Here is a 72089-nt window from a genome sequence, read left to right as displayed (position 1 = left end):
ATATTTTTGGTTGCAATTTATACAAGTATTTTTACAAATTACATTTGCATAAAACGCTTGTAAAATTAATTGCATACTATTGTTGATTCACTAACATTAATATTATGTTGTGTAATATAATTTTGTGAAGTTTATCCTTTTCAAGAATAATAAGTAGTTTGTTTGAAATATTTGGATTTGAACTTAATGATGCATAAATGTTCTTTTGTACTTAAGAGATCTCTTAGTATTTTTCATACAAGTATCATTCAGCGAGTTTTCATTTCACGAAAGCGAGAGTGATATAAGAGCCACACAAAGGAACTATTCTTTGGCCATTTGATATCTAAAAGACGAGAGAGTGTGACTAAGTTGTATTATAAGGTCTTTGAAATATCCAGAAAAGTCACGTATTGGTCAAAGACGAGTTTTCGTATTATTTTACTACTTTTCTTTGCAAAAATACTCGCTGACAAAAATTATGTAGTTACTTTAACAAGGAAAGTAATAAAACTATAATTGTACTGGAAAAATATCTCACGTCGACTGATTCAGTTAGATATATCAAAATCGAAATTATTTTGAATTAAAGTATTAAATTAACGAAAAATAATTTTTCAATAATGATAAGTATATTATTTATTTATTTTTAAATGCATATTACAGCTATCATGTTAATGAATTACAATAAAAATAATAAAGTTTCTTGAAACATTATTATCCATAACAAACACTTAAGCAGGAGTTTCTGTATGGCAGGTAGGGGTCGACCTTACAAAAGAGGCACATAAATAAATACTCGTTTGCAAAAATAAAATCAAGCTGTTGTAAGTATATTTATTTTCCTTATCTATATTGGTCGAAACCTGACCTAACGAAATTCATTAGTTTTCCTTAAAAGCCAAGTATTATAGTTAAAAGTTTAATTTCTTTTTTATTTGGTAATTATTAAATTATTTTCAACGAGGTATATTATAGACTGTAACTTTGACCAATTCAATTTATTAAATAACTCGCGATTTGAAATAATTTTATAGAATATTAATTTATCAAACCCAATCTAAGGATTAAATAGAAAATATATTTTTAAATTACTATATTGGTAGAATAGTACTTACTTATATATTTTGCAAAGCTTTATGTTATAAGTAACAATTAAACGAGTAATTATATATTTCAATAAATTTAGTAAAACTAATTCTTAATAATACAGTCCTATATTTACCTTATTTTAAATTTAATAAACATAATATATACAAATAAATAACGTTAAAGAGTTTCCGCTCTCATTTCGGCATAAATCTGTTCTTTTTTTAAAATTAAATGGATTAATAACAAAATATTTTAAAATATATTAAATATTATATAGATATTATTATAAAATCAGTGTTGAGAGTTACATTCAGAGAAAAATTTAATTTAATTAATGAAAAAAGGGTATGATTTTGATCCAATGAAGTCAACTCATTATATTCAGGTTATTGATTTCATTAAATTAATGAAGCTGATAATTCTTGAAAAATAATAAATTTTCCATTAAATTAATTATGACTATAAACAATTTAAAGAAATTATTTTTTTCATAGTAAGAAATCATATAATAGAAACAAATATTAATTGTAATAAGATTAATACTACCACCTTTAAATGATAACCTTAATGTCTTTAAACTAAAGATTTAATGTACTAGATAAAAGTAAATTTTCCTTCAATATAATGATTTTTTTTAAAAAAATGCAAAAAATTCGAGCACCATGTTAATCAAAGCGTCGACCAAATCTGCCGGAGCGGGATTCGTTTTGTTTCTATTGTACCTATTTATGCTTGGAAACCTAACGCTAACACCTATCGACTACAGCTTGAATTGATAATTGATGCCAAATCTCGAGCATTTAAGCTGTTATTTCTGATCTGCTTTTTTTATTTTACGTTAAACATTGTTTAGTTATGCGATTAGTATAATTCATGTGTAATTAAACTTGGATATTCTTATTAATTATCTTTTTAATTTATTTACTATTTATCAAAATATCTGTTTATATTTTCATGTTTTTTATGTATTATATATTACCCATAGCATAGAAAAATACAGAATATACAATATACAATATTTTAATATACCAAATTTATTTAAAGAATTAAATATTAATGCTTATACCTGTTCTATATAATTTCAATAAATACATTATAGCACCGTATAAACACTATAGTTTGATAAAAAAAAAATTGGAGGGGGAATTATAGAGTACTATAATAATAGAGTCTAGGTACTCTTTTTAAAAATAAAACATAAGATTTAAATAACTGCTTTCCATTTGTTTCAGTCCTAAAAGAATATAGAATAAATAAATTTACTAAACAGATTTAGTTTAAAATGTTTTAATGCTAGACACTTCTTATACAAATAAAAGCTATAATAATTTGCACAGTAGTAATGTACACGTTTGCTGCAATCTTACACAATATACCTATGCCATAAAGCGACGCCAAAACTTTTCTACTAATTGACTGATATTTTTTTATCTTAAACTATAAAAATATATTTTCGTCGATATAACGAAAAATGCTATTAGTTCAATACCATTTTACAGTTGCTATGCTGAAAAAAAAAACAAAATATTGATAATATTCCATTAACATTAAGATGTTTTCCTTAAAACTAATACTATTTTAGAAAACTTAAATTATGATATCCGATAACATTGGTTATAGGAAAAGTAACATTGATGTAAAGATTGATTGAAATGTATTTAATGTTATAAGCTATTGATTTTAAACCATTTTTTTAACAAATTAAGTACTATTTTTTATTAATACAACATCATAATTATGCGTAAAAATGAAGACATCTTTCATTGTTTCTAAGTCAGTTGAACATAAAATAAAATATTTTTTTTCTTTATTTTAAAGAAAACTGAATAATATAATCAATAGATTAGCTAAAATTGAATTGTATATTTTTATTCTTAAATTAAAGAAAAATTCTTTGAATTGATTATGTTATCTTTGAAATGATGAAATTTGTCATACATTTTAAGAAAAAAATAAAATAGTAAATCAATGGAATGAAATCATAGAAATTAAAACCATATTTTCTCTGAGTGTATTAAATGGTTAGTTAATTACGCGGCTTTTTACAAATAAAATATGTCCAATGACTAAAACTAAAAATATATCCACAACATCATCATTGCCATTTATGCGTATCCTAGTTAATCATCCCATGTACAACAAAATATCTGTCTTCCCCTAAAGCAAAACCTGGTGAGGTTAATGTTTTACATAGCAATAAGTGTATTCCCCCGAGTCGAAATAACGGGGCCCACGTTATAGCGTTTGGCATGTTATTATTGTGAAAATCCACAACTATTCGCCATTTCGCGTTGACATTTTAACATAATGTTAATAATATTAAGACAATGCATTATAATTGCGTTGAAATTATTTCAAATTTCCGCTTGAATGTATTTTACTACAGCGCATATTATAATATTATTCTTTAATACGGAATTACAATAATAATTATATATCAGCCGACTATAACGCGTATGGAAATTAATTTTCATTCATTCGTATTAACTAAAGCGCGTAAGTCTTTCCATTCGGTATGGTGTACGAATAATTAAAACAATAATTGTTTTCGATTATGAATCCCTTATTATATTTTATTACTTATAAACCTTATATGTCCAGGCGGGAACCATATATAGAGCCTCTGTGGATCCCCGGACACGAGTGTCACGAACCCTGAGGGTCCGTTTTAAGAACCGCTGTCATATGCATAAATAAATAAAGTTTAAGAACCATTGATATAAACTATAAGTTATAACTATTTAAAACTATTTACTTATTCTTATTTTTCGCTTTAAACGTACTTTGTATTTTCAAGAATAATGAGTATCAAATAGAAGACCGAGATTAATACCAGATGACTATCTAGTCGTTAAGTGACTACACTCATTATTTTAAAAAGTTTTAACTGGTTAGAGATTTTTTTTACATTATTTGGTGTAATTTCAAAAGAATAGTTTTGAAAAAAAATTATGTTTTTAAATTTTTTACTTTTTAAAATGTACAATTTTAATTTCATATCCATCCTAAAACAGAATATTATTCGATGTATTTCTATCTATACAGATTATGTTTTGGACAAGTAAACAAGTAATGTATTAGTTATAACTTATAAGTATTTAAAGTTTAGTTAAGTAGAGTAGTGGACCATCATCATCAATCATTTGAAATTCGATTTTTTTGTATCAACATATATACTCCAAAAAATATTTTGCTTTAAAAATTCAGAATATTAAATTAATAATATATTCAAAAAGTTGAAACATTAATAATTATAGTAACAAAATAATACATAATTTGTTTTAAATTTTAGTTCCAAATTGCATCAAATTTTGTAAAAGAAATAATTTCCAAAAAAGTTACAATTTTTCAAAATAATGATTATAAACACTTATATAGTTATAAATATTACAATAAAACATTACAAACATGTGTATACTACAAAGATTTATTTTCGGAAAGCAATATATTATGTTTGATGGAAGTATTCAAGTAGATAGCGTTCATATATAATAATATTTTAAAACACAATCACTACTTTCGAGAACGAAATCATTTATTGGTGTTGTTGCGAATTTCGTGAAAATAATACAATTTGTCTCCGCCGAAGTTGAACCATATTAAGCCAGTCGAAATATATAAAAAAATTTAAACACGTAGGATACAATAGCCACACAAAAACCAAAACAATCTATAATAAAATAGAAAATTAGAACATTTAAAGCTATAAATAATTAAGAAATTATTTAATAAATAATAAATAATATTATAAATATCCATTGAAAATTTATAATTTATAATTGTAATTAATTTAAAAATTTAAAACGAAACATATACATTTTAAAATCAATACATTAATCATTTCTCTTTTTTATCCATATTGGTATAAGTCAATTGCATTCGATTGGCTTGTATGTATATATAAAATAATTATGTTATTATTTTGTCCTCGTGCTCCAGAAGGTACGGTTTCCTATACTACATAGGTCGGGTTAATCTTCCATTTCGTGCACCAAATGCACCAGACGGCTAACGTTGGCTAACAGAACGACGTACGGATATATCACCGTCCACTTTATTTTCCTAATAGATTATTATTCCCGATCATTTATTTTTTTTATAGTTGAACGATTATTATTTTCTTAACAAAGCTTCATTCGGTCAATAATTGTGTTCATTTGTATAGAAAAAAAAATGTTGTTTTTAGTATGATGGTATAATATTATAGTATACGTTTCCTGAAAGGAGACATGTCCGACAGTGAAATATCTAACGAGAAAGTGGACTGGACGAAAATGTGACCTGCTACCAAATACAATGGTCCGAATGATGAGCGTGGGCACCAGCGTTTATTCGTGATCCACCGCCTTACCTTAAATTTCCATTCCGACAGCTGCACGAAGAACAGAATTTGCAAATAACAAAAGTTCCTTATAACGCGAGTCTTTATCGAATTCTGTATGCGGGCCGACACTCGGTTAAGACGTTAGTTCAACATACTTATCAATCTTGGGATGGTCTTTTTCAGTGGATTGACACCTTTTTTTAGCGTAGTCGTGATAGATCGATGGCAAAGACCTGAACACACAATGCTTTCAGTTTCGACAACAGCATAATATTTTTATACAGAATGCGTTTGGTATGATGAAACGTAAACAAAAAATAATAATTTTAGAAACAACTCTTAAAAAAAACCAATATATACATATAAATATATAAATTTATATTTTTTATATTTATATTGCTCTAGTGTAAATTAAAAATTTTTTTTTTTTCAATTTCTCAATATTTTGAATAAAACTGAAATAGTTTTGCCCTTTAACTCTAAACTACCGCAAAAATATTATTAATATTTTAATACATTTTAAAATCCTATTTTTCGACACGTTTGGCTCGGTAGATATATGTTAAACGTATCCTATTTACACTGATTTACATCACGCAAATTGTGTTCTTTGTGTATGGCGTGGACACAGTAACATCGATGGTCCAGTTGTCAGTCAATGTAAATAAAATAGCTTTCGGTGGACACATAGTAGTTATAATAATAATTTAATAAACTGGTGTGCAATATTAAATCACCAGACAGAACGTATAGTACTTAATTATACTATATTAACCACAAATTCTAAGATATCAATACATCATAATTAAGTTAGCGTGGAGAACTCTCTCTTTAATATACATTAAAAACCAACTTAATACTTGTTTTCTAAAATGTTCTAAAAATTAAGAAAAAACATTTTTAACAAAAAAAAAATTAATACCTATACATAAAATATCAAACAAAAAATGAAAAATAATATTTAAAAATATTTATTATGGTAGGTATAGCGGTCAGTTTTATGATTTTTCTTTTATCTGAAAATAAAATAAAATGTTTGATGTTTTTTAAAATGTGAAAAATAATTTAATTTTATGTTTTTAGTAGGTATTTAATTTCAAAAATAATATGCAACAATATGCATTAAAAATGAACTAAATCCTAAAATATGCCCTATAAATGCAAATATATGTCATAATAATATGCAAAATTTAATAAGTTAGGTCATGAAACACATTTTGGTGTAATCCATTCACTTTTTTAACAAACTAATAAAAATTCGCAAAAGCATATGTCTACCCAAGTTATACGATTAAATTTAAATAAAAATATAAATGAGTATATTAGGATAATCTTTTAGCTTATTAAATTACACAATAATTAATTAAAAATATAATAATAACACATAGTGTTTCAAAAATTAATAGTTTATCCTCAAAATTAACGTACAACTACTACAATATTATTCAAGAGAAATTGTATTTCCAATTCAAAGACAGATAATTGAAACTCAATATACACTTGTCTTAATCACGCATAATAAATACAATTTTTTTTTTTTTATATATATATATATACCTCAAAATACTATACCTAATTTCTGATTTATTTACAAATTGTAGGACTCTTTGTGTAGATAATCGACTCAAAAGTTTGGTCATTATTTAAGAAATTAAACCACTATAGATTTTCATAGATTCAAATAAAATATTGTTTATATTTTATTAAATAATCATATATTATGACTATTATGAGTACCTATTAAAAAATGGTACCTGTATAAAATAAATTCTAATAAATATTACGTTATTGTTTTCATTGTCTTGGAAAAAAGATGTTTCAATGTTTATATAGGTGTACTACTGGGGTATTGTTGAGACATTATTTCTGAGAAGAGATTACGGATGATAGTGGTGTCGGTGGAATGTTTACAGTGATTGGTAAGTTGTGTATTGATATGAAGAAACCACATCCAAGGAGGCGATGAGAGTTGTGTTTTGCTCATTGATTGTGTTTGGAGGCCAATATTTGTACTGATCGTTGTGAAATGTTCAAAAATTGTATTCCTGTTGTTGATAGGACTAACCCAACATTTTATAATTTATCATTTTCAGGTATTATTACTTCAATTATTATGATATCAGACGCGATCCACGAGCTATCGAACTAAGCCCAGCTTTATCAACAATGTTATCGATTAATAAATTAGATCTGGAGAAATAAAGTTCGGCAGCGTCTTAAACATTAAGAATTGGGGGGGGGGAAATATAAGAAGAACAACGTTTTTATTAAAACAATTATATTTTTAAATATTTTTTATTCTTATATTATTTTAAGTTTTTTACTTTTTTGAATGACAACACAGAGTTTTAATTTCATATTCCAAAGCAGAGTAATTTTCTGGGTATTTTGATATATAAAAATTGAATTTAGGGCGAGTAGTTTATGAGTTTATTTAATTTATTAATTTTTTATTATTATCCAACAAATCTATGTATCTATTATATAATGTGACGACTATCGAGATTATTGACTTATAAATACTTAATTATTAGGTATTACTATTTTATTACTCTATTATTATTATTTATTTATTATTACAATATTACATATTGAATGAAATCGTGTTATTTTTTTGACATGTTATATTTTGAATTGTTTTAATTATTTGAATAAATATTTTGTATAATATATTTATATATGTATTATAACTGCAGTTTAAAATTTAAAATGGAATTGTTGCAGAGATTTTTATGCTCAATCGTGTCGCAAAAAAAGGTGTTTTATGCTCAAACGTGTTTTAGCCAATATTTGTTTTTTTATTGGTGCTGCGTCTCGTTTCAAATTGTTTAACATACTCGACGTTTTGTTTTTCATAGTATCATACTTATGTTATACTCTGCTGTTCTAACCTTATCAAGTTGCTCATTTAAGAATAAAAAAATATGCACCTATCTTAGAAAGAATTATAGGTACCAAACTACATTAAAAAAAAAATAAAACTATTACATTTTTTGGTACCCACTATTATACTAGTTACTTTTATTTTTTGAACAATGAACACTAATTATCTGAAAATACATTAAAATTGTTGAACTATTTTATTTACGTTATATAAAATTATTATAAAAAAATATATTCAAAAAAGAGTTATCAATTTTAACGACTTTTTATTTTTTTTTAAAACGACAATATATGTTTTTAATTTAATATTTTGAATTAAAATGTTGTTCTGGGAATTTTTATTTACACGAAGATGATATTTTTTAGTATATTTAGTATATTATTATGAGTGGTATAGATTGCTATTGGAAGTACCTTGATAAAAAATGTAGATTTTTTACGGTCTTAGATATTTAAAACTAATAAGTTTTTCGATAAAAATTCTATTTTATAAATACAAATTTTCAGAAAAATAATTTAAAATATAAAATAAGAAATCAGTAATGATATAAGTTTTTATCTTTCAACAAAGTAAAAATTAAAAATTAACAATTATATCTAATCTCTCGTTCTTATAATATAATCTAAGTTTTTATTATTTGAGTTGCTTGTCTTACGATGGTGGAAACAGAATATTTTTCCGTATCTCTTTGTTGGTATAATTAATTAATGCATTTTTTAAATTTGGATTAATTAAAATTAAAATTATTAAGCATTTATAATAAATAGGTATTACTATTTATCAACTAATATTATTTTAGTTTTGAAAAATGTTAAAACAGTTTTTCTTTGTGTAAATCAATAAAAAATTAATCCTGATTGAAAATTCAAAAAAAAATTGTTGAGCATAAAAATGCTTACGAAAAAAAAAACATAAATACATTTTTTGTTACTCGTACATTTTGTCTGCAAAACATATACTTGGTCATGATATATTTATACACCGATGTACTCATTAATGATTCGCGACAATTCAACGACAATTATTTCGGTAACATACATCAATTTTTTTTTGTTAACTCATCGCACACATTTTAGTTCATCGCAGTCCCCCGAGGAAACCTTGATAATAATATTTATGATACTTTTGTCCTCCGATTAAAATAATTTCCAATCGCACTACATTATTTAAAAATATTTCATTTTTAAAATTGTTCATGCGCAATTAAATTTTTATGCACTCGAAAAAAACCAATCTAACGCATGATAATTATATTATTTTCAAATCATTTTTTTAGTTTAAAGCATTTAACATTCAAATTGGAGAAACATAATGTTGATTTTTCGATTAGGTTTATAATAATATATATAGTAATAAATGTCAATAAATTTAATATTGAAAAATAGATCATTTTTAGTATTATGTTGAATTATATTTGTAATAATATTTTTAAACAACTTTTATCATTTTTAGATCAAACTTTATACCTATACAATTTTGTTTGATAATATTGAAATCTGTGTTTGTTGAAATGGAAAACAATAAATTGTACTATTAAATAAATCTTTATAACATTTTGTTTGCAATATTTTAGAATTTTAAATTATAAAAACATTTTATTCTACTTAAATAAAATTTTAATGATAATAAATGTTGAAGATAATTTGAGGGATTTGGATCATTTGATGACCAAGTTCAATGTAATTTGAAAATATTTATTCATGACTTCTCCTTATCAGAATTTATTATTTAAATAACGTATTAAAATCACTACAGTATGTTTATATTAATATTTAATAGTATTACGAATTATTTCTGCGCAGTGAAATCAGTTAAAACGGGATTTTTGAGATATTGAAATACATATTTTTATGGTTTTTTTTATTTTTACAATTATTAGCTTTTTCATTTTGTGCATGTATATTGCGTAATAACATGTTCATTTTTTTAAAAAAGGTAATACATATTTTGAATTCCAGATTTGGATAGAAAATATTTTGTAAATAATTATAGTAGGTCAGGTAAGTAAAATCAAAATTGATTAAATTAAAATTAATTAAACTAAGTATTTATACCTATCTGAAATAAAATTTCATTGGAACTGTTTTTTAAGTTTAATGAATAAATGATGATTTAAAATGGTATACTTAAGTTTAAGAAAACATATCAACACAATAATCTTGTATTGTTTATTTATTATTGTAATTAACCAATAAAACATTTCATCATACATGAAATATATTATTATTATAATTATCATTATTGAGCTAGTAAATATCCTCCACAATAATTAATGGTTACAAAGTTTAATATTCGGTCGTAGGGTCGAGATAACTGTTTATGAATGTACTTCAGTGAGCACAGTATTTTTTTGCAAGAAAATTGAATTAAATAAATAATAATTGGAATAAATTGTGTTTCGTTTTTTTGAAATTACACGTTTGAGAAATAATGAAAATCACTGTTTAAGAGTTACTTTTTTTATTGTTTTAAAGTTATATTACCTACTTGGTTAGTATAACATAGAAATGCACCTATAGTTTTTATAAATTTGTACTACACTATTTACGTTTAGATTTCTTGAGAAAAAATTATAATTATAATTATTTTTATTAGATTATGTTTGGCCAAAGAATCAAGTACACCATTGTATCATACCAATAACTCTATTCAAAATTTGACTTTACTCGTATTATTTAGCATGTATACGTTGCGCGTAAGTTGTTACGAATTAATTTAACTACACAAATGTTGATAAAATTAAAATTTATCTTTCGTTTTAAATTTTTCATGACACATTTTAAATTTTTATTATTTAAAACAAATTAAATCGTTATGATTATTTTTAACTTTAATATAATATATATATGTGTGTGTGTTTATGTTTAAGTTATAAATTATTGAATTTCCTAGATTTAATTTATCATTATTTTTCGTAATGAAATATAAAATTAATTCATTATTATTAATCAAACTATGACAATCATTAGTAAATTATAAAATAGTATTTTAATATCAATAATGGAGAATATGATTTAAAATACAAATTTAAGCATTGTGTAAAACATAAATATTTTCACATTTTATATGTATGAATATTAAAATAACCTAGGTCAGGGATATTTTATACAAAATTATGATCAGTTGGAAACGTTTAAAATTCACTGAAATGGTATTTATTTTTTCATGTGTATTATCAATTATGTGTATTATAAATTTATAACGTATATATTTGTCTTGCAATCTGAATAATATATTATGATTTAAATAATTTAACTCATAAATAAAAAGGAGTAAAAATACAACATAATATTTAATTTGATTTATTTTTGTGTATTAAATTGAATTTAGTTATATTTAATAATGTACTTATTAGTTATTACTTATTAATTCAAACAATCTATTTCAAAAACAATTAACGATTTTTAAAACACTTGTATTACATCATCTTAAGTAATTAGTTAAAAAACAACAAAGTTCTAAAAAAAATATGTTTTTTTACTATTTTTATTGTTATCGTTTTTAATTTAATAGTTTTGTTTTAATGAAAACACGATATTATTAATTAAATTAATATTAGTTATTTATCAAACAATAATTTTTTTGGAGTAAAATAATATATAAAAAGGTAGTCAGTGGCCAGTGGGTATCGTTCAGCTAAAATTAGATTTCGAGTAATATATTGTCCACAAAAAACCATTTTGAACAAAAAATAAAATATTGTATAGACATTACTTACAAAAAGAAAGGAAAAATATAAAACTTAATTAAAATGTTTGTATGGTTAAAAAAACACGTATTATGTTATTTTATATTATTAGTATATTTGATTATTAAAATAATATATTTTTATCATATTATATAAAAATATAATATAATTAAAATTTTAACGATATCTTTTTGTTAATACCATATGGTAAAAATAGATTCAAAGTCTAAATAGATAATAATTGTATGATTTTAAATTGAACTATTTATGAGAAATCTTATATTAAATTTTCAAATTTTAGATACAAAACTAAATGTTTTTATGCATATATAACCAAGAAAACAATTATTGTATTGTACATAATATTGTACATATTTATGAACAATTAGGCATAGAAATAATTTAAAAATTAATTGCATATTATAAAAATTCCAATATGAACATTTAATCAACACTTTAAGTATATATTGTATTTATTTTCGAAATAAATCAAAATATCTAAAAATTGTTGAGGAGACAAAATTAGGTTAAGTTAGGTTTTACGGGTAAATTCTCATTGTCGTAAAAATTTGAACTTCAAATATTCATAAAAAAAATCAATTTGGCTTTTCGATAGAATTATTTTTTTGTATATATATTATATATATATATTTTATTTTTACAAGAAATATACAATCCATACAATTAAGCATAATAAGTATATGTGAGATTAGGGTAACAAAACATTATAGCAGGGTTACGTGAATAAGAAGCCACCCATCAGTATCACTTAGCTTGTTTATTATGTGATAACTTATAACTTATTAGGATTAAGTTATACGATCCCTACACCATTTTATTTTCACCCTGCAACGGGGATTACCAGGCTGTGACGGGATATGTAGGCCTTTCATTACAGGATTTTCATCGTTTTCTAATTTATTATAAAATTGTTTATAAAAAATAGCAGCTTCTTCTTCTACTGTTTTTATACATAGGTCTTTGTGGAGGGTCATGTCAGAGACGAATGGTGGGGTATTTGTGGTTTTACGAAGGGTAATATTTTGGAAGGCCTGAAATTTTATTTTTTGCCGATCCCCATATTTGAATTTCTTACGTCCATATGGGTTTCAGAAGAAATTTGTATATTTAAAGTTTTGTTTTTAAAGATGAGAATTTATTTTTTGAAAGTAATACTTTTAGAGAGCGGGAGCGGGCATTAAGTATTAGTCTTTTTTTCTTATATGATTTTGCCATGTTAGTCTTTTGTCAAGGTTTAGTCCTAAGTATTTAACAGTGTCAAGAGCAAGGATAGGTAAATTATTTACAGTTAAGTTAGGAAAAAATCCGTGTCTTAGGATGAAATTTGTGTGAATGGATTTATTGTTGTTTAATTTAATTTTCCATTTGGCATACCATTCTAAGAGTAGATTTAAGTGGGATTGTAAATTTCTTGAAGCAATTAGTGGATCATTATGTAGTGACAATATGACTTTATCGTCAGCATTATCAGCAACAATAGTATTTTGTTTAGAAAGGTTGATCGGCAGCATAAATATTAAATAAAACAGGAGAAAGTACACCTCCTTAGAGTACTCCTGCACGTATTTTAAAATGTTGGTCTGAAAAATTTGACTCCATTAATAGATATAGTGTAGGAGGAAGAAATTTACGAAGTTTAAACAGAAGATCTTCATGACAGACTTTGTCAAATGCCTGGGAGATGTCTAAAAACGCACAAGTACAGTAGCATTTTTTTCAAGAGAAGTAGAGATTGCATCAATTACTCTATAGACCTGGTGTACGGTGCTGTGTTTGGCTCTAAAGCCAAATTGTGAGGACGGGAGTACATTTTTTGATGTTATGTGCGGATAAATACGTTTGAGAATAAGTCTTTCAAAAATGTTTGAGAAGTATGGCAATAGACTTATAGGTCTATAGGATGTTAGGAGGTCAAGAAGTTTGCCCGGCTTAGTAAACATAATTATTTGCGAAAACTTCCAAAGAGTGGGGAAGTATGAAAGTCTCAAAATAGCATTGTAGATATAAGTAAGCAGTATGAAGGCTTTGTTCGATAAGCAATTAGCAACATTCACCGTTATTAGATCAAACCCTGGAGATTTTTTCGAGAGCAATTTGAGATCATAGTTTTAACTTCATTAGGTGTAAAGTATTTTTCTGGGCGAGCACTTGGTAAGGTAGAATGTAAATAATTTTCAACATCCATAATATGTTGCGGAATATGGATGTCCTCATGCGGATAAAAGGTTTTAGAAAGATGGGCTTGGAATACTTCTGCTTTTTCAGCATCTGAAACGGCGAGCGAGTTGTCAGAATTTAACAGTGGGGGTGAAGCAGTTTTATATTTAAGTAATCGTTTAGTTTTCCTCCATAAACTCCCATCAATGACAGATAGAGAGTGTAATTTTTGTTTGAATTCATATGATTTATATTTTGCCAAAGCTTTTTTAGTGAGTAAGCGAGTTTATTATATCGTTGATTAAGAATATTTTGAAATTCGAGACGGTCAGTTAAAGGGGGAAAAAAGTCTAGGTGGTTCAACTCGTGCAAACGCAGTAGCGGACACATTGAGTATAACAGATGAATGATCAGAGTTTAGATCTAATATGTTATTAGTTAGGTAGTGTAAATTACTAGGAAGTTTAGTGACAAATGTATCTAAAATATCAGAGTTTTTTGCCGGGGAAGAATGCCAATAGGTAGGGCCTGGTGGTGCAAGTATATTGAAATTGTTTGTGTTGAAAAAATTATATAAGACAATTCCACGAGGGGTATTATATATATTGAAAAATGTATAAAAATTGTTGTAATAAATTTAAAAAACCTATAAGATTAAAAAAAATCGAAGGTTTCTCATGTCTATAAATAGCTCAAAATGTGCATATTTTGAAAATTTTAGATATAAATATAAATAAAACGTAAATAAAAATTGATAATTTGAACATTTTATAAACAAGTATCTTCGCGAGGTTATTAGTTTTCAAGTTAAACAAAAAAAAAAAAAATTGAATTTGCATACATATCATATTTTTTCTTATTTTTTTCCCTAGCTTATAAAATTTATAATTTTACTTTCAATTTCTCCAAAGTATCAATCAAAACAATTTTGATGACAGAATCACCCCAATTTTTAAAAATCAAATCACTTTTACAAATCCAAAAAGTGTTTACAGTCTCAAAAAAACACACTTCGTTGTAAAATCAATACATTCATCGTCCACATAGAACACAGAATCTAAAACTGAATTTTAGAGAACTATTTTATGAGATAACTAAAATGTATTTAAATTGTCTATTAACAGATTGGAGCAGTACAGACAAGTATATCATAATTTATTGGTCGATTATACTTCATTTGTTCAAACTTTAAAAATCTATAACTAATAAATTACTTGTCCAAAATTAGTTTTTTATAAATGAAAATATTTTGAATAATATTCTGTTTCGGAGTATTAAATTAACATTGTATATTATTGTCATTTAAAACAGTAAAATCCTTAAAAAAATGTAATGAATCTATAATCAAAAATTGTTTTCCAAAAAAGTTGTTTTTTAATGACTTTAAATTACATAAAAGAAGTATTTTCAAAAATGTTAGTGTTTTCTGAAATAATGTCTTACGATGAATTGATCAGCCTATACCTTTACATATATATTCATTTTTCAGATAATTTACAATATATTATTATTTATAGTTTTAAGACGTAACATAATAATATATAGCCATAAAATTTCAGGAAAAAAATTTAATAAACTATACACGAAATATTTCATAAAACACGATAGGTATGTTACAAAAGCTTTAATGTTTTTTTTTTGTTTTCATTGACATTATTCCGTACCTGTTACAACTTTCTATAATAATATTATTCATTTAAACGTTTCAAAAATCTACGCAATTGTATTATCAACATTATTCTATATTATGTTTTGAATATACGAAATATATTGGTGCATCAAATAATCAACATTGATGCTGAATAATATCATATTGTCGTGTCAATAGTTATTAAATAATATTATTATATTCTATCATTATCATTTTCGACGCCTTTGGCAGTTTGGTGACATTTTCAGTATAGGCGTGACGCGTGAACGTGAAATAGGTGCTTTAAATATAATATAATAGGACGCATATATTATATATATAATAATATACTGCGAGTTGTTAAGAATGAAAAAAAATTTTAATTTCGCTTCAAATTCGGTATGATAAAAAAAATGTTATCAAAAACAGATTTATTGCATTTTATATAAAAAAAAATATCTATCTCATGTACCTAATACCTATAAATTATTTAATCTACAAAATCATAAATATATCCATACAACTATTATAACTAGGGCTAGAATAGTATAGGATTTAGCATTTTTTTTAGGACTTACAGGACATAGCTTTTCAAACACAAAATGTGATTTGGTCATATACCTACGAGTCCAAATATATAGTTTTTATTTTGCATTTTTTTTCATTTTTTGTACTTTTATGGATTTAGGGTCATTTTGTAGCATTTTTATTTCATTTTTTATACTTTTTTGAAATCTATGTAATATTTTAATTAATAAATATTAATATATTTATATATTAATTTACGTAGTTTTCAGAATAAAAAAAATGTACGTATATATTTTTTATTTTATAGTATTTTTTGCTGTTTATTTCAGAAAATTTCAAGCTATTGCTATTGCTTGATAAGTTCAAACTTCAATATCAAGAAAGTCCTAAATTAACATTTTTTTTCGCTATTTTTTTATAATATTATTAATTATAATGCATTTTTATAATATTTTAAAATCATTTTTTATTTTTTGGGCATATTTTAAAGTCATTTTTAGCTTATTTGAAGGTCATTTTTTAGGTCATTTTTAGGTTATTTTAATTTTATTTTTTTAAATTTTTTGGTCATTAAAATCCTAGCTCTAATTATAACAAATTAGAATGCTCAAGTATATTCAATAATTTATAGTACATCATTAATTATTACACATTTTATTAATTTTTATATTATCTAATGTTGTGTATGTGTATCAATAAGATATGTATGTCATATTTATACGGAATTCCTCATTGATAAAACTTTTACTTGTCTATTACTTAATAATTAAAGGTATTATATTATTTAAATATAATATTATGAACTTCAGAAATGATATGGGGTGATTAAATTTAATATAACGGCAATGTAAAATTTAATTTAGTAATTGAAAAATGACAATACAAACAATTGAATAGTTGCAGCTCATTAATATAACATTATGATATTTTTCGTCGTGAAAACTGCATAGATTTTATACACTTTTACATTTTTATTATTACTATTTTATTCAATATTAGAATAGAGGGTTAGTGGTTACATCATGCTGCGTGGAATAAAATTACAAGACGAAATATACAGTTGTGTACTATTTTTGTAAGATGGATTTGCTTGAAAAGTTTACCCGTGTTCGTGTATGAAAATACCGAACTTGTTGAACATATAATACGGTATCCGTTGTATATTTATATATATATTATATTAGTGCTTTTTTAATATGTACCCGCTTGGTTAAAGTGAACACGCGTATCTGTATGGAATAATTTTTAAAACAAAAAACTTTAAGTACGTAAACTTGTCATAGTTTTGACAAAATTATATAGTTAACAGTGAAAGAAAAATTTTTATCTAATCTTTAACACACGCAAAATAAAGTCAACACTTTAAAAAAATACACATTAAAAACGTGACTTAAAGTAATTAATAATATTTTTCTCGTCCGCACTATTTAAATATTTTTATACTGTACACTTACTGCAATTATATACTTTGAGTTTTCAAAACATTTTTTGTATATATATATACAATTTTATACGTTAAGTTATTTAAGAATTAGGTTAATGAACATTTAATTGCCTTAATAACATATACACATTGTTCACTATTAATCTAGATAAAAAAACGTGAAGCTTTTAGTTTTAACTTACTGTTCGGTTGTAAATGTCAAATAAATTTATTATAAAGTTGAATAGAAAATGTTTTCAAAAAAACGGGTTTTCAATGTTATATCGTATTTATTAACTATCTGGTACCTAACGATAAAATATTTTCTAGATAATTTTGAATAAAATATTTCCTATTGTCAATAGACAATAAGAATTAACCTCGTTTTAATTATTTTTATATCACATATAGGTAAGTATCAAAAAAAAGGTCATGTAACCTATACATAAATTACTATAGTCTATGAGTTGCCATTATGAATAGGTTCGCTGACCAAATAGATAAATACAATGACACCAAGAGCTAAATATTTATATATATATATATATATTAATTTTATATAATTTGAAATTATAAATCAAAATTAATAATAATTATAATATAAGAAGTAAATTTTGATTTTATAAACACAAAAGCCACATCATCGAACAATGACAAGAGCTATATGTGACTCGCGAGTCGAAAGTTGACCAACCCTAATAAAGTCTAACAAATAATAATAAAGTACTTATAATAGAATTATATATTTACGGAAAAAAACTGTTTATTTTGAGCCACATATAAATTCAATTGAAAACGTTTATTTATTAAAAACAGGTTTTCTTAAAAAATAGAACATTATATTATTTATAGTTATATAGTTAAAAATAAAGTTAAATTGTCAATATCAATTCGCTATTGTACATGTTTGGTAATCATTAATACTTCTATGTCAAATTCTAGAACGCTATTTATTTTACCTAGTATTTATAATATATATGTTACATTATATTTGAAACAAATTACATTAGTCATAAAATATATTTTTAATTTGATATATTTAGATTTTGTTTAATGTGTAAAACTAAGAGGATTTTAATGAATAATTTAACAAAGTATTATTATTTAATACGTTTACGCGAAAAGATTTCAAGGAAAATTATTTAACGACATTGGGTAAAGAGGTTTAAAAGACCTGAATGAAAACAAATTACAATATTTAGTGAACATCAACTGTCAAATGAGGACTCCTAACAAATAAATTTTAATTTGAATTGAATAAAATGAATTTTTTGGGTGAAAAACGTTAAAAATATCAGAATAACTCTTTTTATATCTACATAACTTTTTAACAGTTTCAGCATATACGGCAACATAAAGATAGTATATTTTAGTCATGGTGACAATAGTTATCTTATGGAGTGGTCAGAAACCTTTTTTGACTCTCGGGCTTAATTAAAAAGAATTCGTTGGACAAGAATAAAAATTTTATATTCTAAAATTATTGACTATGAAAAAAATAAAATGACTGTCTAAAACATTAAACTAAAGTAGGTAATTTATAAAAAAAATTATGCTATCTTGTCGTATGCGCTACCGTAGATCGCGGTCTACCTGCAATTATAGCACGCTAGTCGTATGCGCTCTACTACCCAATTTATCTTTACTATCTTGACTTAATGCTTATAAAGATTAGCACTCTCTTTTACTGCATGATATAATTTTTGATCGTGTATTTAGTCATTAGCCGACAGTTCTTGGGTTTACATGGTTTTTATTTTCACTTTTCGATATGCTTGCAAAAGAATTTTATACTATAATTCAAAACAAAGAATCGGCTACTAATTTTTTAATTTCTAAAAAACTTTTAGTAAATATAGAAAATGTATTGTGCGATAAATGTAGTAGTGAAATGAAGTATTACATTTACATAAAAAAAGAACGCGGAAAAAAAAAGAAATTGTGGAGGTGTAAAAGGAAAGGGTGTCAAACCACTCAAAGTATAAGGTAAGGTACTATTTAATATTTCATATGTATAATATCAATTACCTATATATTTAGAAAGAACAATAGTTTTTGGTCATACTTGGATAAAAACTGGGCGTAATAATAGTTGATTGAGCATTGGAGCACAACTAGAATTAGTTTATTATCGGTGTCAAAATTTAAAGCAGTCCATAATTATAACTTTAACTGTTAAATAAGCTCATACAGTGTATGAATGGATGAACTTGTGTCGTGATGTACCCGTCAGAATATTTGAAAACCGCAATAAATTAGGAGGACCCGGAATAGTTATCCAAGTAGACGAATGTTTGTTACGAGGATCAAGGAAAAATAATAAAGGATGACTTCGACTTGGAGATTTACCATCCGAAAATCTCGATGATGACTCGGAAAATGTTGATCCTCTAGAAAATGGAGTAAGCAATTATGGAAGACGGCTTGATGGACCATGGGTATTCGGTTTGTGTGATAATAACGAAGGAAGATATTTTGTAATCCAAAAAAAAGACAAGGTTACATTACACAATATCATACAAAGAGAGGTCATTGCTGGGTCTACAATACATTCCGATGGCTGGTCAGGTTATAATTGACTTTCGGATCTTAGGTACAGTCACAATGTTGTAAATCATAGCGAACATTTTGTAGATCCAATATCAAAAGCACATACCCAAAGAATAGAAAGTTTTTGGCGCCCACTGAGGCTAAAAATTGTAAAAAATATGTGTGGTACAACTCCAGAATTACTTCCAAGGTACAATATAATTATATAAAATAATATAATAAATTATATAAATAAATATAATAAGTAATAACTATTACAGGTATCTCGTTGAAACGTGGTGGAGAAGTTTGAACAAGATTGACAAATTTGACGCGTTTCTGAAAGACATGGCACAAGTTTTTTAATTACCTATATTATTATATTTATTTTATATTTTCTGATTATTTTTAAAAAAAGACGAGACGATGAGGAACGGTCTTGTATAAATATTTTATAGCATTTTATACAATACATTACAATTTATAATTGTTTGCTACATTTGATATGGTATAACATTTGACTCATTAGTTAATTATTTATTGAATTTTACGTGTGTTATAATTATTATTATTTTTTTACTTTTTTTATTGACTATTTGGTTTACATGTATATTATTATTTTTTACTTTATGATTTAATTTATATAATAATTTTATTTTTAATCTATAAATTGTAATCGTAATCCGTGCCGGTTAGGAATCTAAAAATACAGTTTCCAAATATTCCCATAGTTAGACTTATCTATATATAAAATTAATACTTGTACCTATGTATGGTGTAATAAAAATAATAATTACTTATATTACTTACAATTAGAGTGGTAAAAACAGTAGAGTGCAATTAAACGGTAGAGCGCATACTGCAGTCGTAATGTCCCTGGCGCATACAACAAGATAGCCAAAAATTATTAATACCTATATATGAATATTTCTCGTTATAAAATTTAAAGCGGGCCGTATACAACAGTGGCGCGAACCGTCGGTTGCCGACCACTGATCTAATGGAAAAACGATAATAGAAATATACATTTTAAATAATGTGCTTTTACGCTGTTATATTTATATTTTACCAATTTTACACTTGACATGTTAATCTTGACTAAACCCTTATTGTTATGTATACATATATTATAATATAGACCCATTGAAATAAATATCATACAGAAAACTTAATGAAACATACTATATACATCGTATAAAGCAAAGTTACTAAAAAAAAAAAGAAAACAATAATAATAATAATAAAATACGAAAGGAGAACTAAATTTAATAACTAACTTTGAAAAACTCCGGTAGAAAAAATATAATTTAATAATAATATTACCATAAACGATGAATTCACATAGTTATGATAATATTATTCCAGTTGTTTGAAAACCATGTATACACAAATTCATAATTTTAACATCGTTGAAATTATAACTCATAAATTATACGATTGCACGCTGTTCAAGTTCATTTCTAAGTTAACTTTAATAGTATAATATAGTTTTGGAAGTAACATACGTGCGCCATACACACTAATATATTATTTGGTCTACATTTACAAGAGCTTATGCTTATATTTGAGTACCGAACAAACACGAAAATTATAATACGTTAAAATATATTTGAGATTATTTTATAAAATAATATAATTTTAATAAAAGAAATCGTTTATAGATATAATTTGTGTGAAATTTATTATGTCCAATACACACTTTTAACTATATTTAAAGTAAATAATACAATTAATTACAATATTGTCGATATTCAGGGTTGGCACTACTAAGGGGCATGGGTGTGCAAGTACCTTCCCAAAATTTTTTCCCTCCTCATTCTATAATTTAATGTTAAAAATATGTAAATAAATAAAGAAATTGTAAATCATTATTAATATATAAAATAATATTAATTACTTTGAAGAGTTTTTAGACTTAAATATATATTATTTTAAGTTTGACTGTTATATTCAAATTAAATATACTTTTTTACACGTTATTTAGAAATAAAAATACCCAATTAAATTAATACTAACTGAATATTTTCTAAAACCTTAAACATTAAAAAATAAAAAGTTGTATAGTATATAACACGTTATAACACGGGGGAAATTCGAAGTTTTACTGTACTTTTGTGATAATAATAAAGTAGATATAACTTTTGATTATTTATTTAGAAATATAACATATTATACCCATAACATTTTTAGCAATACTTTCCTGAAAATATGGTATAAACAAATTAATAGGTGATCGAGTAGCAGCCATATACAAATGCTTCACAAAATAAAATTTTGTCCTAGTTTCGCCCCCTCCTTCGAATAAAAAATATCTGGCACCGCCACTGTCGATATTACATTATTCATTTTGATATGACAAATTAGACCTTTATGAAACATAAATTGTCTAAAAACGATTATGAATATATATATATATATAGTTTTGTTTTAGTTTTCCAAAAACGTCTGCTATGTTTATAAAAACGCATACTGGAAATGTATTTGGGTTCACGCGTAACTATTTTTTTTCCATTTGCAATGACTTTATTATTATTATTGTTCAGTGTCAAGCAAAATGTTATAATTGCACAATTTAAATGTAGTTATATCGATCAAAATTAATCAAGTTTATTCAAATTTCAAGCTTATTCTCATTTTATTTACAACTTCTGGATGCTTATTTAAGGAAAAACAATATATTAAATATATATAAATATAAATTTTAAAAATTACATAGTTTACTGTGATTATGGCTATTTTGTAAATACATTTGTAAATTACTAAACAGTGATAATACTAACAAGTTAAGGACACATACAATTGTATAATAGTATTATAATAACAATAGTATTAGTAATTAATATCGTCAAACCTCTCAATAAAATAATTGAAAATAAATAAATTAGAGAATAATAATATTCGTTAACTTTTAATCCACAAATACTCTGCATGCAATCTCCATTTCAATATATTAAATTTTTGATTAATAATGCATTTTCAAAAAGTTTTGCACCATTTACGTTTTTCAACTTCAAAAATTATTATTTATGTACCTATATTGATCAATATTTCATACGCCAAACATACTTTAAATCGTAAGTATGCCTCAATGGTTACAAGTTACATTAATAATTACATAATACCAATTTAAAAAACACAAAAGTTTTTAATAAGGATTAAGTTAACCTCAATAATGTTGATTATAAATAAACAAATAAATGCAACTCGATAGAAACGTAATTATAGTAAATGTATTAATCCACGAAAACTGTAACTTATATAACACATAAGTAACTATTTATATTATCTTCATATTACCTTATAAATTATTATAATTAATAATTAAACGTTGTATTTGAAAACTTTTAATAAGTTTATAATTTAAACATAAATATTAAAATCTAAAAAAGTTTTATTCTTTAACATAAATGCTTGAAAATTATTTTTGTTTATCTACCTACTATAAATAAGCTGATTGACTGTTTGGTCGATTGAATTTATTCAGGAAATGTATACAACAGTTTATGATTCCCATCATTTTTAAATTTAACTTTATAGTTATAAAAATACTCAATGCTGGATTCATTATACCGCACTTAATATTAAATTAAACTATGTTATCCAAGTCATTGAAAGTTAAATTTATACATAATTGATTGGTATTTACCTAATTTTTGTATTAAAAATAGTAAGATCAACTACCTAACATATTATTGCATAACCAAATAAAGCACCAATCTATTGTTCTTATGATTTAGTGATAAATGTTATTGAAGTTTTTCTATCGACGTGTAAAAAGTGTAATTCTTTTAGTTTTGACCGATCATAAGATGAATATTTGCTTAAATATACAATGAAACTTATCCATTAACGGAACCCCTATCAATAGTGGAAACCTCCCACTAACGGACGTTTTTTTAAGAACGGTAACATGTTCACTTCTTTTCAATAGAAAAATTTCCGAATAGCAGAAACATATCTTAATCTTAATTTAAAAATAATAAAAAAGACAATAGAAAAACACTTACACTAGTAGAACAATAATAAGCTCAGATATAAAAAGAAATATAAACAAATACTGCATTGATTTGTGGAACTCACAATGGCACACGACCACGGAAATAAATTAAGAGAAATGATAATTTTGATATTATATAATATTGTATTCTTTGTTAATTTATATTTATTTTTTATTATTAAACATGATATCATACTATGTTATTAGAAATAATTATTTTTAAATTTCTGTAAAAATAAAAAAACAAATAAAGAATATTAAGTGGATTTAACATTGAAATATTGAAATACATATTAAAATAACAATACTTAATGACATAAAACTCGTAACCAATTCAATATTTTATTTTGTAAAATCCATGGATCACTATATTAAAAATGACTTATATGTATTGATTTAAAATAAAAACTCAATATCCAGTATAAATCGTATGACTTTTTAAAACAACTCGTATTTTTGCGAGGATGATGAATTAATTACAATAAATTGCCTAGTACAAATTTAAATATTATTCAATAAAAAAACAATTAAAATATAACTTTAATGAATAATTAATAATTAATAACTATAAATTAAATAAATTGTAATTAAGTAATAATTTAAATTAAAAAAATACAATTTTATAAATTTGTATGATTCTAGTACGTTTGATAATTGTAGATAATATTATTCATTTCGGATAATATGTTTTATTATCGTAATAATAGTTAATTAAAAATTTTGTGACATAATTTATCAATTCATATAATAACCATAATTAACAATAATGTTCGACACACATTGCGTTGAGTTTACTGAATGATTTCTAATATAATTACTGATATTATTATGTTTACAATATTAATATACAATTAATTAACCTTTGATGTGTATTTTATACAGTTAACTACAGGTTAAATTAACCTATATCAGTCCGGCTTCAATTAATACGCAAACTTGTCGAATCGATACATTATAACTACAAAATAATCGTAGTATTGAAATCGTAAGCAAAGCGCGTACTATGAGAGACTGTCAAATAATAATAAAATGTACTATCATTGATTATAAATGTATAATCAATAGTACTATATATACGTGCCTTTGTTGTTTGATAGGACTTTATTGTATTGGTGTTCAAAAAGCAAAATACATAACAAATCGGTAATAGGTTATTTGTTACCCATGTTTATTGTTTATTAAAATGGTGAGACAACAACGATATGGGTGAAAATTCCAAAAATTGGAAAATCGCTTTCTGCATTGTCCGTGTCCGGCATACTGAACCTGCCCATCGCTAAAAGGGGGTGTGCGCTTTCTACGGATCACGATACATATAATATCATAGCGATTGTTTTCGGGGTATCTTTTGGATTTGACGGACATTTTCTTCACGTGATGGAATGTAAAAAAATTCCCGCATGCACTGCAATATAGTTGTGTGAAAAACGAAAACTATTTCCTAGCTATGGTTGAAAAACACCGTTCATTACGACACGCACGTGTTTAATATTTTAATTCCTTGGAACTACAACGACCAAGGAGAGTTCGGTATCTGATTTCCTTGTATATTGTGTTGGACATTTCACATATATAATATGTTAAAATTTACAGGCCATGTAGAATACTGGATTCTACTAGGGAAATGTGCCAATGTTTATAAATTTTTTTTGTTATGGTTACTCACGAAATTGCCATTTATTGGGTATTATAACTAAAATGTGGTAATATATAGTATTATTAATAATCATTTTTACTATAAGTAATTTTATCACTAAGTTTTAATATAATAGGTATACAACTGAATAATAAAAACATAATTTTGTTAAATATATAGGTTATTTTTAGTTATCGTCCAATCAATAAAAAAAAATACCACTGACAAAAGTTATTAATTGTTAAATATTTTAAATTAATTTCTCATTGCTTATTTTCCGCATTTCTTGCGCACGTATTCGTACACTCACTCACACATACTCACACATGCGCGCGATATGCATTATAATATACGTAAAGCGAATAACTATTACGAGCCGTGGTTTTTTTATTATTTATCTTTCGTCCCACCACGCCTCTTTTCGCTTATAGATACGAACGGTATACGAGTGCGTACTTATTCCCCTCACCCAACCATGAAAATAGCTGGTATGCAGCACGAAAACGCGCATTCCATCCGCGTGATAAAAAAAAAACCCCCGTACGGCAAGAAAATAAATAAATTACATATATCGACGAGCGAAATAAAAATTGCCCGTCGGAATCGAAAATTAATGAAGCGTTCGAGAAAGACGACACCGCCGACAATGAACTCTGTGCAGGCGGTATAAAGCGGATCTTACCTTTTCAACGGCGGTCCTTTCTTCGTCGAAAGTAAATTCCAATATATACTCGACTATAGTAATAATAATAAATATATAAGTGTATATATATACACACTGTGTAAGGTGATATAATAGTAGTAGTGATGGTGGTAGCATATACTATATATTGTAGAAGTTTAATATAATGTACGTGTATACCTTTACGTAGTTTCCATAACACAGTATGTGGCCTTTGTCACTATATACATTTATATATACATATAGTGATATACTTAGTCATAATTTATCCTTTATAATGCATTATTACAAATATTCTGATTTTTTGATTTTTAATGTAATATATATATACTTTATAACCAGAAACTTTCAAGTACTCGATTTTTTTTTTATAATATAAACTTCTTATTTTCAAAAGAAAGCCTTCATTTTTTTTTTACTGAAAATTGTGAAGTTTTTGATTTTTTTGAAAATTCCGTAACGTCTAAATTGGAATTCAAAGACATATTGCACAAATGTAATCAAAACATATTTTTATTACGTTTTAAGATAATATTTAAATAATAAGAGTTAATATTCTTAATTCTATAAATATAATAAGTAAAATTTGGTTTTAAAAAAGTATTATTATAATAACCATGATATTAGTTTTTAAATGTTTTTAAATCTATAACGCTGTGGCTAAAAACAATTTTTAAATCTTTCTAATCGTTTTTCGCAGTAAATCTTTAAGCTTTAGTTAAATGGTTTTAAAATATTCTGAAATTAAAAAAATAAGCGTTTTTAAGATATATGTATTTAGTATTTTTAATATGTATTCTTTGTGTATAATATAGGTGATAATATTATAACTAAAATTTTTGTGTACTCTCTGGTAACTCAGTTAAACTTGTGTGATTCTTAAAAAAAGTACTTTTTATCTGATGAAGTTTATTTTTATTTTAGATTTTGCTAATCTAAAGCAACATTATAATACACAATTTTAATATTCGTCAAAATATATTATTATTTCACAGTGGATGTGATATGTAACGGTATAGCGTGTATGTAATATTGTACCGTCCATATTTATTTTAAACACTGGTTTGTTGATTCCATTATTTTATGAAATGTACATATCATATAATACCATCGCCTAAATAATTTTGAATGTTAATGTACTATTATTGCATAAAGTGTACCTAACACCCATCGTTTGTTATAATAATAATAATAATAATACAGAACTCATTACATTTTTAAGCCATTCCTGTTACGCACAATGATTGGGCAAAACGTACAACATGAAATACTATACAAACAACAATAAATATAAAAACTAGAATAACGTGTACAACTGAAAAATTAAATAAGTCGAAATAATCATGTCACACTTCTGTACTTACTATAAAAATTTAATGTAAAAAAAAAAATAGATGTTGAGACTATTATTACTTTATGTGTATACGGTGAACATATCACGGAAAAATCGTGTCGATTGCAATTACATTGCGCTGTACGCAGTAGATTTTCTTTGGAACAAAAAATAAGATAAACACAGAACGAGTTGAACAGGAAATAGCACACATTTCTTTATTTTGGTCGACCTATTTATTTTTTATTTTAAATTCAAATGTTAATACTACTCTAGTTCACGTCCGAATTCGTTTTTCAAGCATTAACCGTTGTTTATAAATAAATATATCCAGAGATTAACCCGTGGGTAAGGTGCGATACGTAACTACTAAAGAGTTAAAGAATATATTGATTATTTAGACTTTTCGAATCATTTTAGTTTCTTATTTTTTCATAGATTTCTGTGATAATGGCAAATTTACAATATTCTAAGGACTGCTGCAGTCAAACTTTGTCACTTAATTGTGGCAATAAAATACTTCTATTTGTACATTTATTTTGTTTTATGATATATTATTAAGTGATTATATTATTATTTTTAAATAGGTATCGATATATTGCAGTTATTTTTAAGCCTATACACTCGTACTAAATTATTTGAAACTACAATAATTTGAATGATTACATCTAAATATCGACCGTAGAGACGTGTCGCACTGCAAACAGCTTTTTAATAATGTACATAATTGTAGATGATGACTGATGTGTAATATCACCTTAACGCAGTTCGTAATTCTCAGGAATCGGAAAATGTATTTCGTCGGACTTGGAATGGCGATACTCCCAGACATAATAACACCACCGTCCACCTTCATTATACAAATATAATAATATCTTTGATTATAAATAGTATTTAGTTTGTATGTTTAGTACATCAATTATAATACGTTCGAGATTCTTTTCGCCGAAATGTGTCGCGCCGCACAACAAACTCGAACGGCGACCATTTGCATCTATGTACTACGTCACAGTATTCACTAGTAACGCGAACCATATACGTGGTATATAGTTTCGCCGTCTCAACTGTGGTATAAAATCTGCCACATCAATCGTGGTCCACATTGTAATCATTGAATACGGTTTAGTCGCGAGAGGGTGACATTTATAATTTCATTGATGGTCGGTCCTTATGGGAAACAATGGCTGCCAATAATATTTTCTTCGTCCGTCGCGCCATCCGATTTTCAACATTGATCAAACACTTTATGCGTTTATAATAAACAACAGTATGTATTGCGTATATTATGTTTATTATATTGTATTATGTTTATTTAAAACCGTGTAACATTAAATCTATACGGTTGTAAGTTAGTGTATTTATTAGTTTATTCAGTTTAAAAATAATTTTTAATTTAACCTTGATGGTTTATTTTTAAATCATTCAAATAAAGTTAAATTATTCGAAAATTCATTTAAATTACCTAGTTAAGTTAGAAAATCAATTAAATAATAAAAATAAAAAGTTAAAAATATTTAGGTATACTAACTTGAATTTTTTAACTACTTAATGTCCACCTTTGATTATTATTATAATATGGCATTCTATTCATGTTTTAATAACAAAACAATACAATATTAAAACAGTAAATTCTCGTATTCGTATAAGTTTATTTTTTATTAAGAATAACTGTTGAAATTGTATGTAGTGGTGTTATATCATATTCAAACTTCAAAGTGAACATATTATAAACAACGCGTCATTCATGAGGATTAACATTTTATTATTTTGTTTTCATATAAAAAATTACTATAAAAGAATTCTGCATTTATACTAACTGCGTATAAATGCTTCGTTGTAAAAAGTCGTTTTTGTTGAATCTATCTCTTTCATCCAGTATATTATTATAATATCCTGTTATGTTATTTGTTAATCGCTCAACTAAATTGTAATATTATAAGTAGAATAATAATTAATCATATACGAACTAATCCTGTAAGGTTTCTAGTGTTTCTACACTCATTGTTTCGACAATTTTTAACTTTTTGATAATATTTAAATATTTCTTCGCGACTATAGTCGAATGGCGTAGGGAACAAATTTAATATTTGTTATACTTTAATTTCAAGGTTACACCCGTTTGGTTATCTATCTACTTTCGATAAGTGACTCCCTCAATTACGACCTCGATGGCTGTCGCACAGCCGCTAATAATACTAAAATTGCAATCTGTGACTGTATTTATAAAACTAAAAAACAAAATTACTATTGGTCTAAAATAAGATAAAAAATGGTGTTCCAAACTTAATTGACAAAAGTATATTTTTATAATTATTTATAGTTATTATTTTCAGGTTTTAGTATTTTGAAAACAATTTTAATATTTTATTTCATATTTATTTATTTATTTTTTTAATTTAATGAGATTTTAATGTGTAAGCTATATAATATCACGGAAATTAATTAGGACATAATTTCATGTTTAAAAGCACAATCTTTTTCTTAGTATTACTTTGTATACAAATTGATTTTGTAGTAAATTAGTTGAGCAGGAAAATAGCGCAGTCTATGGTCATTTAAATTTCATGAATACCAACTATTGGTAATATTTAAAATATATATTAAACATTGTTTATATTTTATTTCAATAATATATTTTCAGTTGATACATTTTTTAAACATTCAAACATTGTATACTCGTTTTTTGTTAATATTATTAATAATTGTATTGCATGCTTGCATTATATTTTATCTGACAGTTTACGAAATTTTTATAACAATATAATATTATACTGTACAGTGTATACACAGTAGCACACTATGGCACTATGTACGTGTTATATATACATACATTAAACGTGTATTATATTGTATAATATTATATATCATGTGTAATAACGACATTGAAAATTCGCAAGATATTCGAGGAAATCCAAAATGATACTGTAATGAGAAGAAATGTCACGATAATAACGATGAAAACTACGTGTTTGGTCAGATTTATCAACCGAAAATAACGAGCTGAAGCTATACGGTAAACATAATAAAAAATAACAACATTATGCTATTGGTAGTAAGAAGTGGAGGAAATAACAACAACGTACTGTGAACGCCAAACATACAAATGCACAGTCAAACTGCGTACCTTTTTAAACATCTGGAAAATTATAAAAACTACAAGATAAAACTGTTTGGGCTGCCGTGGTTTGTTAATGATAATAGTTTACTTCGTTTCCGAGAATTCACTTAATTATTGGTATGCATCGTATTTATAATTAAATTATTATCGTTATGAAAGGACGTTCGTATAATAGTTTAATAGGTAATTGTTTAAAATTGTATTTTCATAACCAGAGCGTATAATTTTACCAACTTATATTTTTTTAAAAAAATGCTTCATAACTCAATGTACATATTGTTTATTTGAAAAAAAAATTAATTTACTTGAATGACAAAACAAAATAATTATTTTATTTAAAATATTCAATTATAATATTATAATATTTAAATTAAGTACCTTTACAATATTTTTTAAGTAGGTACATAATATGGTATCATTTTTTTTTCCATAAAAAGATTCAAAAAGCATTTACTTTACGTCTTAATGTGGTTCATGATTTATTCATTATGGCGAAAGACATATTTTCCATTTTCTCATTAGTTTTCTCGTTTATGATAACATTGACTTTTGACGTTTTTCTGATATTTTGATAATTTTCAGTTTTGGACTAAAATATATAGTTTTAAGAATTAAATTATATTTTGAAAAAATGTCACGGTAGAAAAATGCAATAGAAAAAACAAAGTATTAATTATTAAACTTCTAAAATATTATTAAATTATAAAATTATTATTAATAAATAAATATAATTTTTAAATTTTATTTTTTAATATTTTTACTAAATTTAAATAGTACACATAGCATGATTTATAGGAAAGGTATGTTTCAAATTTTCTAAATTTAAGTATTCTCTAATTGATATCACGTACTCAAGTGTCTATTACGGTAGGTAAAGTATTGATCAAGCAATGATCGAAATCAATGAAAATTCATATAACTTATACTTCAAGTCTTCACGAACTTTTCTAATAACAATAAGTACATAATATAATACTATTATATTGTGTATAAAAACTGATAAATTTATCCAAATTCAAGTATATGCGTGCTATTTATTTATTCATTTTAACAGAATATGGGCACATCGTTTAATAATATAATAAAGAATATAAGGAGATTGAAAAACATTAATATAAATATATATATTACATAGTTTAATAGTACTGTCATAAATATAGCATTTTGTGAAACCAAATTATTTTACTCGATTCGATCTAGAGTCTCTTAATATAATATATAACACAGATACATACATATATATATACATATTTCAATATTTGTATGTAATATATAAGAGCATAATATAGTTATTATAAATGTTGTTTTTTTCTGATAATTCTCTGTTTTGTTTATAAATATTTGATTCAGATCAAAGTCAAAGTTCAATAAACAATAATAGTATTTTATTACGCTATCCAAGGTCCTGCAAAAATATAAAAATCTACAAACATAAATAATGTTGACCAAATCGCTTCATATGAAAGTTATAGAATTGTAATGAATGATCTTCGTATTTATTTGAATATACTCGTATTATTAATTTTTATATTTTTTCCTTGTATTTGTTTGAATTTCTATTTGCTCTTTTGACGTATTATAATAAGTACAATATGTTTAAATAATTAAGGATAAAAAATATAATTTTTATTTATATTTATAGGGTATGAATGTATAAAATATTTTATAAATATACTAATTTGTGTTATAATTTTTTAGTATTTATAAGACCCAATCAAACTGTTCAATTTGTATACACAAATTACAAAATACCAGTAATATTTATTTATTTATATACACATATATATATATATATATATAATTTACACCAATTGGCAGTTAACAATATAATACATATAAGTAGGCAATAACAATTGCAGTACAATTCATTACACATGGTGATATACTTCACGATGTACATACAACATATTATTATTCTAGTATTATTTAATACATTAATAGACTTGGAACAATACAATTTTAATTTTTTTTTTTTTTTTGTAATTGAAAACGTCCTTAACAACCATGCAATTCAATAGTTTAAAATAAAGCTCATATACAATTTACGTGATGATATTGTTGTATTGATTGCTTTTGATTTTTTAATGTTGCTTTATAATTAATAAATAAATATAAAAACCAACGATTTGCATGTGTTTTACGTTTTACAAATTGCATTTAAAAACAAATTTTGTTTTATTTAGTTCAGATTAAAATAAATTATAGACAGTATAGTATTATTATAAGTTTACATGTACCATTATAGAGAGTTCATAGTTTTGTTTCAGGATAGCTCGTGCATTAAACTCTACCGATCAAACACGAGGTATTACAACATGAACTTTATGTTAAGATCTTGTAAATCGTATCGATAAGGGCGCTGCATAATAATAAATCGAGCGATTTCTGTGTGTTTTTTATACATAAAACGACTTTGGCGAAAGACAGCGACAAAAAATCGTAATTCAAAAAGACCATAATATATTACGATGCTTCATGGTATATATACACATAACACACATACATGTTGTATAGGTACTACCACATTATTGATATTAAAATAGCCCGATGGTGTGTATAACGTGGAAATAGGATGAAAGAAATCGATCAAAACGACAATAATAGGTACGTCATTTTTCGGGTATACTGTATAGTTTTCATTTATTTTTATCAATATATTGTACAAACCATATGCGTTGCTGTGATAGATATTCTGTAGTGTAGCGGACTATAATAAAGTTATATTTTTGTAACGTATATTACATTTTAGGTGTAAAATTTACTGCTGCATTTGCAGGCATGGATAACTAACAAACTAATTAATATTAATCGTAATTAATAATTAATATTATCTTTTAACATAGTAAAAATATTAAACAACATATTATATCTATTATTTTTGAGGAAAATTATTCTTAGCAAATACATTTTAATAATTTTAATAACTCAGAAAGTAAAATTAAAAATTTTAATTTAGATATATCTAAATGTCAAAAAGGTTGATTCTCGTTTGAAAAAAAAAAAACAAAAATTGTACCACCAACTTTTCTTAAATGGTATAAATATCTGAGTATTATACAGGCTATAATTTAATGTTATACATGATTATATATTTAGTACTGAGCACCTACTAATTTAATAAATATACATTAAATTGGTTTTTGAATTTGGTTTGAGATTTTTGTATAATTATATAGTAATTACAATAAATTAAAAACAAAATATACAACGTCATTAATTTGAAGTAATCAAATATAACATGTTTGAATCTACCGTATAAGTAATCGTACATTAATATGATACCTACCTGTATTTTGTATTTTGGATTTATTAGGTTAGTCAAACATTTCAAGTAATAATAATATAACTCATTTTAAATTTAATTTACCTTTATTCTATAGGTTCTATGCCATTTCCTTTTCAGCCTTTTGGGGATGAGAGTGGCGAAGGAACTTAGACTACTTTAAAATAAAATATTTGTAGTTTCTGTCCTGTTTATAATTATTTTAGAAAACGATAATAGTCTTATAATAATATATTATAATATAATATAATATATAATATTAATAATATTAAATAATTGTATTTAACTGTGCACATTATATCATATTTATGAACGGTTTCTAGTTATAAACTAGAATATTGACTTATAAAGATTTTCCGTTTAAATTAATATGATTGAAAAATAGTGGCAATCGTTTTAAGATACATTAACACTACATATTGTTCTGTAAGATAAGCGGTAATTATTAAACAAGTTTACATTTAAAAAAATGAATGTTTAGGTAGATAGTATAAAAACTTAAAATTTAACTATAGGTACATTATAATATATTAATACTTATGGATTTACGATCGTGCTAAACAAGATATTTTAACCTGTGATTCCTGTAGTATTTATTAAATAATAGAACAAATTTTCAGTTTCATTATTATTTTGTTCTGTAATGTATTAATTTCATATTATATTTTTCACAGACAAAATAAACTTATTTATCTACATTATATAGATTATTATTTGTATAACGTATAATATACAATATAACAATTACTAATTATTTAACTAAATAATGACCAACACTGGATATATTGATTATGTAAAATGAGTTCTAGGATAAAATATATATTATATTAGGTATTGAAGTAGTTGGAGTTTTTTTTTATTTATTTATATTGTGTTTATAATCATATATAAAATGTCAGTAATATCCGCTTGTCTGTGGTAGGGACTTATAACTAAACCATGGTAGTCCTTTTTTTAGACCTGACGCGTCTTAATTTCGGCCGTTCGGTAACCAAATTTGAGCGGTAAGTATAGTCTCCAAATGTTTTGCTTTCTTCGTCGTCGTTTGCGAATGCGCTTTCATCGTCACGTCTTGTCGCCATCGTCTCAACGTTGCCGATTTCAGGAAGGTCATTTATTGCTTGTGACATCTCTACTTCTGGTTCACCGTCATTTTTTGTTTTGGTATTGTATTGTATTTCCTCATTCGGTACCACGTAAGTAGGCATTAATGGACGTAGACGTTGGTGGTGCATATTACGTGGTTGTTCTTCAGCTGCAGTAACATCCTCATCATCTACCGTTGGATTTATATCAGTAACTCTGAGCGGGGACATATGCAACTGTCTTGAAGCCTTTTCAAGTCCTTTAGTAGTGATCATATGGGTTACCAATCCTTCCTTATTCTCGCTGATCGCTTTGTACACCTCTGAATCTTCATCAATGGCTCTTTCACACATTACCTGCGAAATAGCGTTTGTGGGGAAACCATTTTTTTATTTAAAAACAATCATAATATCTATGTACATTTTTATGTTTTAAGAAAATAACAATTAACTTTCCATTAGCATTTTATTTCCTATAACTTTTCATATAAAATAAAAATAAAATAACCAAGAGTATGAATCTATATAAATTTGATATAGATGTAGATAGTTGTATAAATATAATATAAATAAATATTATTTTTAATTAACTTCATATTGAATACATTGACTATATTTTAAGCTAACAGACAATCCATAGTGATTATTTTTATTTAATACTATTAATATTATTATTGTGAACACGTTATTTTAATATTTTTTAATTTTTAATAACATAATAATAAAAATATTTACAAAAGTAATATAAAAATCATGCACTATATAAGCTTGCATATTTGATCATCAATAACAACAAAAGTATTAATTGATATAAAAAAAATGTGTTTTAAATACAATATTTAAAAATGGCAAATCGTTTAAAAAATAATAAAAAAAGGAAATAATTTGAAATTTGCGATGTTGTTAACATATTGGGGACTGAGCCTTATTTGGAATTTCAATTTCCCTCAGTTATGCCCACTCAAAATTGTTGCGGACGAGATCTAAATTTTTTTTTTTAATTATATTTTCATTACACCTAGTTCTTCCACCATACTGTCGTTTTTGTGAGCACTACTACAATTATATTAACGATATTATAATGTAATATTAATTTGTATAAAATTTTCTAGTTTAGAGCAATAAAAAATCATGACATTGCGATACGCGTTTTATATCTTATTTGTATTTGTTCATTGTTGTATTAATTACATAATTATATAGTTAATTATATAACTACTAAAATAATTATAATATTATACATATTGAGCACTCTGTCTACACATGTTTGTTCCGAATTTTCATTCAAATGTCCTATGACATGTCCAAAGTTATTTTATATTATATTTAGTATAGGTCCATAAGATGATTTACAAAGTGTTCTAATCTCTTGTATTTTCCTTTAAAAATTAACTTATTTAAATTTTGGTAATTGAAATTTATAAGTATATATATGGCAACTTAAACTTTTTTTAGTGATAATCAATCTTTTAAATTGTTAAGCAAAATGAGTTTTCGGAAAAATTTATGTATCTAAATTTAAATTCAAACAAGTAGTTTTTAAGCTTATGAATTTTGTTTACTTAGAGTAATAGGTCCATGATAATGTATTTAAAGATATAATAGTAGGTGATTGAAAATTATCAGAAATTATATGTAATTAATATTATACTAATAACATTTTGAAATTTTTAAAAATTGTCTGAGGAAAGTAGTATTAAATTAAATAATACATACATTTTAATTATTATGAAAAAATTTCAAGAACTATTATCCTTATTAATTTGAGTTATTATAAATATTAATAACTAAATAATTAATCGTTCAAATTTTGATTTAAATACATAAAAATATTTTAAAAAACTGATCTACTTAATAATTTACAATGTACATGGTTAATAATTATAATTTGTAAAAATTAGTTGAAATCGCCATGGATCACTTCCAAATTTCAGAATTTTAAAAAAGGGTCCTTAACATTCTTAAAATATTCAAATACTAGAATTTGAATAAACGTATTATTAAAGTTAAATTAAGAATGTTAAATAAGCATGCACGGTGAATAATTTTGTATAATATCTATACAATATTATACGATTTGTATCATCGAGTTTTTGATCCAGTAAGAGTACCTATTATTTAATTTTTTTTTTTTATGTATAATTGAAGTATTTAAATATTATACGTTTAAAAAATCGTTTAGTATATTATAATACATTGTAAAATTATATTGCAAAAATGTCTACTAAATCAGTATTTTTTTAATTTAACAATCGTAGTAAGACATAAATCATATAATATTTTTATAATAATCATTAATCACCATTACCATAATTACGATTCAAAGGTTTTTTATGAGGTTTTGCGGTAGTTGTAATAGTACAGGGGTGGCCAACATGATGCGAGCCACATATATTAATACAATTATATCAAGAGCCAAATTATCTAACCTGTAGGTAACATAAAAATAATAAAGATACCTAACATCCGATAAACATATCAAATTACGAAATATGAAATTATAAAATAATAATAATATTTTTTTTTTATAAATGTATGCAAAAAAAATTAAAACTTTGGTTTTTGTAAATAAGACCGCAAGCCACATACGTCGATGAAAAGAGCCGCAATTTGACCGCCCCTGTAAAAGTATAAGCTTATGGTGGTTTAAAAACTAAGATTATATTATAATACAAACCTATATTGATTTGTATAAAGGAATCGATTAAATTAATGGTTCACTAATATTTAATGCAATAATAATAATAGATCACTAAATCATGTTAAATTTACATTTAACTAACTTTAATTGATTCATTAAATGCTTGTAATACGTGTTTTTTGTTCTGAAAATGGTATAATTATAACTGACCAATGCTGTATACACTATCTAATTGTAGTAGGTTTACTTACTTCAAATTAAAATGAAAAAATAAAACTTAAATATATATAAGTGTATTTCCCTTTTAAGTTCTAGCTGCTGAATATTTATAGACGTTTACTCACAGTTAAAACAGGTATGCAAACAAATAAAAATTCGGGGGGGGGGGGGGTTACAATATATAGCTATACAAATTGTTCCACAACATAATAAAATAATTTTTTCCTCGTTACTCAAAATTATTTTTTTTTTTTGAACCTCAACCCCCCTTCTCTGTATACGTACCTAGTTGAAATAATAACCAAAAAACAGTTTACCTGACTCACTAACTAAATATCGTAAACTAACATATATTAAACGAAAAATATATGAACATTTATAACTTATTCAGAAATTATTTACGATAAATGTATTACAAACTATACAATAATATTATTATTTACTTCTATTTAATAGTTTATAGGCACTTATAATTGCCCAAAACCTTAATTTATCCATAAACTCGAAACGTTCCTAAGTATAATGTGAATTACTCTTTTAAGAACTAAAATATTAACTTGATCGTCAGTTATTGGCCCAATATAAGGGTATTATTATTGTACCGAACTAAACACGTTTCTACCAATATTTCATGCATTTCCATTGCAAAATACGTGGTCTGAGTAAAAAAATCTTTTTAACACACAATGCCATTATAATAATATTCTGTCCGAAAAATGTCTTTATATAATTTTAAAAAAATGCAGCATACGACAATTTGTAATTAAATGTGTTACCTATATTTATGGCCTGTAGACGAAATAGTTACAATCGAAAAAATTGTCCACCGCTCATCATAATATACATTATTATAGATTATTATATCAGTGTGATCAGATATCAGTTGTTATTATAAATGTATTATGGATAGTTTCATATTATGAAACAATTTAACAATATGAACAAAATTGTTCTTTACGATTGTTACTATACTATCATTATATAATATATATATATTAATACAGAGCTATAATTTTGCATTATATAAGATAGGATTAAAAAATTAAAGCTTTTTAACAAATTCATTAGAAAAAATGTCGGTAAATTGCTAAATTGTTTAATATATTATGGCAGCTAAACTAGATAACTATAATTAATTGTTGTTGAAAAATATATTTTAAACAGATACTGTCTAAAATGTTTGAATATATGATAAATTGGTCATTGTCAGTATTGTCACGAACTTTGAAGATTTTAATACTACTATTATTATTATGATTATTTTTTTTTTAATTTGTATTTTAAAGCTCAATTTTATGTATTTCTTGGATTAGTTTATCTGTGTAAAATGCTAATATAATACTATATATTGCTATCATTATTATTTATTAAAGAAAATTGTCATCATTGTTATATTCCAATAAATTTTATGGACAACCGGTATATGTTAGTGACGAATAATCGCAAAAATGTTCCTAAAATCGCGAATCGCCGATGATGGACCTTGAATACGTACATCAGAGAGCTATTAATCTATAGTCAGCGAATAACTTTATCGGGTCCATACTTAAGACGTATTATATTTTAACATTTATTTTTTAACGGTTAATTAAATAAGATTTTTATTAATTTTAGTGATATTTTTAATTTTGCCATTAATTTATTCGGAAACATGAATGTTAAATTTTTAAGACCCAGAAAACGTTTTGAATTCTTTAAGTGGATTTTCAAAAATTTCAATTGTTAATCCCTGCCGTACATTATATAGGTGCACGTCTTACTTGGGCCGTCGCGAATACCCATAGTATCGTCAGCCCACGACCGGCGACGACGACGGCGATCGATCTCTTCATGATGATAGTGGTGGTGGCGGTTGGGTCAAAAACGATCTACGTATCGAAACGTTGAATTAATGAACGGCGTTTATCACAAAATATAATATTTATGTATCTATATTATTATATAATATTATATCGTTGTGGGGTCAACTGTAACTGAAACGAACTGCACGCGCGCGCATCAGGTGCATAGATTAAAGAGTACGGGCATTGCTATCCGAAAACATAGGTCTCTGTATTTATGTAGCCAACGTCAACGGCTACATAACAAAAGGGTAAACGTTTTTTTTTTTATACTTATTGTCGTAACAATAGTATACAGTTTTTAAAAAAAAATATTTAAAATACATTTGTTTGACATTTTTTTTTTTTTTGAACATTACTGTTTTCGTTATTTCACAACGCGTTTTATTATTATTATTACTTTTTTTAATTGACATATGTGTGTTGACATAACGCGTAATGTGTGTGTAATATAATTATGTGTATTAATTACGAAAACATTTTGCTAATATTTTAATGCACTCTGCGCTTTGGTTTTTCGCGCGTGCATTTGCATTACATGTCATGCAATATATTATAACTTTGGATGGAAGTATAAAGCTCACTACGCGATACTTCCCCTGTTAGTAGTCGCTGTTTTTGAGAGGGTTTAGGGGAGGAGACATGAGAGAGATAAACAAAATGAAACCCATATATATTATAAAATATATGTACACACATGACCGACAAATGATCGATGTATCTGCCAGTGCAGGTATGTAGGTATAATATAAATGACAAGAAAAGTTACTGTTCTTTTGTTCGTGTATCCATACATAATACGCATACGGACCATGAGCAGCTGAAAATCTATTGGTTGATAACCATTCGCGCACATTACTTGATATATCATATTTTATATTATGAATGCATTAATGAATGTCTTGATTTTACAATAATTATTATGTGTGTGTCTTTTTTATGTTTGTTTGTCTAAAAATAGTTTAGAAAATGCTTGTTATTTCCTACACATAACATAACTTTCAAAATATTTTGATTCTTAAAATCTATTACAAGATTTTTCTTAAGTTTTTACATTTAAAAAATTACACATTACATATATTACTGGGAAGTCATATTAGTATTCTTATAGCCATTTGAAATTAAAATTTTGCGACAATGTATATAATTACATTAATTATTTCTAACGTTATTTTATATGTCGTTGTATTTTAAAAACAATTAACCATTAATTTCCTTCAAATGTTTATATGGTCATTTTCTATACATGTAAAATTGTATTTATAAAGACATTCAATTATTTTTTTTAGTTGTATTCCCATTAATTATCGATAATAAATTTTCATTTGGTCAAAAATCTTGACAATTTAATACAAGATTCCACAGAAGTTGATCTCATCTCATGTATAAAAATGAATATCGGGCCGTGTCTTATGGAATCTTCAACCTCTAGACCGATTTTGATGACTTAAATATTTAGTTATTGTTATGCAAAGACGAGTTACATAGGCGAAAAATTCTGTTTATTCTATGTGTTCTATGTTCTTGATTATTTCTTTTTCATTTACGTATATAGACTAGTCAATGCAATTATAATTTAATAGTGACTGAGTCATAAAATGTATTTATTTAATGCACTAACAAATTTACTCGCATTTATATAATGATAGTCGAGTATATAAATATCATTAATAATTAATATTTTGTATACCTCAATAGCCAACAGTAGTATTTAATAATAATAGTATTATATTATTTAATTGTAAGTGAGTAAAAATAAAAATAAATATGCTTTTAAAACACTTATTATTTAAGAAGAAATTTAAAAGAGTAAGGACGATAAAGTGATAACGAATTTAACAAACAATTGAGGAACAAAAAATAATCAATGAAGGTCATTTTATGGTGTACAAAAGTATAAGAACTCCAGGAATGTATTGCAAAAATAGTGAAATTAAGTTGGAGGTTTTAAATCCACCGCCTAAACCACTGTCGCAGTTGTTTTCTAGAAACTTGCAGTCGACTTAAGGTATTCTTGGCAAAATATTTTAAAATATAATTCTGCATTTAAAATAACTTGAAAAGTCATCAATTGCGGAATGCATGCTAACACTTTAAAAATGTAAGGACAATCCTATCATCTTATAAAATTAATTTTACCAATTTCCGACGATAAACGTAAATTTTTAAAAATCTACTTTTTAGGCGACGAACATGGATAATCGGATCAATTATGTAATAAAATTACAGGCATCAATGAATGCTATATTAAACAAAGTTTGCAATTTTTTTCAATCAGCATAACGCCTTGGTAAAATTGTTTAAAACTTTATTGACACATTAATTACGGATATTTATGGAATAAAAATACAACCCGTTAGGTTAGGGCAATCTTAACTTAACCAGTTAGATACCATATCGAATGCGTTTTTATACTTAAAATAAACTTCTCCCTGCAAGCAACGCATGGTAATTTGACGTAGTATACAAATGTGCATAATTATGATAATATGAATACGTGCACCTGTTGACTACCATCATTATCGACGGGATCCGTAAGTAGGATATTTTTTATAAAATAATAACTATCACTAAATTGTAATGTTCAATAAATGCTTATAAATTGTTTAATATTAATTATAACTATAATAATACAATAAAAGATTAACCATGTTAAAAATGTTCGAACAAAATGAATAGACATAATAGCACGTTGAATCGATATTGGATGTAATAAATGAAATTATTTCGTGTATATAAAATAAAAAATAATTATTATAATATGTAAATTAGATGCTATTATAGATATAATACAAAGATAAAATCCAAAAAATTATATGAAGTTTATTAGGTATATTTTTTAACCGATAAATTACAAATATATACATCAACATTTCTAAAAAAGTTCGATTATATATATTATATATCCACGACCACGTTTGTTATATTTGTAAACTACTTATCTATTTCTATTGTTTTATATATAATTCTATAATATAATGTTATGTGATTTTAATTGTTTTGGACAATGATTAATTATCAACACGATAGTGCTCATACACGTAATTAGATAATCGTTATAAATTATAACACAGTCAACGTTGCAGTAGTACCAACCACATAACACATTATGGTTGTTATTTTTATTATTGTTCTTCTCATCTAAAATGTATTGTATATCACGTAGTACACATAATATTATGTTTGTTTCTTGTATCTAAAATCCATAACTGTATAATATATATTATTATTGTACATAAATAGATATCTTGGCATTTTAAGGCACTGGATTATAACGTAAAATTAGGATTTATATCACTTTAAAAATTATTAAATTAAGTGCAAGCCGACGGTGTTATTTCATTGAATAATTTTAACCAAAGCCAAAGAAATTATTATATGTTATTAAGTTTATGTATGTTCCGAGTTTGTTATCTAGTAACAAATGTCACATTCTCTTAATAATTAATAATATTTTATTCTTGTATAGCAAACGAACATGTCAATACTTAATTCTGTGCATATCCGCATTACATCCCGCTTTAGTGGAACCGGTGGCAAGGTTTCGCGTAGGGATGCGCAGAAGAATCGATTTTTATCTGGTTACGGGGTTACGACATATTCTCTTGTTAGACAGTGTAAATAACTAGTTAATTATATCATTTATTAGGTGATTATATGATTAATAGTAATTAAGTAGTATATCTATATCAATTGCTTAAACAATAAAACAATATTAAATAAAATATCTTACTCATCTGATGAGTTACTCCATTAAGTTATATATGTTACCGGCAAAGTGTTGGTAATGCAAAGGAAAAATGCAAGGCATTCTATAGAATTCCTTGAACTATTTGGCAATGTATTAAATTTGAATATTTTTTTATATTATGGCTAGGAAATCTATACATTTTCTAGGATTTCTATTGAACGCCAATACTATGTTAGGTACTATATTAAATTAAAATATTTTTATTATTATTTATTTTTTAATTATTTATTGCAGCATATAATTAATGCATAACATTTCGAACTACATAAAATATTATTTTTTAGATTGACATTTTGTTTTGCATGTGCATTTTATAAAACCTTTTCCAGTTCCTGTAGACTGTTGAGTTGCAATTGTGCGTAAGGCAAATGTATTTTCTCTTGGAACTTCTTCAATCGTTATTACATTTTGTAATTAATGATTTTTGATTATATTTTAAACTACAATAAGAAAAACTTATAAGAAACCTTTTTATTAATTTTTCAAGTTTTTTTGGGTGCCAAAAATAATTTTATCAACATTTCAAAAAAAAAAAAACACTTAGAAAAATCGAAAATTTAAAATATCTATAAATAGTTTAAAAAAGCCAGAATATTTTGAAAATGTAACCGTGTATAGATAACGTTAATATATACTTAAGGTTAGGTAATATATAGAATACCTAGTTATTGTATTATATTTTATACTTTTCCTGCTCATATTTGGCATTCTAAAGAATACCTAGGATTTCTGTATAATACTGGATTCAACACATTGCCGGTAACATGTATATAATTAATATTCTTTCAGAATAATATATAGTTAATCAATTTTTAAAACGATTTATTTATATTATATATATTTTTGTTTCTCAATCACAAATTCTCACAGATTTTTTTTTTTCATATAAAATTTATTCATAATTAAAATAATTAAATGCGTAATATTTGAGAGCACTTATTGTTGCGCGTTGTTGTTCTTCCATCCAAAATCATTGTCGAAATCGAATAACGGATTAAAACCACCCCAACCACCACCCCAACCGCCACCGCCGATGCCGCCACTGCCAAAACCACCCCATCCACCGCCGCCCAGTCCACCGCCGCCACCGAACGGGTTCATGGACGGCACGAACGGAAACGGATATGCAGCGGGCCTGTTCCACGGGAGAACGCCGCCACCGCCACCCACGCCGCCGCCGCCGCCGCCACCGTATGGGAATACGACTGCCGGTCCCTGGGAAATAACCTCCGCCGCCGCCGCCGGCCACGCCCCAACTGCCGGCACCCGGGTAAGCGGCCGAGGCCGCGGCTAATAGGAGTTGCTTACGCCTCAACAACCGCTCTAGAAGTGAATCGATAAGTGGTGTGTCTAGCCCGAAGCCCAGGCCGAAGTTAAATCCAATTGTATCCGAAGCATCCTGGTCGCCATCCACTTGCTGTCCGCTGTTATTCGGGGCCTGTACCGATACCGTCGTCGCGGCCACCGCCGACTTCTTCTGCTGCTGACGTGAACCGAACACGTGATTTCGGCCGTGATTCAGTGTGTCTACTAGCGGCACCGAGTGCGGGTCAACGACTGGCCGCCGTTGAGATGGAAGCAGTCCCGCTTCGGAAACACCGCAGCACCATCCACTGCACAGCCACAAACAGATCTACGAAAATGGAAAGTATATTTTTATCACGGCGGCTAAATCAAAATACAGGCTGCAGCCTGATAGCACAAGTTTTTGAAATGATGCAGGGTTTAGGTTTTTCGTTGTAACGGTTATTATTATTCAAATACCTCTAGAACGGTATACCTTAATGCAGAGTGTATTACCTACACACTAATCAATACCGAAGTAATTTCATGTATGCTATATGGATGAACTACGCCGTTCACGGTTTTCCGGCATGTAACAAAAACCAGTATTACGGTGCAGACTCTACAACCGCAATATCTGTACCCAATTTTAATATCATCAACCCTAGATAATAATGGAAAACCATAATTTCTTAACTCGTGGGCCACGAGCCTCAAAATAACGTCAATAATCTCATGACCTTCTTGTAATATATATAATTTGAACCTAATCATTAGCTTAACCTAACCAGCCATACGATATTATATACATGAATTGGTAAGGGTGGTTGGAGATAAGAGAGTGTAGGTACCTACTCTGTAGTTTTTATTAACTATTGTTATACATATACGATTCCGCATGGTATAACTTCAGCAAATACCAAAACATATTAAAAATCAATTATTGTAATATACAAATATGAATAACCATGTTTGTGTTTTGTGTAATACATCATTACACCACCGTCTTACAAAAATTACAAACAATTTAAAAAAAATATATGATTAGAGTTTAATGTACTTTAAAAATTGTTGAATTTATTATATATTATATATTCTAATCTCGGAGTTAAAGTTGATTTCTTTATGAGTTATGATTAGAATTATATAATTAAAGTTATTATCTTAATAACATATTTTGTAGAAAATCTTATAAGCTTAATGGCTAATATAATATTCTACTGTAATATAAAAAAAATAGGTAGTTATCGTGCCAACATTTTCCAAAGTCCCAACATTTACAAGTAAAATTAATTTTCGATGATATACTGATATATTGACACAAAGTTATTTTCAAGAAATATGATTGGTTCATGTATAATATGTTAAGTTAATTTCATTTATTAGTTCTGAAATGCATACATATTTTAGTTTCTAATAATCAGAGTAAATTAATGTTATGGTGAAGTGGAATTTAAAATCATACCTCATTAATAGTAATACAAATATATAATATATATTTTGTAAAATGTATGGAATATTATAATTATTTATATAAATTGTTATTAAAATCGAATTTGCAGAATCCTCATCTACCTATACTGTATTGTGATACTGCTATTGGTATGGTAATTAGTAACGATTATTAAATTAATTTAATATCAAGAACTTCGATAGAAATTCACAAGACTATTAAGATAAAATTGTATATTTCACTCGATATAATCCATGTATGTCAGTTAATAAATAGTAGGTATATTTACGATATATTAAAGTATTAAAATACAATAAATAATCACAGATATTTTTAATTAAATACAATTCCACAATAAGAATATAATATATTTTACAATTTTGTCTTTAAAAAAAATTCTAAAAAAATATATTTAAAAAATTGTAATATATAAATTTATTTTGATTAAAATTAAAAGTATACAAAAATATTTAAGATATACAATGAAATAATTGTATTGGTCTATTAAATTCAGTATCAACCAAATTGTGGATATAATTAATTACCAATGTATTGGTTAATGTATCAATATTCTAATATACTGTAATTCTAACCCTAGTCATCACATCAAAACAGTTACGTAGTAGTAACCGTGGTAGCTATAAATTATGATATAGCAATGTATATATTTTATAATTTATTATTTAGTATAATAACTTAATAATGTACACGTCGTTTTTAAAAGCAGACAAACTGAACTCACAAGATTTAATGAAAGCACAAGAATTTAAATATATCTGTTATTGTCTTCATTTTACATATTGACATGATTGTGATTTCATATGGTTAAATATAAGAGGTATTATAATATTATACATTTATAAAATAATTTAAAAACTTGGCTGAGCCAATTCGATAATTATTTTTAGAAATCATTCAATAATAATAACTTTGACCATTTCCAATATTCCCAACATTTGATGTCTAATATATGTATAATGTACATATATAAATTAATAAAATATATAACTACTTTTTTTAATGTTACTTTGGTGGTGCGGACTTGGCAGGACACAATAGGAAATTTGTATTTTATAGTATACAAATTCTTAACTTATCTTGGTATACTATAAGGATAAATCTAATAAATCCTACAATTACTAGCCCACTATTTTGTTAGATATTTGTCATTATTTTCTAACTTTTAAATTTTCCCAGCCTAGTTAATGAACCATATATATAATACTATTGAAAACAATTTTATTCATTTTTTCAACAGACACACTTATTTTTTTAGTATTTTAATTAGAATGTATAAAATTCATAATTAAATAAAAACATAATTATCATACTTTTGAAATGTTGGTAGTTATTTTAAGTTTATATAAGCCCTACGTGTGTATAATAATGTGTAAACAACTGATCTCAGATAAACCACGATAAAACATATTAATGTTATACGCTCCGTGAGTTATAAAAATTGTCATGCCAGGGACGTACCATTTTCGAATTCAGAGTATGGCCAAAATTATTATGTCGTGCACGTACGTATTGATTGGTTCAATCTTAGAACTCTATTTCAACAATTAAAACATTAGTATGGTCATTGGCAAGTCTGTTCCGCATTTAGTCTATTACTAACTAATCTATTCTAATTTATCGCAATGTATTACCAAAACTTATCCTAAAATCATAAGATTTAATTCGATTTTTTATTTTTTTAAAACTGACTGGAGCATTAATTATTGTTGTCATGAAATTGTACGTTACTACGTTATTTTTTATCATTGAAACTGATATCGATTCGTAACAATAAAAATATTATATGGATTTTAAAGTAAAACTAAACTATTGCGTAAAATTGTTTTTTGTTTTCAACGAGTAGTTTCTTTTATCGTATAACACCTTCTCCTACAAAACATCGAGTCATCTATACTAATTTAAAACAATTAGATTAATTATCTAGAAACATAATATATTACTATTATTTGTTTGAAACATATGCACGTTTGCAGATGTAGATTTAATATTCTCTAAAATTACATTTGAACATTACTATAATATTACTCATTTTCGATAATTTTACGGTTTTTGGTAGGTACTTATACGTAATAATCATTGTTGTCGTTGCTAGCAGTATATTGTTGTTTACTCCATAAGCACGCAACGGCATTATATTATGTGTTTGTGTATTAATTTTTATTATTCAACAAAATAAATGTAAATTAAATAAACAAGAAGTACCTATGATATATTTTTTAAATTTGTTTATTAATTTTTCGTTATAGGTTCAGTGTATAGGAAAAACCAAACAATATCTAAAAATATAGTATAAGTAGAGGATATTTTTGTTTAATTTATTATCGTTCTGCGAATTGTCTCTTAATAATCTGAGAATTCTCTTTATTTTTGGTAGAAGTCGTTAAAATAAATTCTATTATCTTAATTAATATTATGATGACTAAACAATAATATCTTTTTTTAAATATAATTTATAGAAATTTCATAGCATCCAAAATATTGTGGCACAGATCACGTAGGATTTATATTAATCAAGCGCAAATTTTAATTATATTTTGTTATCATAACATAAGATTTTTACAACAATGGTCAAAGATGTGAAGAAAGTGTTCCTGGTTTACTAATAAAAAAATTACATTACTAATCCAAATTTTCAGCACGGTCAAATCCAATCCAATAACAACGTTCTGGGCAGGTACATTATTATTTTTTTCTTACGAGTTGACGTCATTTTAGCGTAGCTTTTATCGTAACAGAGTATGAATTTCGACCATAAAAATTAATATTTGACAGATATTTTATTCTATGATTTCAATTATTATATACCCGATCCACCATACAGTTATAAAACATCATTCAAAATTGTGATCAACTTACATTTTGAATTTGATAAAGATGTTCAAATGACAAAAAAAAACTCTGTATATATTCGTTTATATAGATATACATTAAAAAATGCATAGTATTATAATATGTTTGTAAGTTATCGTTCATTCTACTGTCTCAATTATAAAGAATAGTTTCATGGACATTTTTTTCAAATATTTATTAAAACAATAAAACGGTTAGAGAGATTACCGACACATCGCGCACGGAGGAATAGGTGCTCAACGCGTGACAAATCTCGACCGATGATGTGTGAAATTGCTAAAATATATGTATAAAAATGTTGACAAAAAAAAAAATAATAATAATAACGCAAAATCCATTTTTTTTTTAACAATAAAATAAAGTAATATTATTTTATTTTATACTCGCGTATACGTCGTAAATTGTTTAATATAATTTTTTACGCTCAGATTTTTACGACAAATCGCGCGTACGTCTTTTTTCTTTCAAACTGTTTTTTTACTACAGTTTTCAATTTTCGAAATCATCTGCTATTTCAGTATTGATATCGGCGAGATAGTGGATGATTGCATGAGTATTCTCATTATTATGATACTATCATAGAGGTTTATCTAAAAAATTAGCTAGGCTATAGTTCGCTCTATAAGCACACTAATAAAATAAGATCCTAGTTCAAGAAAATATGAAAATTGTTTATACATTGTTGATGTAGTTTTTGACACTATCGTGTTTATAAATAATAATTTATTACTAAATATTTGGTGCGTATCAATATCAAATCTATACTGCTAACAGCTCAAACATAATATTGAGTAGGTAACCTAGATTCTGGACTTTTATTCTCATTTGATATACATAGATTACTTTAACAAAGTTAGCTCTAATTATTAATAAATTATAATACATGAATAAATATACTTTTAAAGACTATAAAACACGTCATATTTATTGGTGATTTAATACATTCCGTAGTTACACTTAACTAGTTATATCAAAAAATAAGTGTTTTTATTTGTTTTTTTTTTTCAAAATCCGTTAAAACATGGGTTATAAAGAGAAAAATGAATCTAAAAAATTCGTCGAGTGTGCGGTTTTATAGCTACTATGTTTTAAGGTTGGCACGAAACTGGGTAATTCATATTATGTGATAAACCAGTGCAAGTTCAGTGAAACGGGAAAGCGTGTCGTCGCCCATTGTCCAGCGTCAATTTCTCATACGGGGTGGCCGAGTCCGGTGAACCTAACCTCTCAGCGATCTACCACAAGGCGCGTATATAGCTCTTACAAATTACACCCGTCGTCGTGATGTAACGATATTATTATTATTGTTATTGATGTTGTTATTATTATTATACGTGTATACGTCTATGGCATTTACGTCATCTGTTTTTGCGAATAATTCGACCCGAAAGCGCGACGGAGCTTGACGTCTCAAAATTCCCATGCAGTGAGGGGTTGGAAATTGCAATAACGACGACGTGAATGAAAAGTTTGTGTTTTTGTTCCGTTGACGTATCTATTTATTTATTTATTTATTTTATTATTATTGGTCGTCCGGTTTACCGTGTATTATACCATAGTGTTTGTTATTATGTTTTTTATTATTATTTATGCGGTCAAGGAGCGGGACATGGATCTCGCGAGGATGAACTGTGATATTCTTCACTCGTGACAGCACTAACATTGTTAGTCTTTGAATAGATGTGAATTTCGTGGTTATAAGTTAGCATGCAACCGGAACATACAGATATATTGTATGGAGACAATTCCCATACGAAAGAACGAAAGATACACAGTTTGGTTACAAGTTACAAAAAGATTCGATGAAAGTAACAAATAGTAATAGTACTCGATGTTTTTTAGCTTCGACTGGTACTGAGTTCGTTGAATCATTGTGATGATTTTTAGTGTTGAAATATATGTTTAAAATATTTCAATTTTTAACTTGTATGCTGTATAGTTATAATATATCTATTTGTTTATTTATCGCATGTTTAATGACGTAAGACATTCGAGATCTATCAATAATATACTATGATTTTTCTACTTATTAAAAATATAGCGATAAAATCGTATGTTTTATAATTATATAATAAAAAGTAAGTAGTTCTTAATATTATACTAAATAAACCACACTTCTTCTCACAACATTTTATTAAATTTATAGTTTTTACTCTAATATTAAATTTCGTTCAGTAGTTTTAATGTATTTATCAGCTATAGCCTTAAACATGATAGATGTGCATAATCATATAATAATATAAAATACCCGGTATAATATATTATCGATGACTTACCGCGGTTAGCGACGAATGGTTCATAATATCTTCCACTTTCGTGCTTCTTATTCGGTGTGTAGCACTATGGGATGATTATCAATAATTATTTTATTTGTATTTACAACACTCGCTGGCACGAAATGAAGACGACGTCGATTGGCGTTTCAACTCGGTGTATTTAAATTTCGTACGCACAATGAGATTTTATATAAACTCGGGCACATATGCATTCATATTTTATAACCTCATTTGACCTTCATACTGTGTCGATTAGTCGTTTATACTTACACGCATAGATTTTTTTTAATTTTAGTGTTTTTCATGTAGGATATATTCGTTTAGCGTGGCGGTGAGTTCAATACGTATATGTACGAACAAGGCAAGAAGATAAACGGAGATGACAGAAAAAAAGCCGAGAGAACTTCTTTTCGTGGTTTTCTTCCCCCATTCACTGTATGCTCTTCAAAACCGACTAAATTCGATTTGTTACAGTCACAGGACTTGCCGCCTGTAACGAGACAAAGGAATACAGCATCGGCAACCTATCGGCGACACGTTACACACACAGTCGTTCGTGCACACATATAATACACGTATATCCCACTCCACTAAATATATTCATATATAAATGCACACAGGGCGGTGTATCTGAAACGATACGTCTTTGATTTGCGGTAAGCATATATTTTATTCATCACGATTTAATTGATTTTGAGTATTACAACTCAATAACAAAAAAATTAAAACTAAAAATTTTGAATTACTTTAGTCAATTCATGGTTTCAATTATCCTAAAAACAAAAATAAAAACTGTTTCTTAAATATTTTTAGTAAGTAGTCTTTTTAGTTGCTTATTTTTTAACCAACTAACAAAAATTGTTACTCTTATGTAAAACAAATATACAACTATTGTTACTAGCTGATCTATCAATAGCAAATATGTGAATGTGCGATGTTACTAGGGCGTGTAGAGTAAAATAATGTTAGTACCCTGTAATTTTATACTACATTTAATAAAATAAATTATTGTAATATAATTATATATAAATAAAAATAAATACACTTAATGATACTCTATATTGTAACAACTGTCACATTACTCCATTAGTCATCTTGGATAACCTTTGAACATAGATCTGTATATTAAAATACACAAAGGTTAGGGACACCATAAAATTCAGCCCCGATAATAAAATATATGTACAATATTAAAATATGGTATACTCGTACATTCATGTCAAGATTCTCAGTCTCTGATTTATGCATTATGTATGTAATTCAATACCTAAAGAGCTTTACATATTTATGAAATCTATGAAATTTCCAGATTGACGTTCTACTTGAATGAAGGAGGGAGTAAACTGTTGAACAACATTTATTTTTCCACATTATATATTTTTTTTTTTTTTTTTTTTTTTTAATTGAAACCTAATCTACTCAAATCTATCCAACTCAATTTTACTTAATTTTAAACGACAAAAATAAAAATAAGAAGTGTATTATTTAAGAGAAAATATTAAATAAAAACATTTTATCTAAACATATTATTTTAAACACCGCCTTGATGTTTGTTGTAAAATGTCTTGTACATTTTTTTGTATTCTTCAACTATTATCGTCATCACAGTTACCAGTCGATTATATATTATATAATAATTTCTTTTATAAGTATTAATTTATATCTCAAATAATCAATTAAAACCTGTATAATATTACCTGTTAGTACATGATATGATAATTTGATAGTAATACAATTAACTAATTACAATTCAATGGATTTTATTTTTATTTAAATTTGATTAGCAAATTACCAATCATAAAAAATATGTTTTTTAAAATCCAGTGACGTATCTAGGCTTTTATAACTAAGGGATGATAATATATATTTTCACCCACTCTTAAAATAGAGGATTACTTAATTACTTAAAAAATTAACGTCACAGTTACAATAATTTCATTAAGAAACACAAGAATTGGACTATTTTATACTTTTAAAATATATTATTATAATACTTAAAACAAGTCATTTTTATTTATTTAAATATAGTATAATGTATGTTTATAATACAATGCACACATGTTATACGACCCACGAGGAGCGAATGCACCATCGTCCCTCCTCCCAAAGGTACGCCGTTGTTAAAATCATTAATATTTAATTGTATATTATAACAATGTACAATATTGTTATTGGCTATAGAAAAATTGTAGTAATGTATTTTAAGATGCAAATAAAACATTAAAAACAAAATGACCCTATCAATGTTTTTTAACGATTTGGTAAAAACATTTTAAAATTGTATACGTATATAAGAATTATAATAATAACAATAATAAATGTAATTGAACACATTCTATTTTGGCAATTTAACGGATAGTTATCTACTGAAGTGAAGAAACGATGAGTTTTGCTAAAACAACATTACAATAAAGTGCATTTACATAATATACATTTTTTATAGCAATTTCATTTATGACTGTAAATTATTTTATTATTGTAATTTAAAATTATATTATACACGTTTAACTGGTTTTGCCTATATACAAAAAATTGAATTTATTTTGTGCCTTTTCCAAATAACTTAATGTTCATTTGAATTGAATAAAATCGTAGTCCGATGTCACACAAAGTCCAAACGTTTGAAAGAAAAAAATAATGGATAATTAAAATAAAAATCGTCGACGACTATAGATTTGTTCAAAAATACTACGCAGTGTCTTTGGTGCGTACATGGGATATGCTACGACTGTAATGTATATTATCAGTCGTTAATTGAATACGATACGGGCGTTTTTCTGATTTCTGTATAAAAACGTGATTGGATAAAAGAAAAATAAACCGAACACAGAACACTATATTGACTCCCGATTGAAAGAGAGAAAAAATTATTTGATAAGTAACCATCGAAGTTATAGTGGACGAGTCTGCGAGTATAGAGGTGGTTGCTTAACAGAGAAAATGGATACGTCGGAAGTAGAGTGAAGGACGAGATAGCTATTAATCAATAGATGGACGTCGTTCTGTGAGCCGAGGGGTGTACTACTTGGATCGGCTGCAGGCGTCTAGCAAGGGCAATACGTAAAAATCGAAACCATTTTGATAGACAATTTCTTTTAATCATTTATCTTCTTCAGGTGTGCGTAATCGTGCTCTGGGTCTGGCGCGCACGTTTCGTCGTCTTCATCCACACGGCAGAGGCGGCCCATCGACATTTCTGCACACGACGACGGTCGGACGCAGACAGACTACGGGGCTGGAAAGACATAATTCGAATTGATTTCGTTCTACAGCGTACGTGTGACCGGCATAAACGCATATTGTTGTACGCAGTTATGTAATGTGCATTCGTCATGGGAAATAAGATAAGAAAAGAGAAAAGAATATAAAAGTTACGCATGTCTATACATGACTAGGGCGTCTCACCATTACTGTATTAATATGTTACATATAATTACACATATCTACCCACTTGCCAATTTCACGAAATTTAAAACCATTTGAATGCACTTAATTATGAAAACAAGTAATTTAGCTTTATTTAAATAGATACATAAATTGGCAAGCATAATAAGAACATAAATCAATTTTTTCTGATATCAATAACAAGTAAATAAAAAAATAGGCATAACAATTAATACAAAATCATTAAATAGAACTTTTCAAAATTAGTGAGGCATAAGTATAGTAATAACACGAATGTAATGATATTGCTTTCTTCACTAGTTAGTAAATAATTGTTCAACTGTCTCAATATTTCATTATTAATATCGGTATAGTAATATTATTAATATGTAAGCAAACATCCTGTACATCGCGTATTACACTTATGCGTGACTAAGGTATTGGGGCTGTTTGTATGAACATAATAATAATATATAAATGGGTATATATCATCAATATATTATCTAATATAGCCCGAGGCATGAAATCGTTTCGCCTCGGAATTGTATTTATTTTTATATAGGCAAATCGTTGTTTATAATATATACTTGGTTAGATTTGGGCTTTTGTATTTTTATGATGCTGAGGTATCTCATATCGTCCGTGGCTGACTTAAAATCAATTATCGACAATACGTATATTATAATGGGTGTGACGTTATGCCGCGCATAAGTAATATTATTATTATTATTATTGTATGACTAAAATACTGTATATTATTATTATAGGTGGACGTACATACCTTTTTTACTCTTCCTTTCAAACTTTTTAACCTCTGCATCATATACTTACATATAAGTCTTGTTTCTCAATCTCTCTTAATATTTGTAATACTATTTTGCATATTATGCAAATACAATTCACTATTCAGCCCGGGCCATTCACGTAAGTAGTGTTTGCACCAGGTATATCGGTTAAAATTAAATACAAACTATCTTTTCTAGACCCCTCGCGCAATCGTAACTTACTCGAGTGGACACTTTCATGTTCCATAATAATTTAACGATGGCAGCGGTGATGTCGCGTGTCTGCTTTTGAACCCGAGTCGGCTGTTATGCTTTTACACGATGGATGTGGACGACGACGGTTTTCACTTTGACAACGGTTCTATTGAGTTCGTTTTTTGTGATAAGGTAGAGAAGAGGCGTACACAGATATTACCGGATTGAAGGTGAATTGTAATAGGCATGCTTACTGTTTACATACTTCACCCCTTTATTATTATTGCATAGTAGTTATACTCTTTAGCATTAAATTAATAATTAACCGTGATTATATTGCTCAATAGCTTAATCAAGCACTGTATATTTAAGTATTATATGCACTTATTACCAAGTAATAATATAGTATAGTAAAAGAAAATTAATGAAGGTTCCATTATACGTTAACTATTGAGAATTACTAAGTTTTCCTTAATTGTAAATACTTAGTGAAAAATAAAAATAAAAATTGTTATAATTTGTTCCATAATGATTAAAATATATTTTTTTGTGCTAGCTTAAAGTTTAAATTATTTAAGTCGGGAAAACTTAAAAAAGAAAAAGAAAAGAGATCTTGTGGGACCTTTATTCCATCATTTCGTTTATATTAAGAGACAAAGTAATACGAGCGTTAATATTATAAATAGCATTTTATCATAATCGATCTATATTTAGATTTTAGATCATTATAATATTATAATTGATACACGTATCCACACACACGTTTAATTCATGTTGTTTTTTGATAATATAATCAACTCGTATTAGTCATATCTATTGCACCAAACCCAAAAACCATCACTCACAATTTTCTTACTTTTACTGGAATTATAGGTTTGTACTACTTCTTTAAGGAATCATTATTTTACTATTATACCTATACCACTTATTTTATACAAATTATTACATCTATATAAACTATAAACTTAAATTATAGTATCTAAGATTAAGAAAACGCTAATAACTTTGTTATTAAGGCGTAATAATGAATAAAAACAAAGCTCATATATCTATTATATAGGTACCTATCCATATTATAAATACAAGGCGCTCTATATAGTAGTATCATATAAGATTCCTAGTATTTTCTGTGCTTTTAAACCAATTAGAAGAAAATTAGCTAGCGAACGTTTCAATGCTTGATTTCTGAATAAATGAATTAATTAGATTTTTTTCTAGGTTAGGTAGGCAAAAAAAATATCAATTAAATTTTTTTTTCAATTCTTAACTAATTTATTAAACTGTAACACGTATTAAATGTTTTCCTACATAATCTAACAAAAAAGTTTATAAATACATATATTTTGAATCAAATAAATACAAATTTGACCACTGGTATATTATAGTATATATAAAAAAATCATTCTCTTTTTAGCAGTTCCTATAAATACTTCAGTAGGTCTTGGAGCAATTTTAAGAAATATTTAAAATCTTTGTGAATTTTAAGCGATCATAACTTTCTCACATTCATCTTTAAGTTTCTGTATATCTGTATACTTTAACATAATGAATTGTCAATAATTCAAATGTTGTACTTTAATACAACCTTAAGATTTTTTTTGAAATTAAAAATGACTTTTCTTTAATTATTTCTGTCTAGAAACAATGATCAATTATATTCAATTTCGCAATTTCGCATATATTACGTACTTATTATGTACTTAATAAATATAATACTAAATATTATATTTGCTTGTCCAAAAATATCAATGTACAAATATAGAAAATTTAACCATCGGCAGTATAGTATATATTATTTATGGACACTTAAAGTTTAGTCGTCAAGAATATTAAAGTGACAGCTATATTATATATAACTTTCGAGAATGTATAGTGCTACTTTGTTACTCCAGAAATGTATACAAACTATAGATTTTACACATATAAAATAAATTAAATATTGCACCACATTTAAATATTAAAATTTTTAGAAAACAGTGATTGCTATTAAGAAACAAAAGTAGGATTGAAGAATCAAAAATTATCACTTTTTCTCACAAATGTTATCATGGCTAAATTCAAGCTTATAAAAACATTTAATATTTTTATTTTTGTGACATTAATTGAAAAGTTGAATTGATATCATGGATGAATAAATATTGAATGAATTAATAGATACTTAATTATTTAGGTAATATTTTATAATTTGTAAAAACTGACTAGATATAATAATTAATATATTTTATTATTATATCTATTTTATGTATTGTATAAAACCATTATTAAGGATTAATAATTAACATTAATTTTATTACATCAAGAACTATTTTTTTGAATTATTATTTAAGTATATCAATTATTTTTTTAACAACTTAACAATTTATAGTAATATAAATGAGTAATTATTTATTGAAAAAAAAATGTATTGCCACAGGACTAATGGTGTATATTATTAAATTTCCGAAAATTTAAAAATTAAATAAAAGCATTATTGTCTTTAAAAATGTATTGGTGAACAATAAACATTCTTGGTGTATCACCCTGTGTACTAATATACCTGCTGCCGTGGGACGTATTGATAATCTTCAATATTTTTTAGAAGTACCTACTCAAATTTTATAATCATACATACATAATATTTTTGTGTTTGAGAACATGAGAATCTTTTTTTAATAAATCGCTTTTTTGTCCATACTGAAGACTTCAAATACATAATTTATGTCTGCACTGGATCGAATCGATATACACACACATATATTGGGTTAAGTAGGATTGCCTTTATCGTTTCAATAGAATTACCTATTATAAAATAAAATACATCACAACGCCATATATATTTATTTAGCAACGTGCTTTGAATTGTTCACCCCTGAATTCACAGTGAAAATCGGTATTAGTCTAGTTTCGCATGGTCTGTGATAGAGGTGTGCTGCAGAGATTCTTCCGAAATTCTTACATCCATGCATTTTTAAATGTTTTAAGACTTTAGTCATAAATTTAGCTAAAGAAATTGTATCAAATTGTTTAGTATGTACCATATATATTACGCAACAACAATCATAACAGTAATTGTAATATTATACAACTGATTTCAACCATCTATAACGGTATAAAATATAGCGTAGTTATATATGTACGTAGTCGATTGGACGATTTCCAGCAATGTATCATCATATGCATGGTAATTTATAACAGCACTACGCGAAGAAACAAATTAGGATATTTGTATGATTTCCAATATCTAGATTCGCATTTTCAGGGTTAATCCAAATCGTGCGGATTTTTGAAGACCTAAGTTAATATAATGTACTATATCAATAATCAGGATCATATATAATATATTAGTTCTAGTTGTTAATTTATGTATGATACATCTGTGTGTCAAAAAGTATAATTTGTTATGTAGCTAATTATTGAAGTATAACGCTATATTTATATTTCAGAGAATTATTTAAAATAGTTAGCTATGTGAAAATTCGTGTTAATATAAAAAAGCCATGAATAAAAAAAAAAACAACGAATAAAAAATATATAAACTATACATATACTATAGTAGGTCTACCAAACCACCCTTGATAATAGACATCGAACCAATAACGAAACAAAAAGGGGGAACCATCGTTTTTCAAAATTAGTAGTACCCTTCTATTTGGATACTAATTAAAAAAAGTAAGATTATAATTGTCTTTTGAAGAAAAAAAATAGCCCAATTTACAATAGAAAAAAATAAAACTTATGGAAACGTGAGAAAAATTATATAAAATATGTAGTGATAGTTGAATGATATAGACAAATGGACAATTAATGAATATTTGACAGCTATTGCTTACATAATACGATTATTTTAATTATTGCTATATTAATTTTTAAAATTGTTTGTTTTTATTAGTTATTATTATATTTGTATATTTTTGTAAGTCGTATTAAATAATGATCATACATTTTAAAATAAATAATAATACAATGTACCTATAGAATTTTTTTTGCACGAAAATAAATAGGTGACTTCTTATCCATGGCTTTATCATCTTAGACTCATACAAATTAGTAAACAACTGTAAAACTGCAGAAAAATATTTTACTGTTATATTTAAAATATGTGTAATTAATAAATAAATATTATAATATTATTTATAATATTCATATATTTATATATAAATTTACTTACAAAATATTTCAATAACATTTTATAATATTTTTCTTTTTTGCTCACTACGAAAACATTTCAATTACAGGTATACAATAAGAGGATTGAAGTTTCGAAGTGTGCTCTGTATTGCTATTCCTCGGCCATTACCTAAGTATACAGTGGGTACTGATGCAGGAATGACGTGAGTACATATTTGTGTATCGTACGTACATAACAGGGATGTCGTGACAAGGACCTCGTCGAGCCCAACCCTGTACTCAGTAGGTACCTACTATAGTAGTGACGCAAATAGAGGTAGTTTGGTTGGCTTATCCGCCACCGAAAATATTAACAAGACTCCTAAAACAATACACTACAGCGATGCATTGCAATACACACTTAATACACTTATTATTTTCTTCTGACTTTCTCCTACAGACCCTCGCCCGCTACGAGAATTTTGAAATATTTACGCCACTGCCGGTACAACTATATAATATAATGATAATAATAATATGTGGTGTCGGTATTAAAATGATATTATGATAACCGCTACGATATTACGTATTCGTTTCGAGTGATTGGCCGATGTCCAACGCGAAGTATCATTGTAGCACAATAATTTGTGCGTCGCGCCTGTGCAGTGACGATGGCTCTCCTCTTTCAATATACCGGAAATCTGTATAACACTATAATACTGTTAGTGTTGTTGTCGTTACATCCCCGACCGTAGATGTTTGTTGGTACACACCGCTCATATTATATACCTATAGGTACATTACGCACTGTACGTCTTACGACCCGTGACGTTTCCAGCCCAACAAATCAGGCACCCGGCCAACGTACGATGTATACACATACTAATATAAGAGATAATGATTATAAATAGGAATGTAATGATTTAGTGATCCGTGATTTCGGTATAGACCCGTCGATGTGTCGTCGTTAATGTTGCATATTATAGTTTCGGCATCATCAAATCGTCTTCGAGATGTATTATTATATACACATACGTATTATATGTACGTACATAATAGGTAGATCGTTTCCGGTGGTGGAATCCGAATTGCTGTTAAATTTATCTGCGTGTTGTTATATTATGATATTCACCAGCGTATTTGTGTCAGAAACATGGTTATAGTTATAGCGGTGATATCAATGTTCAATGTATTGTTATCGATGGTTTTTAAATCTATTTCTCATTTTCTATAGATTCATTCGTAATAATTAGAGCCCGGCTTTAAATGCACTTAAAAACATAAAATTATGCTCTAAAAATAGCCAAAAATGCCGTATATTTTTATATTCACTTTGTAATTTATAAATAAACTATAATTATTATTTATTATTTTATTAAAAACAAAAAAAAAAAAACTGAAAATTTGAAATGAAGACTTGATGCTGACACGCATACGTTTTGGGGAAATATTATTCATTCTAAACATACCAAAATACATTAAAATGTATGTAAAAACAAAATTCTAAGTAAGCCTATTGTACTTACTAAATTTTGAGCATCAACCAATAAAATGAGCCAATAATGCTAAAAATACTCTAAAAATGAAAAAATGTCTAAATATGCAAAAAAATGCAAAATTAAATTTGTAGCCTTGAAACCCTCGTTACGTGAAACGAATTATGTTCTTAGAAAGCATTGAGTAATATCAACCAAAAAAATCTGCACTTTGCATTGAAATCCGGGCCTTAGTAATAATCATTGTAGTCGTTGCTAGCAATATATTGTCGCTACTCCATAAGCACAGAATTCATTGCTGTAAGGACTAACGATGGACTGCCACAACACTATCAGTGCATTGTTCGACCATATCGTATTATTACTATTATTACTCTAATTACTAGCTCATGTTTTATCCGAGATAGTTAAAATTTTAATTTACTAGTATTATTTTCGCAACTTACTATTATAATTATTCAAAGTTTATATGTTTGTTTATTTAAATTACTTCCACAAATTTATTTTCCTTTAGCTATATTATTTTTTTTTTAAAGCTTGCGCTTCGTTAGGTTTTTTATGTTAGTCGATAAAATAGTATGAAATTATTGTATTAAAATTACACAAATTGGTTCTCGAGAGTTTTTTAGAAGACCAATTTTTAATTTGATCGTTCCATCATAATGATTAAAAAATATAAAACAAATCCTACGTAAAATACTAAACTGTATACATGTGATACACAATAGTTAAGATACAATTAGAAATTTTTTGTGAGCGTAAACATTTCATGGAGTTAACTGTAGCTTACAAACATCGTGTCACGAAAATACCGTCATGATAATATTATTGTTATGACTATTATAAAGCTTTGCGAAAATAAAATGGTGAGAGTGAAAGTTTATTATATTTAAGCTGTTTGTATATTGTATAATATTTATGATACAGTAAATGCCTGTTTTACAGATGCTTATGCAAATATTTAACTTTTATTTCAACAGTTAGTTATTATCGTTTATTCAACTTTTTCCAGTCGTAACAGATTTGGAAGTATTATGTATTACATTAATAAAATATAATGCAATACGACGTAGTCATCAGTTAACATATATCTAGGTGGTACTCATATCTATTCTTTCAGTAGAATATCTTAGAAACTATACGTTAAAATTTTGATTTCAATACATATTATTTTTTTTCTTATACAGCTTTTAATTAACGATCCCTCTTAAAAAAGTAGATGCTTATTTAAAAAATAGTTCTTGTATTCCCGAGATAGGATAATTGTATACTCCTAAAAATATGTTCTTTGTAAGGTAAATAATATTTTTTTTTTTTTTTTTAATGTTCATGTAACCATATAGGATATACCTTAAAGATTAAATACAGTTTGTTAATAATAGCTGGATGTACTCCAAGAATTCTTCTGCACATAGGGTAGTTTAATTATTATACCTTCCTAATACATGTATTCGTGTAAGGAAAATTCTATTTTTATTTTTAAATTTAATTGGTTGATCAAAAATACTTAATTTTAGTACAGAAGTGTATAAAATATTATCTTTATTGATCGGTTTTTATTGAAATTAAGTATATTTTAATACAATTAATTCTTTAAGTACATAATTGTATTATTAAAAAATCTCAAAACTACTGTCTCTCCAAGAACAAAAATGTATAATAAATAAAAGTAATATATATTAAATATTCATATATTTAATAAGTATTATGTATAAATATAATTAATTATCCAAAATACTATTTGATTTTTTTTTAGTTTGGTTAGTCACGGTTATCAGTTTATCATCAATAAATTTCGAAAATAATACAAAGAAGATGAATAAATTAAACATATCATAAGTAAAATGACTAATTGTCATTTAAAAAAATCAAGATTTATTTACTATGCACATGAACAAGACTTACAATCATAAAAAAAAAAATTGAACGAATACGCTCCATTGCTGTGTATGGAATTTTTATTTTTCGTAAGCATTATCGAAAATTATAAAAATATCATCAACTCAACGCGATTGGAAGTTACTATGATCATGGTGAGTCTTATTATCATCATTATTATGTTATTATTTACACATTATTTGTTATTACGTATTAGTGTGTGGTATCGAATTGAATATCGGGTAACGCGCGATTTATGATGAAAACAAACGTGTCATAAAACTCGTTATCTTCGATGTCTAGTTACACTAGCTATAATACATATAATATAATACCAGTTAAAACCTATATTATTAAATTATAAATAATAATAACAACGCTCACGTAGTTTCAACGTGTATTAATGATGATACCTATAGACTCATATCGAATAACTGAATACACGATATTATTATATTTTATTATAAATTATAATATTATGCCCATACACCTTTACATAAATATACATTTTTTAATTCATTAAAAGACCATGGTGTATTACATTTAAGTTTAATAACTGTTAATTAAAATTAATTAAAATAGCGCTGCTGTAGTTAGAACCATAGCTTAGCCAAGCCTTTATCAGCAAAACGAAAATAATATTTTATAGATATGCTTTTCCAATTCGATGATACGAAATTGTTTTTATAGTTAGTATAAAAATATTAAACACGTCAAAACATCGTCCATTCAATATTTTGGTTAATTAAATGGTTGTACTTGAATCATCACATAAATAGCAATGCTATCTCCGTGATTTTGATAATCTAAGAATAGTCTGACAACATTTTTGTAACAACCCTTTGGGCTTTGAGTAAAGAAAAAATTAAAAATAACCTTTTTTAAAAAATGTGATAACAAAGAAAAATAGGTGATAGCTAACTTAGGTTAAGTAATGTGCAAACAGTTCAGCCTCCATATGGCGGTACAAAAAAAGGGGGGGTAGCTGATATATATGATAGGACATCTTGTCTGTTAAGGAGAATGAAGATCATGCTAGAGCTAGAGAACCGTGTAAAGGTGGCTTGAATGAAGCTAGGTGCAATCACTATCATGATTCTATTGGATGTGTGTCAACCAAGCTTTTTTATTCTTCTTCTTATGGCACCATTGGGATGGTGATCACAGCGGATCCAATTTTTATTTTTATTTTTTTATTGTAAGGAATTCATCTTTACTTTATTATATCGTAACTGTATATATATTATATGAGGTCTAATAGCCACACAGCTGGCTATGACAGTCATTGGTTTGAACTTCGGTAAAGTATTAAAAAATACCACTTCTTATTACCCAACCGTAGTTCTAATTGCTTTACACTGTCAGTTCTGTATCCACTCTATTACGAGTGACGTACATAGGTCATATTTAGTTAGATATAGGCTTTGAACAATAAATATATTGTTAAATAAACGGTTTTATGTAATTTGACTATTATTATTTTACAATAACTGATGCAACTGAGGTAAAAGTAATACTATCGTGGTTCATATCTCGGTTGTGATGCAATAAGTAAAAATATATATGATAAGTGATAAAATGCATAAATGTATTTTTCTTCAAATACTTCGATTCGTCAGATAAGAATGTCATAGGAATATCGCAATACCGTTAAGCCGATTTAAGGATATTTATACGTCAAATTCATTCTGCGTACGTATCATTTATCAATATTAATAAGGAGTAAGAATTGGTGATATACATAGTATAATATTATTATTCGTGTAGTTTTGAAAACGATTTCCTCAAAATTAGTAACATCATTGTTTTTGTGCGTATTAAAAAAAATGTCCAATTGTATATTATGCGCTTTAATATTTGTATAGAAGTTAGTTTAAATATTTAATTACTTTTATACAAACGTTTTAATTGCAATATATAGTATATATAATGATGATTATGATGATAATAATAATAATACAGTAGGTACATTATTACAGTTGTTGATTTATGATAAATTTGTTATTATTATTTTGAAAATGTAATCTGCAATCATTAGACCACTGATAATACGGATTTGTTTTTATTTTCATTATTTATAAATTTATGAGTTAGGATTAACTGCAATAATATTTTTGTCATAATGAGTACATGAAAACAAATTATATAATATTTTTGTTATTAAAAATATATCCAATAATATGTATAATTACATTACGGCAGACCAAACTAAAAATTATAAAAAATATTTTGAATTATTATTTTATACAATATTATATTATACATATCTAATTTATACATTTATTTACATTTGAATTATCGGTATTTTATTAATAATAAAGTTGTAATAAGTGTAATAGTTGTTTATTGTACATTTATAAATATATTAAAAATTCTTAGATTTTACAGTTTTCATCTTATTATATTATTTCCAAAACTATTGTATAGCCTTGTAATATTTTATTACCCAATGAAAATCTGATTTTTTGATCTATATTACTCTAAATAATAATTGTAATAATAAAACAAAATTTGAGAATTAATATTTTGAATATTGATTTAAATTTTAAATAATATAAATATATTAGTCAAAAGAAAATATTTTGCCTAACAGAAAAAATGATGGAAGCACACTGATTAAAAAAGAAATAAAATGTTTTCACCACGGGATAGTCAATAAATATTGTAAAATTTACAACTATTTGGAAATATAATTTTTTTAAGTTTATTTAAAATTTTAACTTGTATACATTCAAAATATACGCCTGCAGCTATGAAAATTAAAAAAAATAAATTGTTCATTGCTTATTTAGTAATTTATAAACCACATGATTTATATAATTATACATTTATGGATTATTATTGATTTTAATTTTTAAGCCTTAATTATTTTTATTTTCGAAAGAATCATCTTGTACCTATGTATACATAGTTTATATTAAAAATAAAATCAATAATAGATATCTGATAATATAATACATACATTATATAATTCTACACTCTATTATTACAACAGCGAACCGATAAATGTTCATTTGATTCCATCATAACTCTCTCTATCTCACTATATCCGGCTTTATATAATATATAAATCTGAACACTTTTCAATCGAATGGATCAGGATTCCTGGAACAACCCGCAGAGATCTTTCTTGTTTATATACCTATAGGTAAACGGCCGAGCTCTGTTTCGTATAAAAAAATCGCTTACCCGCCGTTTTTTCGTGGCCGTCTGTCGGTAAAGTCATTATTTACTTCCGGCTATTTCCACAATAATTCGCCGATTCTTTGAACTAGAAAGTTGGTTTTGTTACATGGATGAGCTCGCGTAACGGTCTAAACGAAATATCGAACATACAACACACACAAATCTATATATATATGTCAAATAATATATCGCGTTGTATAGCTATTGAATAGGATACTGTATTACCTATCGGAAAAAAATAAACCGCTCTGGAAATAAGACTCGAGTTTAAATCTAATTGTGTATTGGAAACTCGAGAGTGAATAAGCTCTTCCTGCCCGAGGAGCAGGGAAGGTATAAACACAACGGCCCGTGTCCACTTTTAACGTTTTCGCGTGCAATATTTTTTTTTTTTTTACAATAACATCCCTCCGCAGGTGAACCGAATATCCTGCAGGGTACCATAGTGTGTGCATCTATTCGAACGAATACGTCTTTTATTTTATTTTTCCCCTACGCATATACCGTTCCACCATACTCATCGCATAGTAGTTTATTGTTGTTTGCACGACAATCGATATATTACACGTATACTTACGTATCTATATATAGTTTCTCAAAAAATGCTAGTTTTTACAGATCTGTCACTGCGGAACAATGGCACGACTCGACATGGTATTATAGGTATAATCTCGTATATTATACATACTTATTATATATTGTATAACATCGTCCTCTTTTACAGAAAACATTCTATGCCCACAAATTGGTTTTTTTTTCGTATTGAATAAAAAACAGGATAAAATATTATGCTACAGTCAAATAAGTTAAATTAGGTTTGTTTTCAAAACGGGTCTGGGTGACCCAGAAATCATTTTAAACTTAGTAAAATTTAAATGTACAATATTTCGTGGGTATATTCTATAATATTATAGTGATTCTTAAAACTTTCTTAAAACGGTTTTTAAACATTTTAATTAAAAAAATTTAACTATGCTCGTAGCTAATAATATGATATTTAGTATTGTTTCGGTCTTATATATTTATTAAATTGTTAATAAACTCAAAATTGCGTGGTAACACTCATGGCCAAAGCCGTTGCTTATTATTATTAAATGTATATTGCAGACTCGTATATTATAGACAACGGTCCATGGAAATCCTTGATCAGCACTGTTGAATTTGATAAAGAATGAAATTGTCTTATTATTACTATAATAATGATATGTATTGAATTATTTATTTACTGATTTATTTATCTATTTATATTCATTCGTATTTTTTTCCATAAGTTTACTATAAATATCAAACGTCCTCACAAAATAATATCTGTTAATAATTTTTTTCATTTTCGCCAATAGTGTTCTCTGCGTTGCTGTGACATAATAATATCATAACACGGCTCAGTGAATAGGCCATTTAGGTACACTGGTATCACTGAGCCGTTTGGCTGATGTACTTTAACCCTTATAATATAGTTGTTTAACATTACACAAAACACAATATACATCAAAATATAATAGTGCGTATAAGTAATGAGATGGAATTATTATGTATATATCGTGCACTATTTAATATGTTTTTAACGGACTAAACGTAATTTTAGGTTTTTTATTTTTCATTTTAAAATGACGACGAGAGAGATATTGTACTTAACCCCATTACTCCAAGTTTTAGGTGTCTTTAGTTTTAAATAAAACACAAACTAGCTTTTGTTTTTAATGAAAAAATTCTAATTCCAGTTAATTATGTTTAATTTTTATTAATAGGCAAATCGTTATGAGCATTGAACAATAGAATATGATATTTTGATTAAGACAGACCAGCATAAAGTCAATTGAAAATTATTTATTTATACGAGTAATTTTATAATAATCTTATATATCTTTGATAAAAAAACAATCACTGATTAATAAAAACATTTCTAAATATCATATACTATCATAAATAACTTTGATGTAAACCCATATGAATGCTGAAATACGCACAGATACTTTTGAAGCCGGAACATTAACTAAATCGAGCTGTCAAAACGTGTTGCCGTATTTCATCGGTTGTCACTATATCGTAGATCGATCATTTATTATATTTTATATTTTCAGCAGAGATATTTGCACTTAATACTCCTGTTTGATATAGGAGTATTTATTTTTACCTTACCACCGCACAATATGCATGTGACATGCATGCAATGCACAAAAGGAATGTTTTTTTCATCTGATTATGTATTTATTGTAGCCGATTTGCGTAGTGTTTAAGAAGTTGTAATAGCAGAGAAACATCGGAGATCATCGAAAAATGGTTAATCAATAGGTACTGTAAAATTCTACTAACAAAAAATTCGATAATAATACGTTTAGAAAAAACAAATTCTTAGAATTCTTAGTAAGATTAAAAATACTCGTCTGACCTACATAATAAATATTATATAATACTTTATAATTTTATTAAACTATCAAACATTTTTTAATTGTTCGACTTAAATCTTTCTATTTTTACGCAAATCACAGACTATATCATCGTTAAATTTTTAATGTTGGGTTAAATAAACAATCATCGTCCAATATTTAATTAATTACTATAATAAGCTATTGAAATAAGTTTAGTGATTCATTATTGTTCCATAACAATTTAGTGAACCATTAAATTTATTTAATTATTTTTTATGTTACTCTGCACAAGTTATTGAAATAAATACTCATAATAGGTATAGTGGATAAAGCATACTCTATATACGTAGTCACAATTATCTTTTTATCATAGAGTATGAATTTAAAATGTTAAAAATAATTTACGCATAATCGCTTTCGTTTTATGGACTATTGTATTAGTAATTATGAATTTATTGTTGTTTATTCATCAATGTAAATAGAAAGTATAACTTTAGTCTACAATACTTGCAAAACTCCTAATAACGATGTTTATTGATTATTGTATAATAGAAATACGATTGAGTGGACTGTGCGTAAAAAAGTAGGTATATAATATAAAAAATTATGCGACGTAAATTTCATTAGGTTCAGTGTACGATTATGTTCATATTATAGTATAGTACTACATATTAATATTTTATTATTCATTGTTTAGTAATTATAGATTTGTCTTAGAAGTGGTAAGCTATATTGTTTTTTATTTTCCATGTAAAACTTATTAAAATTATCCTAACTATAGTGATTTATTAGATGACTATATGATACATTACTCGTAGTCCTTTCAAATAGATTCTGTGCAATCCATCCCGAAATTTAATTTTACCATAACATATCATAGTCCACAGTTATATACAAAATGTATACTAATATAATATAGATGCTTACAAAACTATGTCTCGCCAATGGCGGCTCATTAATTGAAAATAGGATTTTGGTCAAAGCGCGTCCGTCACCGCATAGGAATTGTATAGCACGCGTTAAATTGGCCCTGGTTCTATATGTATATTTACTCGTATATATATATAAATTTATTTAGAAGGGCGAGAATTAGAAAGCAAAATTCAGGCTCAATTTTGGTTAAATGATCTAATGGACAATACGCGTTTGAGGGATTTTATCGACGGCGTTTGTCTCGGAATTGCATGTGTATGGTCGTGTGTGTGTGTAAATGTGTATGTGTATGAAATGTCAATTAAATCCTTAAAACCGTTAATTCCATCGACGTCACCAGTATATAAATTTTCACTGGATCATATTTTGTCGCCATATCCCTTCATTCCAAATCATTTAATGTTCGCTAGATAACTGGTGAAAAACTGAAAAAGATACTATCATATTTATAATATTATAATGACAATATTGTTGGTTTTTTATTTTTTATTATTATAATGTAAGTATTAAAAATTAAAGAGTTTATATTGTGTTTATTTTAAATTTTAACTATTTATATTATGTAGAATGCATTATTTATAAATCCAGTATTCTATAGTTATACAAATATTTATAAACTTACAACTTCATGAGTATAAATTATATTTTATTTTCGACTCATAATTCAATTTTTTATCGAGTTTATCAATAATTGTATTGCTCAAATAAAATATCTGACCAGATAAGACTCAAATACACGGCACCAATGGGACGCATTCATGTATTAAGATACTTTATTTACATCTTACTAAAAGAACGTGTCAAAAGAGCAAATCGATTTTCGATTATGTTTAAGTAAGTACCTATTCACAAGATACTAAGTGTAAAATGATTTCACCTAAAATTGAATTTTTTTTAATCGCTATAACGGTGTATTTACCGGTATGCCTACAATATGAAACTCGCATCTCTGAAATCTTATCAACGATGGTCGTCTTTTAGAGCCGTTATATGGGCAGCCCTTATACGTATTGTAATATGTTCGTTTTTAATGGGTCTTCGTTTCTGGGACAAGCCGTTGATGAGAGACCGCCAGAGTACTTACTACTTATGCGCACGACGTGTGTTTCGTATGTATGTGGCGTCACTCGGAGACGAGCGTGGACGGATACGCGTGATGACGCATGACAGGTCCAGGTGAGTGCGTTAATAAACATTCCATAAACGTTAACTCGTGCTGGTAAGTGAAGTGGAGAGACTGAGAGACCAGGAAAGAGGGTTGTCGGAGAGAGATAGAAAAGAGAGGCGGAAAAGCACGCTTTAGACACCTATTTTGCTGCGGTTACCGCCAATACCACGCACGGTCCCAGAATTTGGTCCATCAATCATGCGCGCGACGCAGTAACTTTCCGATTACAAGAGATTTACGAGCAATTACACGCGCTGCCTCCGTCCCCCATCCCCCGCCACCGGTATGTCGTATCTCTCCACTGTTCCCATATTAAAGCACTATCCCTTACCCAGCAAATACTACTCTCTCCGAATCGTCTGCTCGGCTCTCTCGCGTCTTCGTTTGAAACTGTTGGCACGCACAACACGTAACGATGATAAATGACAACTCGGGTGGTGCGCCGAGGTGGGATTCGTTGCGAAAGGCGTCGTCGGTGGCGGTTTACCGTGATCGTCCAACTCGCGTTATCGTTTAATAATATATTCAATATAATAATATACATTTAGTGGGTTTTCCACCCCTTTACTTTTATCGTCCACGCTCAAGAGATGCTTTTGTTTTACCTTAGACACGTTTTCCGACAGATATTAACGTGACCCTTCCCCCCCGCCCTCAATAAACTGACTCGTTGTCTGGATCTGTGTCCTATATGCTCTGCCAAGACCAAATAAACTGTATTTTATTTATGTTTATTATTATTACTATTATACTTAACGTTTCACGTACGCTCACCGTTCACGGTACAGGTCTGATAACTGTGTTATTACGGTGGTTGCAGTCAATTTCCGTTATACTTGGTCACAATAATACAACAAAAAGTTTACTTTAATAAAACAGTGATT

General features: G+C 26.5%; 1 protein-coding gene and 2 pseudogenes across 1 annotated transcript; 1 reads left to right on the top strand and 2 right to left on the bottom strand.

Annotated features, from left to right (window-relative positions):
- The first annotated feature begins 17383 nt into the window (after positions 1–17383).
- On the top strand, positions 17384–20621 carry LOC113552597 (annotated as a pseudogene).
- A 14517-nt stretch (positions 20622–35138) lies between these two features.
- LOC113552937 lies at positions 35139–40278 on the bottom strand. Its single transcript, XM_026955978.1, has 2 exons — positions 40010–40278; positions 35139–35746 (listed from the first exon to the last, which is right to left on the bottom strand). The coding sequence occupies exons 1-2, from the start codon at positions 40079–40081 to the stop codon at positions 35237–35239; spliced, it is 582 nt and encodes a 193-aa protein (XP_026811779.1). The 5' UTR covers positions 40082–40278; the 3' UTR covers positions 35139–35236.
- A 4160-nt stretch (positions 40279–44438) lies between these two features.
- LOC113554346 lies at positions 44439–52029 on the bottom strand (annotated as a pseudogene).
- Positions 52030–72089: the final 20060 nt, after the last annotated feature.

The sequence above is a fragment of the Rhopalosiphum maidis genome, chromosome 2 (genome assembly GCF_003676215.2).
Source record: "Rhopalosiphum maidis isolate BTI-1 chromosome 2, ASM367621v3, whole genome shotgun sequence".
NCBI lineage: Eukaryota > Metazoa > Arthropoda > Insecta > Hemiptera > Aphididae > Rhopalosiphum > Rhopalosiphum maidis.
The sequence above is the reverse complement of the archived record's forward strand: the minus strand, read 5'-3'. Positions and strand labels throughout refer to the sequence as shown.

What these genes read in the sequence shown, in the direction of transcription:
- LOC113552937 (XM_026955978.1), bottom strand. Translation starts at nt 40,081, where the DNA reads ATGAAGAGATCGATCGCCGTCGTCGTCGCCGGTCGTGGGCTGACGATA. An exon ending in GGGTATTCGCGACGGCCCAA is followed by an intron (nt 35,747 to 40,009) that starts GTAAGACGTGCA and finishes GCTATTTCGCAG; the next exon opens with GTAATGTGTGAAAGAGCCAT.